The sequence below is a fragment of the Rhineura floridana genome, chromosome 1, assembly GCF_030035675.1.
Source record: "Rhineura floridana isolate rRhiFlo1 chromosome 1, rRhiFlo1.hap2, whole genome shotgun sequence".
Lineage (NCBI taxonomy): Eukaryota > Metazoa > Chordata > Lepidosauria > Squamata > Rhineuridae > Rhineura > Rhineura floridana.
The window spans coordinates 287,791,387-287,863,475 of NC_084480.1; the positions used below are offsets into that span (position 1 = coordinate 287,791,387).

Here is a 72,089-nt window from a genome sequence, read left to right on the forward strand (position 1 = left end):
AAGCACAGGAAAAGGGGACGCAGTTGCCATTTCATCAGTGTTCTGAAATCTTATTGTATTTCAGGTCAGCACCCTACACTTGTTATGTTGTGGTTGTGCATATAATTGTAGTAGCTAAAAAAAGAACTAAGTTAAGATTGATGCTACTTAGTGATTGCCCAGAAAAAATGCACACCCAATGGTAGGAATGTGCATGGACCAGTGTGTCCGGTTCTTCCTCATTTCTGCCCGAATTCATTATTGACCCCTTTCTCCTTCTAGGCCTCTTGAAACATAGCACTCTGTGCTCCTTTCCTCACTATCAGGGGAGTGCATTGCTAAGGCATGCAAACCAATATTTAGGATTGTGGTTGATGTGCAAAAAGCATGATATACATGCAGCACTGAAAGGTTGCACATTCTAAAAACATTGTCTATTATCTTTGCCTCTCTACCTCTCTAACACATACCATCAAAACAATTCAGAAGGTAGCAATCTCTCAGACATGTGGGACATTAGGTAAAATATTTTCTGGGAGACACTGGAAACAGACAACTTCAAATATCAGAAATGGTGCCTGGATGCAGAAGTAAAATCCGTCACTATGGGTTCTAGAACAGCAAGATATCCTGAAAAAGAGAATCCAGATGTACAGGAAAGCTACAGAGAAGGTAGTTGAAAAGTCCATTCATAAAACTTTTATTCCACTTACATCAACTTAATACACATGTTCTTAACAGTTATGCTTAGATTGTTCATGAAAATTTTCAGGAGACATTAAACAAAGCTAGCCATCATCTCAAGTTATTTCCCTGTTAACTATTTTTACAGCACATGCATGTTAGGCAAAGTATCAAAAAAAATCACAAAAGCAAAACCCTAAAAAAGTTAAATACATGGGTTTTTGTTTTACTGCTGTGCTCGATATACAGTGTAATTATGGATATCAAGCATTTCATTTTTACTGCATCCTTACTTGTACATTTGTTCTTAGGTTGCCTAAACCATTTAAATACAAATAAATTGTGTAGCAAAAATAATGAAAGCAACAGCAGGTAACTTTACAAGTAATGGAATGTGAACCGTTTCTGCCCTTCCCTAAAGAAAGTTCATTGGGTTAGCAAACCACCTTAAGGAACACTTTTAAGATGCAATCCAAGTTGTATACTTGGACTGCAGATTCCACAGATTAACATGATTGACATGTAATATCCATGGGACATTGATTTTCCTCTGCTATGTGTTCCACCTTTGAAGTACCCACATTCACTACACCTGCGTGGCTGCAACCAATCATCCCTTTTTTACCACTGTGACAGACCAATATGCAAGCAGTTTTTTCTTTGCTCAACATAGGAAGCTGTTTAACATTGGCTTTTGTGGGAAGCCACAAAGTACCAGGAGTACTATGCCAAACATGTAAAACTTTTATAAAAATTCCACATCCCTATATTGGCCACCTTGGATGAACAAAAATTCCCCAAATGTTAACTGGCTCTATTCCCCTAATATTAAACATAAAACCACATGGGAAATATAGAAATCCAAATAGAAGTAACATAAACCTGTCATAAATCGTAAACAAAAACTATTTGTGGGACAGCATGGATGACAAATGGTCTACTGTGTAAATTTTAGAATGAGGCAGACAAAAATCGGAAGGCTGGTTAATTCTCCCCTCCTTCTCCTGCTTCAGCTTCGTCTCCTTGGGTATCCGATGTCCACAACTGTTTAAGAAAAATGCAGTCATGTGTTACTGATTAAAGCTTCAGTTGTAGGAAGCAGTGTGAATAAGCAAGCACCCATCAGGATAATCTCCAAGAAAGCTATTCCTTATCTAGAAAAGCCACTCTTTCCAAGAGCTGCACAACTGAGCCAAGCCAAGCCATACTACCTATTTCATTCCATAATTATACTTCATTGTTGTTCTTATTTAACCCTTGGCTATTGGGTAATTTAGCAGAACCACACTGAGACAGTTTTCTTCTTGTTTGTACAAAACTTTGCTTAATACAAGCTGTCGAAGTACTTACTGTCAAATTGTCTCTCAGTAACTGCATTATTAGTGTGCTGTCTTTGTATGACTCTTCGCTTAACGTATCAAGTTCAGCAATGGCTTCATCAAAAGCCTATGTTAGAAAGAAACAAGTACATTTGTACATGTAACACTTGTAAATATGTTATATTTAGTATAGTAGTCAGAGTATTAACTCACAGTCTTTGCAAGGGAACAGGCTTTCTCCGGAGAATTCAGGATCTCGTAATAGAACACGGAGAAGTTTAGAGCCAGGCCTAATCTGATAGGATGTGTTGGCTGCATCTCTTTTTTGCTGATTTCAAAAGCTTCCTGATATGCCTGTTGCGACTGCTCCACTATCCCTTAAAAATAAAAAAGTAAACACAAAAGTTAGCTATTGTGTTCGAGCATGTTGAACAAGAACAGACTAGATACCTTAACATATAGAACAAGAATTGTATATAGTTACAGAAAGCAGCAGTTTAGAAGCAGTAACTAATAAAAATTATAGCCAACATTTAGAAATAAGGATATATATATACATTCATAAGTATTGAAACCAAGTAGGGTCAGTAAATCCTATCATTTAAAACCTTATACCCAGGCAAAGGGCACTGGAACATGACACTGAAATTTATAACACAATCCTAGCCATGCCTACTCAGAAATAAATTGTACTGAATTCAGTTGGGCTTACTCCCAGGCAAGGGAAGTTAGGATTGCACCCTGTTATACAAACCAATTAGAGTGGAAGTTCAATATAATGCGGTATATCCCCCGAGTAAAATATATAGTATAGAAGTTCATACATCTTTTAACTCACAAGATAAAAAAAACATGGTAGGCTCCAATCCTTCAACCTTCCTCACTTCAGTGCCTGCCTAGAAACCAGTACTGTACTCGCTGGTTTGAGCCCTCAAGGGTAAGCCTGAGCTGAAATGCAACTGGGGAAGGTTTCTCATTCATTCTTAGATCAGCCTCAAATTCTACTTTATTTCTGCTGTTTGTTCTACCTTGCTCTTCATTCTCTGTGGCGAGTCCTTCTGTTTGCTTCCTTGGGTGTTTTTGAGCCATTTTTCCTGTCAGTGTTCTTTTGATTGTTCTATTGACATTCTCCTCCAACCCTGTTTCCTACCCTTTTTCCTAGGGGTCTACCACTCAAGTCTGCTCGTCAGTTTTGGTTAGTTCGCAAGCCTTTTTGTTATTGTCAGTGCAGTTTAATTTGTTAACTTATTCTTCCCTCAGTGTTACCCTTCCTGTTTCTTCCCTTCCAGTCCCTCAGCTGCAACGTAGGCAGTTTGCTTTTTTCCCAAGCATTTTCTCTTTTTTCCTCCTCTGCTGTAACTGGTTTCCTCTTTCTGCTCCCAGTTACTGTTTTTATTTGGTTTGGTTGCATCTTCTGCCTCGATCTTCTTGTTCGTTTTATTATTATTTTAATTAAAAAATTCTAAGTGCCTTTCAGTACAGTTTTCATTATAATGCGGAAGCCCCATAATGCAGGCGCATCCTTTGTCACCCAACTCCTGCAGTATGATAAGGTTTCACCATATAGGCCAAAGTAGAAATTTGATAAGGTTTAGCCTTTCCATAAACTCTAGATTCAAATACATTTCTAGCATATTACAGTTTTTCAAGTTCAAATCTTGTGAATACAAGAGAAATACCTGATTCCGCAAGGTCTGACAAGTGCTTGGGATTCTTATGAATGTGCCAGAAAGAGCTGCTATGGCTAGCTATCCAACTGACTGAACAGCAACTTTCAAAGAGTAGCAATGTTAGGCTGAGCTATATAGAATGCCAGGAATCGCACTCTTCCATAAATTCTGAAGAGGACAAAGATCTTAGCAGTTGCTTCTTGCCTTCACAGCAGCAATGTTTTTAAGTGACATGGATAAGAGAAAATGCATTTGAAGTCATTAGGGGTTATAGTCAACTAAGTCCTACTCAGAGTAGATTCACTGAAATGAATGAACTCAAGTTAGTGATGTCCATTAACTTCAATGGGTCTACTCTGAGTATGACTAGCATTGAAAACAGCCTAGGAAGCTAAGTAAGTATTGCATGTAGTTTACAAAAGTTAGGACAAAATGCAACACTGACATACAAGAAGATAAACTGGCCAGCAACACCACCTTTGAAGAGGACTTGAATGACAACCACTCTCTTGCAAACAAGTAAACCACTATACTGTAAGTCATCAAGAAAAAGATAGTATCCAAACTGCAAGAGGTTCTGGCAGCTACTGGCAACTTTCCCAATTATAGCTAGAGTAAGATGCCCACTTAGCTAGAGTAAGATGTGTTCGGGTAACCTGCAGCAAGTGAGTAAGGGGTTTAATCACACCTTTTCAGCACAGGGATGTCTAACCAGTTAAGAGTATTGCCAGCAATACTAATTCAATATTTCAGAGGATGGCATAATGGGGGAATCAAAGGAGAAATTTAAGAAGTGAACAGAGGTTACTTGCTGAGCAAGCTATGTATACAGTTGAACTTGCACTGTCTGTGCAGCAAACAGAAGCAGCAATGGCCTTGTTTCATAGCCAACAGAACAGGGACAAGGAACATTTGGCCTTCCAGCTATTGTTGAACTACAACTTCCATCAGCCCCAGCAAGCATGGCCAATGGCCAGGGATGATGGGAGTTATAGTTTAACAACATCTGGAGGACCAAATGTTTTCCATACTTGCAATAGATGATGCATTTGGACTAGACACTAAAGATGTATCATGTTTGCTAGTTATTTCTCTACAAATGATCCCACACATGGTTGGAAGTGTTACAGGCTGCATCTCTAGTTTTTCTATATATTGGTCATTCTAGATTTGAACATCTGTTTTTAAAGGCACTGGAAGATACTACTTACTGATGCCAAGAATGAAAATACTGATCTATTTTAACATTCAGAACAGTCACTCTGTTTGCTGCTTATGGTACTGCCATATGCCTGCCCCTCCCAACACCCATCTCCAAATTTGCCCTTATCATTTAAAAGCTAGAATGCCAAAAGCATTTCACTACTGGGAGAACCACCCAACATTATGAAAACCCATAATATTCAGAAGAAAAATCTAAATAATGAGCATTCACTTTCATTTTCTGGAAGCACACATACCCCAACTGATGCCAACTGATATAAGAGACAGCTCTGCAAAGTTTAATTTGGGAACAACTGACCTCATGAACTAAAGTAACAGTTTTGTAAAAAGATGAAAGCCTTATCTAAAAAAAGATGAAAGCCTGGGCTCCTTTAGGAGGAAGGGAGGGATATAAATTCAATAAATAAAGAGATCCTAATGCATAATCTTACAATCAGATTAGTTTCATTCATTACCCCTTTGCGCAAAAAGGTTAAGTTTAATTTAGGGGTATTCAGTGAGGCTTAAGTAATGGTATGCTGTATAAAAATGCTGCTGAGCTAATTTCATATATAGTGCAAAGTTTCCTACCACTGTTTCAGAAAAGTCAGAAGTGGAACTGGTACAAAGAAGAGCAAGTAAGTGATCACAGAATGGAAAACCTCAACTTGTTAAGAAGGCAGACAAAAAATGTAACAGCATTCTTTGGAGGAGTAACATATGCACACAAAAAACAATTAAGGAGAAAGCTTGTTGTTATAAGAGTTACAAGATTAGGTTTTAGTAAATTTTGGGGGCAATCCCATCTTTGAGTTATGCTAGTGGGAGCACAGGACTTGCCCTCAATTCCTTTTGGTTGCATAAGTTGACATTACAGCAGTTTAAGCTGGTCAGTGCATCTTGACACCAGAATTAACTATGACATCGTAAGGGGAAGTGGACAGATCTGGAGAACCATACACGTGCCCAGTTTGGTTTGTCCTCCCTATCTGTCTTGCCAGCATAGTTCTCACAGCAGAGAGAGGTCAAGTAAATGTTCCTTCACAGGAATAAATATAGAGCCCACGACAACTGCCCTCCCTCACCTGCCATAAAAGACAGTGAGATGCCAACTCACTCTGTATGCAATTGGGGCATTGTACCAACAAGAGAACAGAGACCACAAAGACATGTAGCTACATTTGCCTGTTTAGAGAGCTAGGAACATATAATTGGCAACAGGGCACAAACAAGAGCCAGTTAAGGGGAACAACAGTTACAGAAAGGACAGATGAACATTCAGTAGAATCCTTACAAGTCTGCTGCCTCAGGATTCCAGAAACAAACATCCACTATGAACTTCAGCCCTATAGCTGCAACTGGGGCTGCAAAAACAAAACGCCCTATACATCCGTTTGCATCATATTTGTTTAGTTTCTATGCAAGTCAAGGCTTTTAGCTTAGTTGCACCAGCATTTTGGAACACTGTTCCTATTGAAATCAGACTGGGATCTACAATTTTGATATTCCATTGCCTGCTAAAAACTCCCCACCACCACCTTTTCTTCTGGAGAGAACTCATTCTATTCAGTGTTCATTTGTTCTGTATTTTATGATTTTAGAATGTTTTTGATGTTTCAATGATCTTATCATACACCATTATTTTTTGTGTAAGCAGTAGGACCTCTCCAGTTTCTCCCTAAAAGCTTCCCCTCCAGAAAGAGATGGGTATGCAAAAATACTCAAAACACAGTAGCCTCAGTTCCCTCCCCCCCAAAGCAACTATGGAAACCATGCACTGTTTTAGGAATCCTTCCTCATAATCCCAGTGTCCTCCACGTGTGGGGAACTGCTATACCTATGTGTGTTGTATCACTTCATCATTTGAGTTCCCACCTGCAATTTGAGTGCTCCTCATGGATAAAAAGATGCCTAGACATAGAAAATATTGTCAGATAAAAGGTTAGGCTAGACTCTCCTTTTTGATATGCTAGTTTTCTAAGTGAAGTTTTCTTTTTTTTTTTGGATTATGAAGCATTCCACCATGGCACAACCCAAACACAAGCTTACCCAGCTTACTCACTGGGAATAAAGACATATTCTTCCTTGGAAGACAACAGCAAAAAGATATGTGCTGGAATAAATGGTCTGCACATGGAGCCATATGCAACTCCATTCAAGGGATTGTCCTGACAGCAAATTTTTACTCTAGCACCCGAAATCCCCACATGTAGACTTGTAGCTGAATCCCAGCTGAGTGCCCATCCAAATGAGGGGTAGTGAGGAAAAGAGTTGAGGCTTACAAAATGGGAAAGGATCAAGGTGCCACCACTTCTCACACTACTCACTCAGTTCCTAATGGATTACCAAAGTCACAGTAGCCATCTGCTATAGCATCTACCATTACCATTTCTTCGTAAGAACAGAGCGCAAGTCTCTTCCACACCATGCAAGCCACTAATAATTGGGAAATCAGCTGCACTATGCAGGGGTGCAATTTTTTTATTTTAGCAGGGTATCCCATTGAAAGCTACTTGAAATAGCAATGCAGCAGATTGAGCCATACACAGCATGGGGATGCACTAAAGGGGAAGGAGCACTTGTTAACTTGCCACCTATTACACAGCTTTCAGAGGCACAGTGCAGGTCTGCTAGCACAAAAAGATTGGCAGCCCATTCTTTCCTGTTACTTTCAAAACTCATTCCACCTCTAATACTGTTCAATAAATGACAGCTTCTTCAACTTTTCAACTGTTCTTAAGGAGGCTTAGCAGGTTGGGCCCTCTCCTCCTTGGCTGTCACTAATCTTAGCAGTATTCACTGAACTCCCAGGCAACTCGCAATATTGCCTGTGAACTTGCAGCTGCAACTTATTCTTTGAGTGGCTCTTTACTCTTGCAAAAAGCTTGTTCATCTAACACAGTGTACAGAGTGTTGTTAGTATCATCTGTGTGGACTCCAACCTTTACTTTTTTTGGGGGGGGAAACAGCTATGGGTTCCACATATAGGGTTCCTCCCAGTGACTGGACTACAGAGCAGGCTGATGGACTGAAATGACAGTCCTTCCTTTTCTGGATATCCCTTGCAAAAGAGCAGTGGCTTGAAGTCTCCTACTATTTGGCTTTCCAGGGGAATATGAACCCTTGTATGGAGGAGCACTGGTGGTTGTGGCTACAAGCATCATTTGCTGGTATCCTACCCAACTAGTTATGGAATTGCCTGGTTGCAATTCAGATGGTAGTTCTTCCTTCCCTATGTGGGCATGGCAAAAAGAGTTGTCTGCCTACTGTTTGGGCTGTCAAGAGAACTGAACCCCTGCCTGGGCAGACCCCTGAAGCTATGGGTTGTTGTCCTCTTACTTACTAGCTACAGCATTTCTTTTGCTGCAGATTTGTTCTAGGCTGTGCACTTATGCCATCTATGGGAGAGGGGTATGATATAAGCCAAAAGACTTCAAGCTAAATGACTTGATGTCTCTTCTGTTGCTGTGTCAACTGTTATTGTACATTCACCATCATAGACTGAGCAAGTTCTAGCTACTTAGCCCCATTCCCTTGCCTCAAGAGGACCTCAGTGGGCTTTGCTGCCTACTAAAGCAGAGGCCAAAAGGCAACAAGGAAGAGGACAGAAAATGCCACTTCAATAATCCTGGCATCATAGGGATTTTTCCTCTTGACACCAAAATTTTCTTTTTATTGAGAATATTTTGTAAGCTGCTTTGAGAACCTCTTGGAGCTATAAAGCAGTAGTATTCTATGCAGTTAAACCATTAAAACAAAAACTGGAGGCAGTCACTGGGATAACATTGTGATTGGTGAATGACAGTTGCTAGGGGTACGCAACAGTGACTGGCATTGTTGCTATGTTGCTTCTTTTCTCTATTGTAATTGTGCTTGTGGACACTGTTGCTGGAAGAGGAGATGATCCCAATAAGTTACGCTCACGTAAGCTCTGGTGTAGCAATGGCTATCTTAGTTGGACTATAGGACTAGCCTGTCTAGCTTGAGATCAGGAGAATGCCAGTTAAGAGTTTATGGGACAGTCAAAGGTGGAAAGAACCAGCCTACTTTGATTCTATGTCTCAGGTATTGACAGACCTGTTATGCTCTTATATCTGGGAAGTTGTTTTATTTATTATTTGATTTATATACGGCCCTTCCTCCCAGTAGGAGCCCATATATTGTATATATACACACAATATATATATACACATACATTGTGTTACCAATATATAACCACCTAGAAGAAAAATGAGTACTACAAAGCAATCACTGCTCTATAATCCTACTAGACTAACCTATTATCTTCTGATACAGGATCAAGTTTACCAGATATCTAGATAGGAAGTCACTGGAAACTACAACAGAGATGTTATAAAATCAGCTTAAACCTGTTTACTGCCACACAAGGCCACTGCTGAAAAGCAGTATCCACTGGCAAAGGATTCTTAAAGGATCAAGGCTGTTTTTGTTTCTTAATTATTAGTTTAAGGGAGTGAACATTACAAGGATTATGCTATCACATTCGTCTGGATTCAGACGACAGCAAAAAAAGTTGTAAAACTTCCAAGCACCTTCTCATAGCCGTACTATAGGAGAGAAGGGGGCTGGGCAAGCCCAAGGCAAGTCTAGGCTCATTCTCATAAACTATGGTTTAGTTTTGTGTCTGAATCAGCTTAGCATCTCCAAGAAAGTGAAAAAAAATAAAACCATAGTAAATCCAATTGGAGAATGGGAAAAGCTATGATATGAAACCTGACAAAGTAAATGGCACAGATGAACACACACCAAAACAATATGGAAGGACAATTTGCTAGGCAACCAGCACATCAGGATACAGAGGGTATAGTTTAGTGAACCTAAAATTCTTTTAGTCTAGTGTTAGTGAACCTAAAGTTTTTCTAATATGGTACATCTTGAAAGTAATCACTGTTCAACTCAGCACAACATTTCAGAAAACTTGGAGATTCAGAGACCTATATGATGATGAATCCTAAGTAGGCTGAATAACCTGGGGTTTTTATTCTAGAGAGAAGACAACAAGAGCAGAGGAGTGGCAATGCAAATATTTCAAATATTTAGAAAAAGAGAATGGACTGTCTACATTCACTGTATGTGCTGAATATAACAACCTTTTTAAAAAAGCTACAGGGAGATACAGAATACTTAGGAAGCTTTCAATACATCTATTATAGTAGCTTAGTAAACAAATAGCTTACAAATTTTGGAAAAGTGGAAGTTTTCAAGAGAAGATTTTATCGTAACCTATCAGGGATTTTTTTTACGTATAAAGGAATTCTTCCTTGGGACAAGAGCTGAACTATCTTGTAATCTGTCAAAACTTCAGTTCATAACGATTAGGATTAAGAAGCCTCTCCTTGTTACTCTGACTGACTTTCAAAATTCAAAAATCTAGATTTGAGAAACAATTTTGCTTGTGGAAATCTAAAAAAGCCTCAACACTGTTATGTCCTAACAGTTATTAGAACAAAATAGCAAAATCAGGATCAGATTATTTTTCTTGATAAATACCAGAGGAAGATTAAAGTGCATTCTTTGTCACACTGCAAACAAGCACTGAAGAATTGTTCAGAAAAAGCTACTATACATGCTAATTTCTCATTTCTTTCTAAGCAGATGCCATAGGCTCACCCAGGAGTGGCGCCTCAAACCCCACTATTCTATCCCTGGTCCTTGAAGTTAAGAAATGTGATGCTGTAATGCACCAGTGTATTTCATGCCCTATGCTGAGATTCCAACTTAAGGCAGGGGGTTCCTTTGACACCCACGAGGGTAATGGGAAAGGTGCATTTGCTTCCAATCAGTTAAGTTCTCCAAGGCGTCCCATCCTGCATTTCTACTAACTCAGTTGAGACTGGAATCCTCACCTACCATCCTCATGCACAGGGGTGCTACTACTCCTAATCCTTGCCAATTGATACGAGACTACACCCTTCCATATGGGGCAGGTCCTGCTTGTAGCACCTTGCTCCAGCTTCCAGCCACAAGGTCCCAGCATGGCCTAAATATTTCCCCATTATCCCTTAATTTGCCTCCTGCTGGGATTAGACCATATCTCTCTTACTATATGCTCTTCTCCTCTACTTCTAGCTCTTGTCAGTTACTTTACCCATACCTTCTTCCCTGCACAGCGACTAATCAGGTTTGGTTCACTCCGGCTCTACAACATCCAGTCTCTCCCTTCTCCGTTCAGCTCTCCCTCCTCTGTACTGCATCTTTGTCTCTCACCTGTCTGGCTAGCCCCTTGTTCCATCTCTCACCAGCCCCCCAACATCTGACCTTTTAAAATTGGCCACTTCTTTGCAGCCCTGCTCCCTCACTCCCACTGGCCAGCTGTTCATCACTCTACTGATCATTGGATTGGTTTGCAGATTCTCAGCAGTAAGCACCGCAGCATGTGTCTAACATTTCAGGTAGGATAGCACCACACTAAACTCCCAACAGCAGCTGACCATGAAATTTTAAATGCCAATTGTACTGCCACATTTAAGTCCATTTTCACTAGCACTAAGCCTCAATTCTACAATTCCACCTTGCAAAAATCTACTTTAATGCCAAGGCATACTTATTGGGCAAAGGATACAAATAGCGCCAAAAGAGCTCTCTAGCAGTAACCATTAACACATATGTTAGAGAAAATGGCTAGAGCAACATATTTTGAGACTTGCTGATTAATTTTAGTTTAGCCACTTATGATAGCGTGTAACAGCTGATCATGTTTATTCATATGTCAATATGAAAGTTAAACCTTTAGGTAGATCACAGCCTTTAAAAGTAGTATGCCATTGCAGCAACACTCAGAGCTTGTTTCCTTTATTGACTTGTAATATTCGAGCAGGTATTACCTGATTCTAGGAATATTCAATGGGAACTTAGATATTACAAAACCAACACACTGTACCTTTCTTGTCATCACCAGCAGCAACTTCAGCCAAATAACGGTAGTAGTCGCCCTTCATTTTCAAATAGAAAACTTTGCTTTCTGCTTGCGAAGCGTTAGGAATCAAGAACTTTTCCAACAGAGACTGCAATTGAGAATAAAGAATAATCAGCAAGCTAATCACACTGACAACTAAGGAATTTTATACATTTGTTGGCCTGTGGCCATTAAAAGTTAGTTATATTAGTTTCCTCATTAGTGGTATAATAAAAAATCCAGCAACTATAAAATGGAGTAAAATCTATTACTACAGTACTATAAATAAACCCACAAAAAGTTTCTAGCCCACAGGGTTTTTTTTTGTTTTTACACTGGCTGGTCAACCATACATATTTACATTCAGCATGCATGGCCTAACATGAAAAATAAGACTATAGAAGCCAGCTTCTATAAAGCATCCCTGCTTGATTGTCCAGAGGAAATTCTTACTCTGGAGATAGATAACAAGGCAAGCATTTATTTATACAGGTGTCCTGCCATCCGCCTCACTCTACAGACAAGTGGAAGTCTTCTATCTTCCACAATTTTTATTTAAAAGAGTGGGCAGTAACTCATGCTAGTCTGATCCTATGCTTCTGCTTCAGCTGCTGCAGTAGCTACTGCAGTGCCAGCACTGTACATATGGAGAAATTGGCTTCATCTGCTTTTAAAACCCTAAAATACCAGGCTGTGCTGGAGAACTTCAAAGCTTGCTCACAGAATTACGCTTTTTGGTTGATTGTAAAAAAGGTTTTGCCTGATCGTGGGATTTTTCTTATGTACCAAATGTTTTCTTTGTGTAACTTAAAAAGCCAAGATGAATAAAAACACTAAGGGCAGGTCCACACCATACATTTAAAAGCACATTCAATGCACATTTACAGCACATCTACAGAATTTAAAGGACATTCCCCCAAAGAATGGGACTACTGCTTGTTAAGGGTAACAGGAATTTGTAACTCTATGAATGGAAAATCAGTTTTCCCAGAATTCTTTGGAGGGAAATGTGCTTTAAATGTGTACTGGATATGTTTTAAATGCATGGTGTGGATCTACCCTTCACAGTGTGTGTGGGTGTGCAGTGCTTTATCCTACCCTTCTCGTGCTCTTTAGGTGATAGCACATACATACATAGCCTCATTCTCCAAGTATCACCTCAATCCTGTTTAGGCGAAGCAAAATTCATCTCAGAAGGAAGCCGCTTGTGGTCCATTTAACAGTGCCCTAGTTATGTAGAAGCTACTTTTTCATGAGTAGTTCTCATGTGTCTGGGAGAATATTTAAATGACCAAATCATACAGGGGCCACGCCTGGAAAAGCAAATAGCTAGAGGGACATTTTAAGGGCCTCTCCGGAACAAAATAGCTGAGATAAAATGCAACCGTTATGGAAGTAGTGAAATAGTCATCTAATTAACATTTAGCAGTTTGTTATTATAGCTTCAATAAGAAAGTGCCATTAGGTGGGCTTATGAAGATGTTATTCTTTAAAGAGAGCTAAGGTGTCATGGGTGGCTGCAAAGAGTCAGAACTAGTATGCATCTCCCTGGCTTTTTAGCATGTGAAGCCAATGGTAGCTTCCCCTTGAGATATGTAGTTTAATTTTAACATCTCATCATCATACTACTACAGATTTCTTACTTGCCTTTCACCATGAGGTGCCAGGGTGAGATACAACAATTCATATTATAGCCAAGATTGGGTGGATCCTAAAATATATATCTGAGGTGTCAAAGGCCAGGGTAAAGAATTGTCTTCAGCATACAACAAAACCTACACAATGAAGGTGAAGACTTAGGGGTTGCCACAGAGAATGCCCTCTCCCAAGCCACCAAACTTCTGTATTAATTCCATTATTATTTAAACAAAAGTGCTTAAACAATGAAGACAGAATAATGCAGAGGCTGTAAGATGAGGTTTTCAATAATTTCTGTGATGCATAATTCTTCCTGACTGAGATCCAATCATTTTCATTAGAATCAGAGAACTTAACAGTTAACTCAAAGAACTTCCAAGCTGCACAAGGGTCTGTAATAAGCTGCTGAAAGAGAAAATGCTACTAGCGCAGAGAGAGCTGATAATCAAGCTGTTTCTTTACATGAAATCTAGTGCTGTTAACACTCACTAAACCTTTTAATACGATCACCAAACTACTATTCAGGAGACAAACTTTTAAAGTGAGGAAATCTAATCCTATTCAAATTACATTCCGTCTCATTGACTCCCTCCCAAGCCAAGTTATTGTATTGGTAATTTGCTAGGGTGAACATGTTTCCCATTTTTAGGTACAGTAATACCTCAGTTAAGAAATCCTCCAGGAACTGAGCTCCTTTTAAGGAAGGCTTTTTTTAAAGGGGAAACTGATCAGCTTTGCTTTACTATGACTAAAGGTTCAAGCCTGTGCATTTGCTTTAAGGTGAAACTGACCACCCTGCTCTTGGCTATCAATAAACTGATAGCCTGCTTTGCTAGGGTGAAACTGACAAGCCTGTGTGCTTGCTTTGTATTAAAGAGACCCTCTGGCTTTTCTCCCAGGGCTGTGGAGGGAAGGATCCCATTATTCACAGGATGGGAGGGGGAGGGGAAGGGGTGGGTGCCAGGTAGGCACCCTTTAAAGCCCCTGTTGAAGCTGCCCCCACCATATAAACAGGTATAGGAACCTATGCCTATTCTTTCCATGTTACTCCTACCTCTGGTACCAAAATTTCTGTTAAAGTAGTAGTGTCCAGGAATGCATCTACTTTGTTAACTGAGGTATACAAGAAGTTACAATCTTTCGCAAAAATACTTTCAAAATTAATTGTGAACAGAACAAATTATAAAAGATAATTTATATCTGGGCTCCTGCTGGGAGGAAGGGCAGGATATAAATCAAATAATAAATAAAAAAAAGATAGCCTCAAAAATAAAAGTTCTTCTGCTATTTATAGAGCAAGTGGCATTAGGAAAAATGAACTTAACGTAATTTTGAAGTAAACTTCAGAAAACGCAGAACGAACTTCACACAATATATATAAAACATGTATTTATAGGTATAAACAGCCTATTTTTGACTGTGTGGTCTTTTGACATCTGAATCTTGCAGAATAAAATAAAGATATTCAGATCAGATGTCATGAAGGACATAATGAAGTTTGTATCAGTAACAACAGACATTAAAGTGACAAAAGCAAGTGCAGAAAGGGTCTGAGGGAATTTGGACTATGCAACTGGCAATGAAATCCAACAGGCATACCACTGACAAACATTGTATAGGTGTGCTTTCTTTAATTGGATGAACTCACAGATCCCTGACTTCCTTCTGGTCACCAGGGTTGCCTATTATCATTTCTACAGGCTTTGTCTAGTTTCAGAAATCAGAACTCATGAGGTTGTAATGTAGTCTAATGAGCTCCTAGATAAGTGGATCAGCACCAACTAAGTGGACAGCACTCCATGCTATTTGTTGCCACTACCAAGAAGTGCCACATTCACTTAAGTTTTTCTGCCTAGCCACAAAAACTAGACTAAGGATAAAACTACACAGTTCAATATCTCTTCTTGAATCACTCTTCCCCACCTTGAAAGGTGAACATGCATCTGAAACCATGGCTGAGACAGACCATCCATAGAGAGGGGTTGCAGAGGCAAGTGATAACCAGGAGGGATATTTCTCTCCCCCTCCTTGACATGTTTGAAATTCCACTTGCCAAATATGAAGCTCTTGCCTAAGTTACATTGACATGAGTCTCCTAGGGTGGATTCAGATGATGAGGCACCTTACAATGAACTAGAAAGGTAAGCTGCACAGGCTGTTCATCATTGATATATAATCTATACTGAATATTTTCCCTTTTATTTGTGATTGCAGCTCCAAAATCTTACAGTATTTTATAACTAGTCTGAAAAAGAATGTTACAGAGTTTCTGAACATTCAAAGCGCCTGACTGAGAACCCAGTTCTCATTTGCCTTCTGTTAAAATGCACTTGTCTGCAACACAGGATTTCTCTTCTACTTTTTAACGTAGAAATAAAGGCTTTTGTGCACTTTTTTCTTCAATGATGCGAATAATTCAGTATTTTAAAAAGGCTGATCCATTGCCCATACATTTGTTTTAAGTACTACTCTTCAGATGCACACCTTAACGTGGTGAGGGGGTTTGAGTGTGTTGAAGAAGCTGAGAGCAATGCCGTCAGGAGTCTAGACCAGGAGCATAGACTCCTAGCAGGGGCACCGAAGGTGGAATGGTCAAAGCTGAGACACCAGACTAAGATGCATCCAAACTCAGAGGAAGGCAATGGTAAACCACCTCTGAATATCTCTTACCACGAAAACCCTATGAACAGAGGATCCAAAATGCAACATGAGATAGTACTGGAAGATGAGACCCCCAGGTCAGAAGGCACTCATCAAGCTACTGGGGAAGAACAAAGGACAAGTACAAGTAGCGCTGTGACTAATGACGCAGTTGGGTCAAAGCCGAAAGGAAGCCCAGAGGCTGATGCGCACAGATGTGAAAGGAGAGTCCAGAGTTGTACGACGCACACAATAGGAACATAGAATGTGAGAAGCATGAACCAGGGAAAGTTAGAAATTGTCAAGCAAGAAATGGAACGCACAACATTACAATACTTGGTGTGAGCAAACTAAAATGGACAGGAATGGGACATTTCCAATCAGGCAACTACAAAATATTTTATGCAGGAAATGAGAAATTAAGAAGAAATGGGGTTGCTTTAATAGTGAAAAGTGATGTAGCAAGAGCAATTAGGAGCTAAAATGCAAGGTCTGAGCGAGTGATATCAATGAGATTAAATGGGAAACCTGTCAACATAACCATCATCCAAGTCTATGCTCTGACGGCAAATGCAGAAGAGGAGGAATTGGAGAGATTGTATGCAGAAGTACAGTAAGAAATTGATCACACACCAAAACAAGATGTGCTGATAATCATGGGGGATTGGAATGCAAAAGTAGGGAACAGAAGAATTAGGAATTGTGGGGAAATGGGGCCTAAGAGACAGAAACAAAGCAGGAGAAAGACCTATTGAATTCTGTGAAGCCAATCATTTGTTTCTTGCGAACACATTTTTTGAACAACCGAAAAGGCGACTGTACACGTGGACATAACCAAACGGTCAATATAGGAATCAAAGTGATTATATAACTGGTAGCAGAAGGTGAAGTTCCATACTTTCTGCAAAAACAAGACCAGGAGCAGACTGCGGTACAGATCATGAACTGGTCGTATTGAAAATCAGAGTAAAGCTAAAGAAGACCAACAAAGCAATCATAACGCCAAAATACAATTTAAATAACATCCCAGAAGCATATAAAGATCAAATAAGGAACAGGATTGAGGCTTTAAACTTAGTTGACAGAAAACCAGAAAACTATGGAATGAAGGCAGAATTTATCAGAGAAGAATGCAAAAAGACAATACCTCTAGTTAAAAAGAGAGAAAGACCCCAATGGATGACTGAAGAAACTCTTCAAAAGGTTAAAGAGAGAAGGAAAGCAAAAGCAAAAGGAGATAGAAATACAGTCAGAACCCTAAATGCAACAATACAGCGACTAGTACATAGGGACAAAGAGAACTATTACAATAGTTACTGTATAGAAATAGAAGAGGACAACAAAAAGTGTAGAACAAGAGCCCTATACCAAAAGATTAGAGAAATGAAAGGGAAATTTAATAATCAACAGGGAAACACGCTGAGTGACCGAGATGAAATAAAAGGAAGATGGAAGCAATACACTGAAGAACTCTATAAAAGAGATGCCAGGATGACAGATTCATTCACGGAGGAACCATATGATGAAGAACCAGAAATTTTAGAATGTGAGGTGAAAGCTGCTCTTAAAATACTTGGAAGAAACAAATCACCAGGAATAGATGGCATACCAATAGAGTTGCTACAAGCTACTGAGACTGAATCAGTCCAAATTTTGACTAAAATCTGTCAAGAAATATGGAAAACTAAACAATGGCCCACAGACTGGAAGCATTCCATATACATCCCAATTCCAAAGAAAGGGGATCCCAGGGAATGCAGGAATTATTGAACTATTGCCTTAATATCCCATGCAAGTAAAGTAATGCTCAAGATTCTACAACAAAGGCCGTTACCATATATGGAGCGAGAAATGCCAGACGTCCAAGCTAGATTTAGAAAGGAAAGAGGCACCAGAGATCATATCGCAAACATACATTGAATAATGGAACAAACCAAGGAATTTCAGAAGGAAATCACCCTGTGCTTTATAGATTACAGCAAAGCCTTTGACTATGTAGATCATGAAAAACTATGGAATGCTTTACAAGAAATGGGGTGCCACAGCATCTGATTGTCCTGATAGGTAACCTATACTCTGCACAAGAGGCTACTGTAAGGACAGAATATGGAGAAACCGATTGGTTCCCCATCGGAAAGGGTGCGAGACAGGGGTGTATTTTATCACCCTATTTATTTAATCTATACGCAGAACATATACGGAAAGCAGGATTGGACCAAGAAGGAGGAGGTGTGAAAACTGGAGGGAGAAATATCAATAATTTAAGATATGCAGACGATACCATACTCGTAGCAGAAACCAGTAATGATTTGAAACGAATGCTGATGAAAGTTCAAGAGGAAAGCACAAAAGCAGGACTACAGCTGAACATCAAAAAGACTAAAGTAATGACAACAGAAGATTTATGCAACTTTACAGTTGACAATGAGAACACTGAACTTGTCAAGGATTATTAATATCTTGGCACAATAATTAAACCAAAATGGAGACAACAGTCAAGAAATCAGAAGAAGGCTAGGACTGGCGAGGGCAGCTGTGAGAGAATTAGAAAAGGTCCTCAAATGTAAAGATGTATCACTGAACACTAAAGTCAGGATCATTCAGACCATGGTATTCCCCATCTCTGTGTATGGATGTGAAAGTTGGACAGTGAAAAAAGCTGGTAAGAGAAAAATCAACTTATTTGAAATGTGGTGTTGGAGAAGAGCTTTGCGGATACCATGGACTGCAAAAAAGACAAATAATTGGGTGTTAGAACAAATTAAACCAGAACTGTCACTAGAAGCTAAAATGATGAAACTGAGGTTATCATACTTTGGACACATAATGAGAAGACATGATTCATTAGAAAAGATAATAATGCTTGGAAAAACAGAAGGAAGTAGAAAAAAATGAAGGCCAAACAAGAGATGGATTGATTCCATAAAGGAAGCCACAGACCTGAACTTACAAGACCTGAACAGGGTGGTTCATGACAGATGCTCTTGGAGGTCACTGATTCATATGGTTGCCATAAGTCGTAGTCGACTTGGAGGCACATAACAACAACTACAGATCAGCTCACTAAGATGTCTAAAATCATGTGAAGATGACAACTACAGAAGTAAACCACTTCATTTTCAAATATTTTAGGAAGTGTCACATCACCTTCGGTATAATGGAGGAATAAGGTGCTGTTCTGCAGGCAGTCCCCTTACATCTGCCATCCAATCTGTTGGCATGCTGGGAAGTCTAGAAGAGTCATGAATCCTTGTAAACAGCCCTAAGCTGTTACTGTCTAGTCTCTTTAGTGTTATAGCTAGTGTGAACTCTCAGCTCTGTCCTAATCTTGCTAAGCTAACTCCACCATAAAGAACTCCTCGGTCAGAGGTATGTTTGCTGCAGCCATTCATTTTCCCTCCTGCCTGGCACCATTGTTTTCCCTCAGTAACTAACTGATCTGGACTCCGAAAAGGCAGACCAAACAAACAGAAAGACAGTGTAATATGTTGTGTCAATTTACAAAGTAACAAGGTTGTATACTTGACTTTAGATTATTATTCTAAATTGATTTGAGATCCTACAAATAAAACAGTTCAGTCGCTCATCATAGCGCTACTTTCAAGGAGCTCTCTTCTTACAAGCATATACTGCAGATAGCAGCGATAGCAGAACTAGTTATTTTCCAACACATGAACTTTCTGTAAGAAGTACCCACAATCTGCAACTGGCTTGTTAGAATGGACCTGCTTGAATTTTTTTCCAGCATTCAGTTTCCCAAATGCAGATGCTGATAATAAATTAAGTGAAGGTATATGGGGATTTCAGTAATTATGCTATTGGTGAACTGCAATATTAATGTTCTATTTCCCTTCTGACAAAACTGGAACAGCTCACTTGTCCCACAAGAATTCAGATGCTCATTAATAGCAATACAAGCTAAGATAAAAATGCATGGGCTTGTTCTTGAAGGGTTATTGCTCTTTCCAAATATACCAAAACAATAATTTGGTATGATATTTAGGACAGAGCTAGAATACTTTAATTTCTTGATACTGAAAAAACAGAGGGGCTCCACTTGACCTGAATTCCTTTGAATGAGACAAACCTAGCTACTGTATTTAATTTTTTCCTGCAAGAAAGTTAGAGATGGGAAAGCACATCATCCCTGGTTATCTGGAGTGCCTAGACATGTGCAGTCAGTGTTCAAAAATGTGCTTGCTAGCTCACCACTTTTTTTTTTTAAAGAACCACTGACTTTCTCTAGACACATCTTGCTGCCTTCTGAACCTTGGCATAATGAGAACAAGCTATCGCCCTATGCTCGAAAGCTTAGAGCAGAGAAGAGTGGCGAGGCCTTGCCCCTGCAGTTGCACTGAGCTTCTCAGGTATACTGGGCACCTCAAGGTAATGCCACAATCAAGACAAGGTTGGTGGCAAACTCAAATTTTGTCTCACTACCAGAGGCAGCAAAAGTTTTGGATGTCTGAAAATGTTTTCCCCAGAACCATACAAAACCAGCACTTGAACCCACAGTGGTTGTTACATTGCCAGTAGCCACATCCTGCCACAGTAGACCATTAAAAACTTTTTTGCATTTTATTCCAGTGTTCTGCAATTTTACTATTACAAGGCCATCACAAAGCCTTAACTACTCCCGAGCTTTTAACTTATCAACCACATTACTTCTATAGCTAAGGCAATGTGTCTGTGCTGAAAGCAGGATGAAGAGCAAGAATGTGTTCATATTAAAGAGATGCTGTTTTAGTAGTGCAGTCTGGAACCTTTCCCATCAGATTTGAGTACAACTGTACACAATCAATTTGGTTTTCTGAAAAGAAAATGTCAGCTAGTGAGTTGGATCTTCATCTCCTCCACAGCCCAAATTTGATATCACTATGACATCAGGTGACTTAATTCAAGGGGCTCCCTCTTAATGCTCATCAGCAGATCAGCATCAAAAGCCAGCTTCTTTGAAGGTGCCCTGACAGAACAAATAAACTGAGAAATTACCTTCAAAGGAGCTCCTCTTCTGAGTGCCAATCAGCTGATGGGTGCTGTCAGCAGGCCTTTTGAAGGTGTGCTGTCAAATGCCAAACATTGGTACTGACAGCACTCCCATGAAGCTTGCTCAGTGCCTATCATCAGCTGACTGGTGCTGCAGTTTGAAAGAGCTCCTCTCATAGCTGTTCAGCAGATGGGAATAGAGCAGCCACACATGACACCAGATGCTTGCCCTGGTTTGGGGAAAATGGCCTCAAAAGCCTAATCAGACTTGCGGCTGAAAGTTGCCCACCACTGCCTTAATACTTCACCGACAAATTCAAATAGCCTGCAAGCAGCAAAGGTATCAGGATGAGGGAAGGTACAAAAATTCAGAAATGGCTCCATGCAGAGTCTAAACTGCTCCTGAAAGCTAAATGGCTACACCTCAACTCAGAGATAAATCAAAAGAACTTCTGGGTACTTTTAACTGATGAATAGTACTAACTTAGGGAAAAGCAAACTGTTCCTTTCTCTGAAAATAACCATTTTTGAAGTTTTAATTTAGAAGCCTGATTTAAACCTAGATAAATCTTACCCACAGAAAATGCTGTTAAGTTGTCTAATAAAGGCCAAGTGTGAAACTGGGTAGCTTGATTTTGCTTGACTGTAGAACAATTGAATATTAAAATGCTTTACTAGTGCAGTGTTGTACCCAACTGACAATCTTAACACACACACACAATTCAGAAGGAAAAAAGCAAGCATGATGAAAAACTTGACATAGTTAATACTTCAGTCTGAATGCCAACTTGTTTATTCTCACAATGCCAAAAAATATTATTCTCAAAGATGGATAACAATCTATTTTTAAAATAAGTTTTAAAACTTATACTTCAGCCCATTATTTCAGTTAGCATTTGTTTTTATGCTGCTTGCGTTTTTTATGTAAACAGCCCTAGAAGTTTTAAATAAAGAACAAAAGTTCCTTATACAATTAAATTGTATTGTCATTAAAAATTATCTGGTTTAAAGGAAGGTCTGAATTTAATACAAGCATGTTAAAGTCAACACCTATTTAAATATCATCCATTAGTCCCCAATATACACAAACCAAGTCTGAGCCTTTTTTGCTATGTAAAAAATTAATTAATACAGTATTACAAATATGGCTCTGTACATCATATATTTATTTTGGTAAATTATAAATATTTGCATTTCCTAAATCAAAGTATGAACACACTCCATTTCATGATGACACATTTTCGCCCAGTAATTACCAGCCCTTATTTCTGCACACTTAAACCAAAACTGAACTAAGACATGTATTAAAGCTTATTTCAGTGGACAGGATATACCCAACTCTTGTGTCTTCAACTGTCTCTCCAAGTAATAATTTTGCTTAAAATGTGCTTTCAAATACACCAACACAACCCATCAGAAACTCATGTCTAAATAGATATAGCACAACAAATATATAGTACAAATGGATGTGGCCTCCATGACCATACGTTTTATGCTTTAAGATACTAAGTAAAAAGGGCATAAAGGTGTTATTCCACTGCAAACTGATAGGTCTTGTTAGCCAAGCCCAAACTGGTGGTCAGCAGAATTTTGCTCTTCCCCATTAGGACAACCTCCCCAGTATTAGTCCCCTTACCCTGAGCAGAACACTCCCTTGTTCAGCTCCAAACCTGAGGGGAATAGAGGCTGATTTTATTTGGTCTTGGCCAATTTAGAGCTAGATTTGAGTGGGGTGGGAATCTTTCTAATTGTTGTACTGAGCTCAAACTCTGTTATTGCAAGAATTATTATTATTCAATTTATTTATATACCACATTTTCCACAAATACATATGTGCTCAAAGCGGTTCACACAAACAGTCCAAATGCTGTAGTACAATACACAATAAAAAGTATAATCACTACAACATTTAAATATATATATATATACACACACACCGATGTATAAATGAGCATAAAACTCAACAATAAAGCTAAAGCAAAAATATTTAAAAACCATCCCCCAAGCTGATATAAAAATCTCTTTTAACCCCCTGACCCTTACAGCTCAACCCAAGGGGCCAGAAAGTCTTCTGAAGAAGCTGCGTTTGAAGGCTTCCAGGGCTGGAGGGTGGGACAAGTCAGATGGAAATAGCCCTCCCCTGATGACGAACAGAGTCTCTCTCCTTCATGTTATTAAGTTATCCCCTGTACTATGCAGGGAGGTTAGATGATGTCAGCTATTCCTCAATTCCTTCCCCTCTCCCTAGGTCTAAAGCTAGAGAAGGTGGCTGGAGTGCCTCATCACCCTTGCCCTGATAAGGGTGGTCAGCTGAAATATGAACCTCTGGAAAAATGAACCATGAGCTAGTGCCTACATGGAACGCTTATACATGCAGCTGCCATAAGTTTTATTTATCTAATTTCTAAACCACTCTTCATCCACTGCATCCCAGAGCGATTTATGAATTAGAGTAAAATTAAAATGCAATTTAAAACATAGGCAAGGTACAATCTGTGCAATTGCATGGCTACAGGATAAGAGGAGAGATCCAGAGTGCCATCGGTTATGTTCTGCAAGTACACAAATGACTTTTAGCCCCCCTTTCTGATGGCAATGGTGTATCCCCAACGAAGGTCAGAGATTCCTTTAGAGTGCTATCCAATGAAACAAATGGCTGCCAAAATATCATTTGCTTCTCTGTGAGTATGCAGAAGTGCTTTCTGCTTACCATGGGGCAGCCTTTCCCAACCAGTGTGCCTCCAGATGTTGTTGGACCACAATTCCCATCTTTCCTGACCATTGGCAATGCTTGCTGAGGCTGATGTGAGTTGTGGTCCAACAACATCTGGAGGCACACTGGTTGGGAAAGGCTGCCATGGGGTGTGCAAGAAATGGATTCTGTGTGCAATCTGGCAGAGACCAGGAAAATCTGGAGTTAAAACCATCAAGTACTGAGATATGCTTAAACATGAGACTACGTGAAAGCCATATGCAAACTCATATGAGCCACTTAGATGAAGTACAGGATATTTTCATATAAAAAATAAAATCACAAGGAGCAGACTTATCCACCAATGTAATTGTTTGCACACTTTACTATTCCCTAAGATGACAGTCATTCATTTGTAAGGAAGGAAATAATGTGCTGTACTTAGGGATAATGCTACCTATCCCACCTTTTGCTTTGTTAAAAACAACAAATTGCAGCCTGACAAGACAACTTGCACACCTCTCTCAAAGCTTGGAATTTGTCTTATTTGGGTGAGCAGAAGGCAGAGTCAGGTTTGGAAAAGCCTTCTGAGAAAAGGGCTCAGTGAGGAATGGGAGAGCGGACCATGGATTGGGAAAGGAGGGTTAAACTCCCCAGGTTTCCCCCTCCCAAAGGTTGGCAGGCTTTTAAATTGTACTATATAAAAAAGCTTGCTCCTGGTTTCTGTCTGTGATAAGTCCTATAAAGAAACCAGAAAAGGCTATTTTGTCAATGAGGAAGTAAAATAGGCTGCAATAATCTAGATGTGGGATAGGCAATGTGATGGCCTCTAGAGGCTGAACTCCCAACTTCCATCAGACTCAGCCAGCACACCCAATAGTCAGGGATGAAGAGAATATAGTTCAACAACATCTGGAAGGCACTGTGCTGGCTACTCAACCTAAATTTAGCTTTCTAACCCAACAGTTTCTTTGTGCATCCCTTTTTATTTCCTGCAATACGTAATGGTCACTTAAGCAGTTGGCATTGACTCCTACAGGAATAAAATTTAAAAATCTTGATTTGGACACACCACTCAGCTGGAGGCAAAATCTGCCCAAGCCTTCCCCATCACTGAGAAGGCTAGTCTCCACTGAACACTCCAAACACACAGGAGCACTTTTTCAATATTTACAAATAAGAAATCTATTGATTTCATCTTCAGAAGACTTGGTGTCAACAAATGTAAGCCAAAAGGGTCTTTCACCTAAGAGATTATATATTTTTATTTATTAAAGTATTTATAAGCCACACTTTTCATAAAAATACATCAAGGCTTAGAACATACAAAGAAACAATAAAAAATAAAAATAAATAAAAACATTAAAACAGTAAAAGCATCAATAAATACTGCATTGAAAAGTTAACACCAAGGCTTCACATTCTACTGAGAAAAGGATTTAAATATTTAGGCTCCTAATAGCAAATGCAACAACACTTATAATGAACCATTTAAACATGCATCGGATACTAGCTCTAAAGAAAGTTTTGCTCTCATTAACCTGACTTATCTGAAACTCTTCTAGACTAGAAAAACCTAGTTAAGAACACTGGAGATTATGGAGCCCACTATTCAATATTGTAAGAGGTCAATATCAACTGAAAAGGTCAGGTAAGCAATGGTCCTTTATCTGATTGAATAAAAGGACTTAAATATCTTATTCATCCCATGTTTCTTGTGCATTATAATACTTTTTTTAAAAAAAATGTGGCAGGTAAGATATGGGCCTCCTTTCCCACATCCATGCTTCAGTTATAATGATGATGTTTGACTCATTTGGAATTAAGGTTCATGTACTTATCAGCCAAGATTTTATTTCGTACATACTGTGCATCTCCAATTATCATTCCACTTTTCTCAGTGGCTTTTATATGGAAAGAATCCAAGATAAACTAGCAACCTTCAAATAAGCATGCTTAAAAAATTGAAATCAATTATATTGGCTTTTGAACTCAAGAGATTTGTACACCTGGTTTTACAAAATACACAGAAAAACCATGGTAATTATGCTCATATGACTTGACTCACGAAAGGATTAATATATAAAATTCTTACTGCAATGAAATTCTTCTTTATTAACAAAAACAAATACTATCAACGAGTTGAGTGGCATAGCGATAATGATAAAATAGTAAGCTTACTAAAATAATTTACATTACTAGGTTTTCTTCATTTAAACATGATCTTATGAGGTCAAAGCATATTGTCAAATCAAACAGCACAACTACAGAGACAGCTTACTTTGAAGTTGCTATGGCTTTGCCTAAGGTAGGCCTATAGCACTGTTGCTACTTCCTCCTCCTTCTTGCAGAGTGTTCTGCATGGGTGAGTCATAGCTAACATTACATCATCTTATCCAGGGAGGGGCCTGATTTCTATAGTGAGAATTACAACTTCTCATAGAAAGCACATACAGCACCCTCTAGGTTATGCAGAAAGCACACTTTTTGTAATTCAACTAGCCTGAAAAGTCCTTTAGTCCAGTTTTAGCTGGTAAAATGAGATTTACATGACAAGTTAATGGATAGTGTCAACAGGACAAATTATGCCACTATCACACAAGTGTCTTGCTACAAGCATCTAGGTGTAAAGTTAAAAAGAAAGTTACCTCCACTGTCTGATTTTCCAAAAGTGGCATGGCAAAAGATCTATACGGTTTTTTAAAGTGTAAACAGGCTTACACTTTGACTAAACAATAATGAGTGTTACTACAGGCTTATCTGCCATTGAAAGTTAACATATAAAGATAGTAGTTAGAGCCTTAATTCTCACCAACACATCATTGCAGATGTCCCTTAGTTCAGTCTCAATTTTCTCTCTGTATTCTCGGGCCATTTGCTGCTTTTTCTCAGCACCTTCTGTTTTTTGTTCAATACTGGAGACAACCCTCCAAGATGACCTACGTGCTCCTACAACATTTTTGTAAGCGACAGAGAGAAGATTCCTCTCCTCATTGGACAATTCTGCTCCTTGCTCAGTCACAGACTTCATGCAGGCTGCCATGTCATCATATCTCTCAGCCTGCTCAGCCAGTTTGGCCTTCTGCACCAGCTCGTTTTTATCCATGCTGATTTCTCTGGAGAATGAAAAATATCAAATAATTATTCAGGCATCTATCAGGCAAAAGCATTTGTAATTCAGCTCTCTTATCAATGTACACTCTACAACTCCATTCTGGACACATTTACTTGGGAGCAAATACCACTGATTTTAATGGTGTATTCGAATTAAGCAACTGAGGACTGCAGTTAAGTCCCATGCTCTTGTCAGGATGTGGGTCAAAATCATTTGTCTTCATGACTATTAAATTAATGAAATCTTGGGAAATATATTCCTAAAATCTCTGCAATCCTAAAAAACTTCCACGCATGGAACGCAAACTATTCAGATGCCTCTGCTATCTGTTCCTTAGATGCACCTAACCCTTTATTTGAAGGAGCTAGTATCAGTACACTGCTATTTTGAGTAACTCCAAACTGTTTGGAAGGCTTGCAATCTTAAGAATTTCACCCCACAATGTGCTGTGAAAGCCATTTCTTTCTCTTTCAAAGGCTACTCAAGTGTACTGTTCTACCCTCTTTTCTTAAACTCCACATTCTTGTACATGATTAGCTACTAAATAGCTTAATCAACAATATTAGGTTTGGAAGGAAAGAATGTTAACTGCTTAGGCTGGAACCCAATACACACTTACCTGGACGTAAGCCCCATTGGACCACATGGAGCTTACTTCCAAGTAGATGTGTACTGGATTGCACTGTTAGTCAATGTGACTTAAGTCAAAGTGCATTTATTTAAGGCCATGGTGCAAGTCACTAATTCCAATGGAACTTACTTCCACTAAATCGGCTTAGGATCAGGATGCCAGGCTGCAATCTTCTTTTTTTTTTTTTCAATAATTTTTATTCAATCCAGGCTGCAATCTTCAAGCCACTTTAGTCAAGCAGCTGTGGTGTTAAGGCTGTGTACTCTATAGTCCTCATAAAGGCCAAGAAATATTTTAAAGAGCCATTTTGGCTTAAACGATTCCTCAACCATAACGTAATTCAGGAATGGTACATTTAATATAGGAAAATAAAGCTAGAAATATTAACTGCTTTGTGATCTAATGTCTTCTCTTGCAAATGTGGCCACAACTTTAAGACTAGGAAGAAAGAAACCGAGGTGTGTGTGTGGAATAAACTAAACGATTTCCTGTACAGTAAAAGCTAAGGCTTCAGTGCATAAAATGGTGCTGCACGGTGTACTCCCTGGCACAAACGGCCAGGGGTATGTTGCCGCAGCCGGCACTGCTTGACAAACGTGACTGGGGCAGCAGTGGGTATAAAAATGAAACTGATGAAAGTATGGAAGGGGATGTGGGGAGAAGAGAGGAAAAGGACAAGTCGGGCCAGGTTCTTGCCATCGCCCCTCCCAGCGCTGCAACCGCCCGCCCGGCTCCGAGACATGAAGCGCCTTGTCTGGGCTCTTTGTCATGGCGGATTCGAGTCAGAGCCCAGCCCACTTCTCTGCGTGTTAATCCCCCTCACCTCCGCCCCGCGCCGGGAGGGGGATACTGCATCTCCGCCCCGACAGACCCAAGAAAAGGGGAAGCCCAGGCGGCGCCTCGCAGCGGGAAGACAAGGAGACACGCCCGCCCACCTGCCTGCTTTCCTGCCCCGCTCCCTCCTCCTCTCCTCGCCCTGCGGCTGCGGCGCCCTCCCCACCCCAAGGGAGCCTCCGCCGCGGCCGCTATCGCAGCGCCTCCAACCCACATTTTCATTCGCCTCCTTCCTTCCCTTTCTTCGCTTCCTCCTTCTCTCTCCGCCTCCCCCAACGAGGCATCGGAGGCGGCGGCTGCTCCTTTAAAAGCAGCCCCTCCGATGCGGCTATAGCGGCAGATCGCACAGGTTAGACGCGCCGCTCCCGACGGGAGGCCACACCCTAAAAGCCGCCCGGCAGTCCCTGCCAAGCCGAGCGAGCCTTACAACGCGAAGGCCGGCGGCGGGGGAAGGAGGGGAGGGTAGACGGAAGAGAGGGTGGAAAAATGTAAAGAGGAGCCATCCTACTCCTCAACATGGCGCCCCTCCTTCCTTCACTCATATGCACCCCTCATTTTAAGCCCCCTCCTTTTCCTCCTCCTCAGAGTGGCAGCAAAGACAAGCCCCCCCACCCCTCGTAACATGGGGGGGAACTGGCAGGGTAAAGGAGGGAGAGGAAAGAGGAGAAGCAAAGCTAGAGGTCGGCGCCCCCCCCACACTTCCCACTTCATCATGTCTGCCTCACAGGTAAGGCGCCTTTCTTGGCTGCCCCCTTCCCCTCTCCCCCACAACGCGAAAGGCAGCCTCGAGGGTCCCCGCCGGGGGAAGAAGGAACACCGCCCCAGGGCTTCACCTGCCGTAGCCCACCCCAAGGCAGGGGGGAGAGGTAAAGTGGAGACGCCGCTGCCACCCCGCTAGCTGCCGCTGCTCCCTTCTCCCTCCGTTCTCTCCGTTTTCGCAGAACAAGGCGCGGGAAGCCGCCTGAGCAGGTGGGGCCGGCCGCACCTGTGTGGGGGCAGGAGGATGGAGAAACACCCGCAGCAGCGGCGAGGGAATGAATGGCTCTTCCCAACAGGCCGCTTCTTCCCAACAGGCCGCTTTTTTTTTAAGCGGGTCTCGCCCAGCACAGCTTTAGGAGGAGCCGCCGCCCTTCTGTCCTAGGAAGAAGGAAGGGGGCCGCCAAGACACCGCCTCGCTACTCCTCTTCCCTTTTCAGCCGCTGCTTCCCTCCACTGCCACCACCCTACCACAGCGACTCTTGCTGCCAGTACCGGAAAGACAAAGGGGGGGGGGAAGAGAAGCATAGCAAGGCCGTTACCTGCGGGGTTGACGGTACGAGAGTCTCTAGGCGGGTGACCGGCGCGGACTGTGCCTATATCGCGGCTCGCTCCGCTGCAGCCTCGCTCTCGCTCTCCCAGAGCCACACACGGGGTCTCCGCCAATCACCGCGTCGCAACGCACGGGCAACACAGAGCCCGTGACGTCAAACGGCGCCATGGCAACCGCGCGCGAGCACGCGCTTGCGCCTACACTTTCCCTCCCCTCCGACGCCCTCTCTTTCTCCCCCCCTCCCCCCCCAATGGCTGCATCAACCGCCTCAAGCGCGCTCTCGCTCTCCCTTCTTTCGCGCGGCATCGGACACGCCTTAGCCCCGCTGTTACCCTCTTCTTCCGACGGCGGGCACGCGCGCCGGCTTCCCACCCTCCCACTACTGCAGAGCAGGTTCGCTCGCGCATGCGGGAGAGCCGCGCCTCTTCTCCACGGCACCTAGCCAGCCAGCAGCGGCAAGGCTGTTGGGATCAAGGCTGGGTGAGGCTGCGCGCCACCCTGACGCTTCCGTTTTTTCACATCCTCATAAGGGACGGAGGGTAGCGGACACGCGCTGCTCCTTCCCACATCTGTACAGCCCTTCTCAACGGGCTGTTGTTGTTTTGGATACGTGAAACAGGCAAACCCACCGCTCTAACAGCTCTCTTCAGACTGAGCAGGCCAGAGTAACATCGCCCGCCCCCGCCACGCACACACACGACCACAATTCGAATAGCCTTTCCGGTTTCCAGTCCTTGGCGTCTGAAGTCATTCAAGGCCACCCAGAGGAAGTTCTTCAGTAGATTTGTTGCAAGTCCCTTTCGTTGGGTTGTTAGTATATATTTTTTCTCTTTTTTTAAAGGACACGTTTTGAAAGTCTTACTGTCGGTTTTACATTCAATTTCAGCTGTGGAGCCATCTTGGAAAACGCACAGATCCCACTAAGGTGATGACCGTATTAAAAAAAAGTGGCTTTCTTTCTGTATTTGAGCCTTTCTATAACTTATATGACAATGTATATGGCATTGCTTCTGTAGTATATTTGAGGATGAGGAGCCCCTTTGTGAATACTAAAAAAAGATATTTAAAAATAAAAATGTTTTAACTTTTAAATAGATATATTATTTGTGTGTAAGTTTCATATTTCCTTTTTAGATGTGATCGGGGATGGCATAATTATAAAATTAAAGGAAATGTTGCTCTAAACTTGTTAATAAATCAACTCTGGGATGCCTGTGAGAAACAATTCGTGCCTTAGGATTGTGCATCCTATGTCAAGTTCCAGGTAATAGTTATTTGTGCTGTTCTGCAAATAACACTAGTGAGAGAACACAGACTGCAGGCGTATGTAACCTTTGCCAACAATCTCAGAAAATTCAGAAGTACTGAGTGCTGCCTACAACAAAGGCCACAATAGAATGGAACAAGAAAAAGGAAAAGGGCAGAAGAGGAAGTTGATTTCAACAAACCATCATTGGTGAAATCCACACACAGTAAAACATTTATGTAAATATACAGTTTCATCTCATGATCCATTATTTAATGTTATAACATTTGATGCAAAAGTGTTTAAATGAACAACAAAATAAATCTTTCCGAGCTAAATTCTGGTGACATAATAGTACTATAAATATCATGTGATATTTTTGGTTGGGCATTACAAGATGTGTAAGGCTTGGTAAGAAAGACCAGTATTGTTCAGCTCTGAAAGGTGACAAGTTTTGCTGAATTAATATGCAGAAGATATTTTTAAATGAAAGGAATTCAAAGCGGAAGACCTGACAAAGGTTGTGTAGTGGTTCAAGCATTCAATTGGAGGCCCACGTTTAAATTCCCATGCTGTCTTCAAATTTACTTGGTGATTATGGCTTAGCCATTATTCCTCAGTCTTGTCTATCTCATGGTTATTATGAGAAAAAATGGATGGGGAAGAACTGTATGCATACTTGGAGGAAGGGTGGGCTAAAAATGTAAAATAAATCATGGATTATACAACTGCTGGGGACCCATACTGAATATTCACAGAATATACCTATCTCCAGTCTGTGAAGAAATTGTACATTTTCTGTAGATGATGGTGAAACTTTGAGGAAGAGAACATCTATTGGTTTATGACAAACAAGCTTTTAGATGGACTATAAGTCATAAGACTATGATGAAGATGCACTGATTTGAGTTACAAGAAAGATTGGGCAACATATAGTGGACTTTATCAGCACTTTTAATGGGCAATTTGAAAAGAGTTGTCAGATACAATCTTTACCTCAAACACTGTTTGCTGTGTTGCTGTGCGAAGAAGATTCTCCATGACATGTGTTAAAAATGATGGATTATATCACAGTTTATTGGGTGTTTTTATGGGCAAACAGTCGTAAGTCAATTGGAAATATGGTGAGATCTACAGGGAACCTCCTTTGCGTACTTGGGAATTTCAAGATATGGAGAAATTTAAAAAATTGTGGAGATGTTACATAACCTTTGCCAGTCAATATCATCTACATGTAGTTGGAAATCTCATCTTGTCTGTGCAAATGCAAAAAACTCAGTTTGAGAAGGAAGAAACTGTCTAGTAAAAGAATCTTGACACTACTAGTATGTGACACCATTGACCATAAACCAAGCAGGACAAAGATTCCTTCCATATTTTATAGTTAACATATCCATATTGAAGTAAGTAATATCTGAATTTTCTGATATTGAGAGCTCATAAGTAGTTCCATTTGATAGGATTAACCACCAATGGCAATGAGCTTCCTGATAATGTTACTAGCTGTCAGTCCAATATTTACAAAACACAAGGAATCTACTTTTTTAATGTTCAACACGAAATACCAGAAATAATATTAACACCCTCAGATTATCTCAAAAAAAGAGGTTGAAATAGGCTGCCTCGAAGATGTTCATAGTATATGCATCAACATTAGTAGATGTTTTGTGAACCGATTCCATGTCAACACCTCAAGACCTCTTGCAGATACTGAATTGGATCTAGAGTTCCATAGAATTCCATTCACACAATGGTGAGTTCCCAGGTCTTTGCTCTCTTTGCACACCTCAAAAATCTGCTTGAGAGGGTTGCGGGAGGACTGAAACAGTATGACAGATGGCGTGGGGAGTTTTATTTATTTTATTTATTGAATTTCTTAGTCGCCCATCTGGCTGGCTATCTAGCCACTCTGGGCGACGTACAAAATAAGCATACAGATACAATAAACATTAAAAATCTGGACATAAGATAATAACATCTAGCCCACCCCAAAAGCCTGCCTGAAGAGCCAGGTCTTCACAGCCTGGCGGAAACTCGTTATAGAAGGGGCATGGTGGAGACCATTTGGGAGGGAGTTCCACAGGGTGGGGGCCACAACTGAAAAAGCCCTCTCTCTAGTCCTCACCAGTCTGGCTGTTTTGACTGATGGGATAGAGAGGGGGTATTTTGAGGCTGATCTTGTTGGACGGCATAGCTGATGATGCTGGAGTCGCTCCTTCAGATAGATGGCCGAAACCGTACAGGGATTTAAAGGTCAAAACCAACACCTTGAATTGGGCCCGGCAAGCCACTGGTAGCCAGTGCAACTCTTTTAGCACTGGAGTTATGTGATCTCGCCGGCGGCTGCCTTTAATCAGGCGCACTGCCATGTTCTGTACCAGTTGCAACTTCCAGACCGTTTTCAAGGGTAGCCCCACGTAGAGCGCATTACAGTAGTCTAGGCGAGAGGAGACCAGGGCATGTACCACAGATGGAAGCTGGTGATTGGAAAGGTAGAGGTGCAGCCTCTTTATCAGATGGAGTTGATACAGTGCTGCCCGGCTCGCAGCTGAGACCTGAGCTTCCATGGACAGTTAGGAATCAAGAATGATCCCGAGGCTGCGGACTTGGTCTTTCAGGGGCAGTTGTACCCTGTTGAGCACCAGGTCCAAATCCCCTAACCTTCCCTTGTCTCCCACGAGCAGTACCTCAGTTTTGTCAGGGTTCCGTTTCAGCTTATTCCTTCCCATCCAGACACTCACCAACTCCAGGCACTTGGACAGGGTTTCTACAGCCAACCTCGGTGAAGATTTAAATGAGAGATAGAGCTGCTTGTCATCCGCATATTGGTGACACTGCAGCCCAAATCTAATAGCCCCCAGCGGCTTTATGTAGATCTTAAATAGCATCAGGGAGAGGATGGAGCCCTGCGGCACCCCACAAGTGAGAGACCAAGGATCCGAAACCTCATACCCCAATGCTACTCTTTGGTGCCTATCAGAGAGGAAGGAATGGAACCACTGCAGTACAGTGCCCCCTATGCCTAATCCCTCCAGGAGGTCCAACAGGATACAGTGATTAATGGTATCAAAAGCCGCTGAGAGGTCCAGGAGGACGAGGAAGGTGCATTCACCCCTATCCAATGCTCTCATCATATCATCCACCAAGGCAACCAAGGCTGTTTCAGTCCCATGTCCAGGCCTGAAGCCCGACTGAAATGGGTCCAGATAATTGCAGGGCAAATCGGCAAAAAACCTGTTTACTATATCTAGCCCCCTTTTGTTAATGGAAGGGGCTCTTCTGTGAATGAAAGGAACTGTTTGAATCCAAATCATTGTGCTAGCAATTGTCTATTGCCTTGGTTTTATGAAGAGCATTCTACAGTGGCTGATTAGTCATGCAGTAAAAAATGTAAATGTACTGCCTTCAAGTCGACTTATGGCAACCCTATGAATAGGGTTTTCATGAGGCTGAGAGGCAGTAACTGGTCCAAAGTCACCCAGTGAGCGTCATGGCTATGTGGGGATTCAAACCCTGGTCTCCCAGATCATAGTCCAATACCTTAACCATTACACCACACTGGCTCTCTTAGTCATGCAGTGGGCATAATTAAACTTTACATACAGCATTGAACACTGACTATCCCAACATTTCCCAACATAAAACCAATGTCACCTTACAATAATTGATTTTGAGTTTCAGTGTTTCAAAATAAAATATCATACAGAATGAAATTGCAATGTACCATTTGTAATTCAGTAATATGAGAGCAATGGTCAGGGATTTGAATACTTTTGCAAGGCACTGTATACTTGGAAATAAGTTTTATTAAGATAACTACATAAAGATAAACACGCTTCTGTATTACTCAGAATATAATGCTCACATGTTCCTCAACTTACACTCCAATCTTAAACATATGTGGAATAAAAACCAATTGATCCAGTGAAATTTACTGCCGAAATGAAGGGTGGGTGAGGAGAGAGATGGATTTGGGACAACAGCCCTAGGATGCATTTCTCAAGAGGTTCAGGTAATATCAAATGATATTTACCTGAAGACCTTTCACAGGGCTGGTGCCAGGCGTGACTGGGCCTTTGAGTACCAGCCTGCCCCAGGCCCGCAGCAGCCATCAGCGCATCCCACCTGCCCCGTGATGTGTGTGTAGCGTGCATGCCTGCCATCAACCAAGATGATGGTGGGGGATCAGCCCATTAGGGAAGCCCCTGTCGCCATCTTAGTTGATGGCAGGCATGTGTGCACAGTGCACACAGCATTCTCAGGAACAGGAGAGGTAGGTGGGGTATGTGTGTGGGCTTATTGATGCCTGTGCTGTCTGTGTTGGGGGTGTGTGCCTGGGAGCTCCCTCTCCGTGATCCATGGCAGGGTCAGGACCCAATGCTGCTGCAGATTGCATAATGGGACCACTACCATCCCACCTTAAGAAGGGGCCCTCAGCCAGGGCCCAACCTGGCTGCCCTCTGGTGCCGACCCAGACCTTCCAGCCTCTTTCTTGTTTGTTTGTTTGTTTTGCACAAGAAACACACAGTTGTTCTTTGTTGCAGAGCATTCAAACATATTTGCAAGGAAAGTGCTTCTGTTTTTGGGATCTTGCATTTCCTAGCAAAGGAAGAGGCTGGCCTTAAGTTGGTGTCAGAGAGTTCTAGTTTATTTTATCAAAAGTGCACAAAACATTTCATCCATAGGCCTTTCTGAGAGACAAAGCACCTTCATACGTATTTCTTATTTTGGTACAACAAAAACAATTAGACCAAGAATATACTTTCCAAATGTGTTGGAAATAAAACTCCTTGTCTCTGGAGAGCACCAGTGGTTGAAACACATTGGGCATTCTTCACATTTACCACTTATGCCAACGTGAGGTCTGCCTCTTCATTCTTACATGTTGTGGGTTTGTTTTTGTGTGTGCATGCTACCCTCCTTTTTGATTTTCCTAGCACCCAGCACACATTGTTGAATTGCTGGGAAATACTGAATCTCCCAACAAATAGCACTATTTATTGATTGCCATTTTAATTCCGGCTGAACAAATGTCACTGGCATCCACTGGATAGGGCCAGTGATCTTTGAACAATCATTTACCTCCTGTCCTATCTCACAATTTTTTCAGCAAAAAATAAAAACCCTTATTTTCTTCTAGCAATATCTTTTATTTTAAAACATTTTCCACACAGTGTTTATAGGTGTGTGTGTGTGTGTGTGTGTGTGAGAGAGAGAGAGAGATGTATAATTTGGGTATAGTTTTATAGAAAGCTCTCCTGTGACAGTGCTTATCCAAGACCCTTGACATAACATGGGAACTGTTTGATTAGATGTGCATAATGTTTATATGAGCTAGGGAACTACCTTATGCCAGGCTATTTGTTCATCTACCCAATATTGTGTATTCTGACTGGCAATAGGTCTCTGGGGGGTTCAGGCAGATGTTTCCCCCTTTTTATCTGGTTCTTTTAAACAGGAGATGCAAGGAATTGAACCTGGGACCTTCTGCATGCGAAGCATGTGGTCTGTCACTGATTTATGGTTCCTCAGACTTCCTCTCCTTACTAATATTCAGCATAAAAGCAGTCAGCAGCTATTTACCAACTATAGCCAGTTGTAGACTCTAGTGGGTGACAGGGTTGTAATGCAGACAGCACTCCACCAAAAATAACCTCATGCCTCCTATAGTTTCTATCTTCATTACACTTGCAGGCAGCTTGACAAAGTAAGCCTTTTTAGCTGCAATCCTATACTCACCTGAGAGTAAGTCCTATTGATGTTTATAGGATTGTACTGTTTTCTTTTTTTTTACCCCAAGGTTGAGGACATCACACAACCTATCATCACATAGTGCCTGCTTGAGGCCGCTCAGGCCTTCTGATGCAACCAACAAACACTTCTACGTTGTCTCATGTAAGGCAATGGAGTGCACTTGCTCTATTGATTCTTCTAGGACAAGAGAGGATGCTGAAATCTTGACCCAGACATTAGGCCTTATATGTTTTCTTGATACCATACATATCAATTGCATGCATTTGTTCATTTGACTTGCATGGAACAACAGAAGGGTTGTTATTTAAAAATCAAACACTGTTTAGAGGGTGAGACAATCAGATGCTGTGGCACCCCCGTTTATTTTAAAGCATTCCATAGCTATTCATGATTGACACAATCAAAGGCTTTGCTGTAATCTATAAGGCACAGGGTGATTTCCTTCTGAAATTCCTTGGTTCGTTCCATTATCCAACGTATGTTTGCAATATGAAATCTGGTACCTCTTCCCTTTCTAAATCCAGCTTCAACATCTGGCATTTCTCGCTCCATATATGGTAAGAGCCTTTGTAGTAGAATCTTGAGCATTACTTTACTCGCATGGGATATTAAAGCAATAGTTTGATAATTCCTGCATTCCCTGGGATCCCATTTCTTTGGAATTGGGATATATATTGAATGCTTCCAGTCTGTGGGCCATTGTTTAGTTTTCCATATTTGTTGACAAATTTTTGTCAAAATTTGGACCGATTCAGTCTCAGTAACTTGTAGCAACTCCATTGGTATGCTATTGATATCGGTTCTTGGTGATTTGTTTCTTCCAAGTATTTTAAGAGCAGCTTTCACCTCACATTCTAAAATTTCTGGTTCTTCATCATACGGTTCCTTTGTGAATGAATCTGTCATCCTTGCATCTCTTTTATAGAGTTCTTCAGTGTATTGCTTCCATCTTTTATTTTATCTCGGTCAGTCAGTGTATTCCCCTGTTGATTATTCAACATCCCTAGTCTTGGTTTAAATTTCCCTTTCATTTCTCTAATCTTTTGGAATAGGGCTCTTGTTCTACCCTTTGTTGTCTTCTATTTCCATACAATAAGTATCATAATAGTTCGCTTTGTCCCTACATACTGTATTATTGCATTTTGGGTTCTGACCGTGTTTCTATCTCCTTTTGCTTTTCTTCTTTTTTTAACCATTTTAAGAGTTTCATTAGTCATCTATTGAAGTCTTTCTCTCTTTTTAACTAGAGGTATTGTCTTTTTGCATTCTTCCCTGATAATGTCTCTGACTTTAATCCATAGTTCTTCTGGTTCTCTATCAGCTAAAGCCTCAAACCTGTTCCTTATTTGATCTTTATTTTCTTCTGTGATGTTATTTAAATTGTATTTTGGCATTATGATTGCATTGTTCTTCTTCTTTAGCTTTACTCTGATTTTCAATATGACCAGTTCATGATCTATACTACAATCTGCTCCTGGTTTTGTTTTCGCAGACAGTATGGAACTTCTCCATCTTCTACCTCAAATTATATAATCAGTTTGATTCCTATATTGACCATTTGGTGATGTCCACATGTACAGTCGTCTTTTCGGTTGCTCAAAAAATGTGTTTGCAAGGAACAAATTATTGGCTTCACAGAATCCAATAAATCTTTCTCCTGCTTCATTTCTATCTCCTAAGCCCCATTTTCCCACAATTCCTAGTTCTTCTCTGTTCCCTACTTTTGCATTCCAGTCCCCCATGATCATCAGCACATCTTGTTTTGGTGTGTGATCAATTTCTTCTTGTACTTCTGCTTAAAATCTCTCAAATTCCTCTTCTGTGTTTGCCGTTCAAGCGTAGACTTGGATGATGGTTGTGTTAATAGGTTTCCCATTTAATCTCGTTGACATAACTCGCTCAGACATTGTGTTATAGCTCCTAATTGCTTTTGCTGCGTCACTTCTCACTATTAAAGCAATCCCGTTTCTTCTTAATTTCTCATTTCCTGCATAAAATATTTTGTAATTACCTGATTGAAAATGTCCCATTCCCATCCATTTTAATTCACTCACACCAAGTATTGTAATGTTGATGCATTCCATTTCCTGCTTTGTAGCTTTCCCTGGTTCAAGCTGCTCATATTCCATGTACCTGTTGTGTATATCGTACATCTCTGGACTCTCCTTTTGCATCTGTACACATCAGCCTCTGGGCTTCCTTTCGGCTTTGACCCAGCTGCATCATTAGTCACAGAGCTACTCGTGCTTCTCTATTATTCTTCTCCGGTAGCTCAATGAGTGCCATCTGACCTGAGGTCTCATCTTCCAGCACTATCTCGTGTTGCATTTTAGATACCTGTTCATAGGGTTTTCATGATAAGAGGTATTCAGAGGTGGTTTACCATTGCCTTCCTCTGAGTTTGGATGCATCTTAGTCCCGTGTCTCAGCTTTGACCATTCCGCCTTGGGTGACCCTGCTAGGAGTCTAGCCTCTCGGTCCAGACTCCTGATGGCATCACTGTCAGCTTCTTCAGCACTCTCAAACCCCTTCACCACATTAAGGTGTGTATCCTAGAGGAGGAAATTCTTATTATTCCGGGCCAAATGAATAATCATTTCCCAAAGACAGCAGTGAGTAAGGATCGCTTCAGAAGTGCTATGTACACAGAAAATCTAGTATTGCAGAGTAGGATCTCTGTCATCCTAACACCTGAAGGATGAATAGTATTTATATCGGGTTTTATTCCCAAGATATCCCTGCTGACTTTTCCAAAGAAATGAAAGTGACATGTATTAAGCCATTTATAAACCATAGTTTCCAGAAAACACAATGGCTTGGATCCTAAGACAAATTAACTTAAAGACTTGGGAGGCAGCTGACCAAGGGAGGAGGAGGAGCTCTGGTGAGGTAAGCAGCTCATCTGCATACTTTCTTTCCCACCAGGAAAACAAAAACAAAAAACAACCAAACACACACATGCACACACACAAAAACAAAATAGAAAACAAACCTACAATCCGTTCAACTAATTCCTGGCACTGACAACAGGAACATCAAGACTGCCACTGACAACAGAAATAGGAAACAACAAACATAAAATGGAGGGGGATCAAGCAGTTGTTGTCACCTGCAACGTGTGCGCTATGTTCATCTTCTTAACGGAAACCAGACGCGATTACACTTGCAGCAAGTGCAGATTTATTTATTTATTTATTTATTTTATTTAATTTATATACTGCCCTAAGCCAAAAAGGCTCTCTGGGCGGTGTACATCAGAAATAAAACAAGCACAATATATAAATACAATAGATATAACAGAATCAAAAAAACAAACAAACAAGCAAGGAACCAAACTACACCAAAATACAACAATAATGCAATACTGTTAAAATACACTATAAAATACACATAAGATACAGTTTAAAATGCCTGGGAGTATAAAAAAGATTGGTGGCGCTCCTAGAAGAAAAGGTCAGGGGGCTGCAGCAACGCATAGACACCCTGCGACTTATCAGAGAAGATGAAGACTTCCTCGATAAAACACAAGAGGAATTAAGGGAGCGACACAAAGTACAGGAAGAAAGTGACAAGGAAGAAGAGGACTGCAACAGCAACAAATTCCCATGGAGGACTGTCACTGTAAGGGCAAGGAAAAACAGGAGGGAGTCAGAACTGCTGCAACTAACAAATCACTTTCAGCATCTCTCGGCAGAGAGCACCCCTGAAGAGCCTCAACAAACTCACCTGCATCAAGAGACACTGACTGCAAAGGAAGACTCCACACCCCAGAAGAAGGAAGCTCATGCAACCACCGCTCGTGGCAAAAAGAGGAGGGTGCTGGTGGTTGGAGACTCGTTGCTCAGGGAGTTAGAGGCATCGGTATGCCAGCCGGACAAAATGAATCGGGAAGTCTGTTGTCTCCCTGGGGCATGCATCCGGGACGTCACTGACAACCTGCCGAGGCTCATTGGGAACCAAGATAGGTACCCCTTTCTCCTCATCCATGTGGGCACGAACGACACGGCCAGAAACACCTTGGAACAGATCACCTCAGACTATGAGGCTCTGGGTAGGAAGGTCAAGGATTTGGGGGCGCAGGTGGTCTTCTCGTCAATTCTTCCCGTGAAGGATAGAGGACTACAAAGCGAAAGGAAGATACTGCAGGTCAACGACTGGTTATGCAGATGGTGTCGACGGGAGAGGTTTGGATTCTGGGACCATGGTCTAAGCTTCTTGGAGGGGGGACTGTTGGCAAGAGATGGGCTGCACCTCACGAGGACCGGGAAGAATCTCTTTGGCAGAAGTATGGCAAAACTCATCAAGAGGGCTTTAAACTAAAGCCTCTGGGGGATGGAGATGATAGCTTAAATACCGATCCAAAGACAGCGGGTTGTAAACGCAATGATTTGAAGGGTACAGGAGACACTGGGAGAGAGAAAGGGATGCACGGCAAAGCTCACGGTATATTAACGGAGGAATCCAGTCAGGACAAAAGAGACTTCTGGTGTCTACATACCAACGTGCGCAGCTTGGGAAACAAGCAAGGGGAGCTTGAAGTCTTAGTGCATCAAGGCAAATATGACTTCATAGGGATAACAGAGACTTGGTGGGATGACTCCCATGATTGGAATATAGCCATTCAAGGATATAAAGAATAGAAGCAACAGAAAAGGAGGGGGAGTAGCGTTATACGTCAAAGACAAATACACCTCTATGGAAATCCAACAGAGCGAACAAAGGGGTCCGGTAGAGACCATTTGGGTAAAAATAAATGGAGAAACAAATAAAACCGACATGGTAGTAGGTGTCTACTACAGACCCCCTGGCCAAGAAGAGGTGGTAGACGAGGCCTTTCTCAAACAAATCTCTGAAATCTCAAGGAGGCAAGAAGTAGTAGTGATGGGGGACTTCAACTACCCGGATATCTGCTGGGAGACAAACTCTGCGAAGCACAAAGCCTCCAACAAATTCCTGATGGGCCTTGCTGATAATTTCCTCTTTCAAAAAGTAGAAGAAGGAACAAGGGGATCGGCAATCCTGGACCTGATCTTAACTAACAGGGATGAATTGGTCACGGGAATTAAAGCGGTCGGTACCTTGGGGGAAAGTGACCACGTAATGCTGGAATTTGTGATTCTGGGGAAAGCCAAAGAAGAATATAGTCAAACATGGACCTTGGATTTCAGGAAAGCCGATTTTAGCAAGCTCAGGGAAATGATGGGTAGGATCCCGTGGCTAGATAGACTAAAGAAAAAAGGAGCCCAAAAAGCGTGGGAGTTCATGAAGAAGGTATTACAAAAAGTGCAATCGCAAACAATTCCAAAGAGGAAGAAAAACGGAAGACATCGGAAAAAGCCAATGTGGCTACACGGAAGACTGGTGGAGGAGGTAAAAGTAAAAAAGAGCATGTATAAAGAATGGAAGGAAGGACGCATCACCAAGGAAGAGTACTGATGAGTGGCTCGGGCTTGCAGGAATAGCGTAAGGAAAGCTAAAACCCAGAATGAGCTGAGGCTGGCGAGGGAAGCGAGGAACAACAAAAAGGGGTTTTTCAGATATGTTCGAAGCAAGAGAAAGACCAAGGAAATGGTGGGACTGCTGCTCAGTGAGGATGGCAAAATCTTGACAGATAAGAAGGAAAAGGCAGAACTGCTCAACACCTATTTTGCCTTCCTTTTTCTCCCAAAAAGGGAACAGTGTGCAACCTTGCATCGGTAGCAATCTCAGTAAGGGGTCGGGATTGCAGTTCAAGATTGATAAGGAGATAGTCAGGAAATACCTAGTTAACCTAAATGAGTTCAAATCTCCAGGGCCGGATGAACTGCATCCCAGAGTATTGAAGGAACTTGCGGATGTACTCTCGGAACCTCTTGCCATCATCTTTGAGAAATCCTGGAGAACAGGAGAGGTGCCGGGGGATTGGAGATGGGCAAACGTCATCCTGCTCTTTAAAAAGGGTAAAAAAGAAGATCCGGGGAATTACAGGCCGGTCAGTCTGACTTCAATACCGGGAAAGATATTAGAACGGATAATAAAAGAGGCCATTGGCAACTATCTAGATGACAATGCTGTGATTAGAAGGAGCCAGCATGGGTTTGTCAAGAAAAAATCCTGTCAAACTGATCTCATCTCTTTTTTTGATCGGGTCACTAGCCTAGTAGATGGTGGAAATGCTGTAGATGTCATCTATCTAGATTTCAGCAAAGCGTCTGACAAAGTCCCCCACGACCTTTTGATTAGCAAACTCATCAAATGCGGACTACATGGAAATACTGTCAGGTGGATTCACAACTGGTTGGAAAACCGTACTCAAAGAGTGGTCGTCAGTGGCTCTGCTTCGGACTGGAAGGAGGTTTTGATTGGAGTGCCACAGGGTTCTGTCCTGGGGCCGATACTCTTCAACATTTTTATCAATGACTTAGATGATGGGGTGGAGGGAAGCCTTATGAAGTTTGCGGATGATACGAAACTGGGAGGGATAGCTAACACAATGGAAGACAGGAATAAAATCCAAAGGGACCTGGATAGACTAGAAAATTGGGCTGAAATTAATAAAATGACATTCAATAAAGACAAATGCAGGATTCTGCATTTAGGGCACAAAAACAAAATGCACGGGTACAGGATGGGAAATACCCGGCTTAGCAGTAGTGCGTGTGAGAAGGACCTTGGAATTGTAGTGGATCGCAAGTTGAACATGACCCAGCAGTGTGATGCTGCGGCAAAAAAGGCAAATGCGGTTTTGGACTGCATAAACAGAGCTATAGATTCCAGGTCGAGGGAAGTAATAGTCCCACTATATTCTGCATTAGTCAGGCCTCATCTGGAATACTGCGTTCAGTTCTGGGTGCCTCATTTTAAGAAAGATATATACAAGTTAGAGCGGGTTCAGAAGAGGGCGACGAGGATGATAGCCGGTATGGAGAACAAGTCTTATGAGGAAAGGTTGAAGGAACTTGGCATGTTCAGTCTGGTGAAGAGAAGGCTGAGGGGCAATATGATTACACTCTTTAAGTACCTGAAGGGCTGTCACATAGAGGAGGGTACAGATTTGTTCTCTGCTGCCCCAGAGGGTAGGACTAGGTCTAATGGTCTTAAGTTGCAGGAGCGTAGATTCAGATTGGACATTAGAAGGAACTTCTTGACAGTAAGGGCAGTTCGGCAATGGAACCGACTGCCTAGGGAGGTGGTGGGATCCCCTTCGCTGGATGTCTTCAAGCAGAGGCTGGACAGCTATCTGCGGGAGATGCTCTAGCTGTGGATTTCCTGCTGTGAGCAGGGGGTTGGACTCGATGGCCTATGAGGCCCCTTCCAACTCTATGATTCTATGATTCTATAAAGAGGTTCATGGAAGGAAAGTTTCTTGTCTCCTCCTGCTGCAGCTACCTGCACTTCCCAAAAGCCTCTGAAGGGTTGGGTCTTCAGATCAACGCAGAGATGCTGATGTGTTTTATTTATTTATTATTGTCTGTTTTTAATTTGTTTTTTAAATGTTTTAAATTACTTTTAAAAACTTTTATCAATAATTGTAGTGTCTTTTGTAAACTGCTTAGAGGGGTTTTTAAAATCAAGCGGTACATACATTTGAATCAATAAAAATAAATACAAATTATTTGAAAGCATTTTTAAACATCATATTTCAAAATCTGTAAGTGGTATACAAAACTACAACATAAAAATAATGGGTTGTATGCAACTAAGTTTTATTCAGAGTAGACTCATTGAAATTAATTAACCTACATCAGTCACAGTAATCAATTTCAATTTCTAAGACTAGCATTGGCTACAACCCAATAAAACTATCATAAAAACAGAGATACTAACAAAAACTTTACTATAAAAATAGACATTAATAATAGGGGCCAACCTTTTGGCTTATGGAAAGCCTGGTCAAAAAGACAGGTATAGCAAAGGGAAGGGCATACCATAGAATCATGGAGTAGTAGAGTTGGAAGGGACCTATAAGGCCATCGTCCAACCCCCTTCCCCACTCAATGCAGGAATCCAAATTAAAGCATACCCGACAGGTGGCTGTCCAGTTGCCTCTTGAATGCCTTCAGTGTTAGAGAGCCCACCACCTCCCTAGGTAATTGGTTCCATTGTTGTACTGCTCTAACAGGAAGCTTTTCCTGATGTCCAGTCGAAATCTGGCTTCCTGTAACTTGAGCCCATTATTCTGTGTCTTGCACTCTGACAAGATCGAGAAGAGATCCTGGCCCTTCCAGACTACAGGGGCAATGTGGGGTGCAGCATGGGGGCTGCCTCGGGAGGAAGGACATTAGACTTGGATCCTAAGATAGCATCAGAAAAGTTTCCTAAGGCCTCTTCCCCCATGTAGCCCCCACATTGTTGAGGGATTCGCCATGACCCTCCAGAGAACTGTTTCAAGCGTGCAGGTGACTTCAGAGGAAAGGAGAGGATGTAGTTTTTTTTTCTTATGTTAACTTTCTTATTTTAGGATCCAGGCTGGTGTCTGAAGTGGCCGAGACACCTTTACAGAGGATCAAATAATTCCTGAGTTTGGTACATGAAAACATTTGATTTTTTAACTCTTGCCCCACTTTAAAAAAATGGGGACATTTTAAATAGACTTTAGAAAAGACATCCAGTGCACAGTTGTGCACTCTTAAGCCCCATTGAAATAAGCAAGGCTTAAGTGCACTTATGTACTGGATTTTGGCCAAAAGTGCCTATGAAAGTTATTGTCCATCAAATGATTAATGTTTCACTTGTCAGTTAAACATTTATTTTTATTTTATTGTTTCAAAGTCTTGATAAATCTGCCAGGATTCTAACTATGATCATTAGCGTCCACACTGATAATGAACATATAAGCTCTTCTGCTGATAAAAGTAGTATGCAGCAGAAAGTGAGACCAGGAAAGTTAATACAAATTATCCTGTCACACATTGTGATTTGTCAAACAATCATTGAGAAGTGTCTGCAGTATGTGGAGGGTGAACTCTTGTGGCATAATACTCATACCAAAGGGATTGCCTAATGATTCATAGCAAATAGCTTGGCACATATGCAAATAAAAGCAATATTTGTAGGTAACAATGTAACAGAGTTAAGGAAAGAGCAAAGACCAAGGTTCAGAGCAAATAGTTGATTCCAAGGAAGCTAGAAGACTCAAAGAGCATTTGGTTATTTTTGTTGTAGCTAGTTTGGCGTTACAGGGTAGATTGGTATGTGTTGGTTTTCCACTGCACATACAGGCAGTGTCTAATCACCACTATTCTCCCTCCCCAACCCTGGCCATGTGTGGGATAGTCAGATATGATGATTTACATGTGGCTTTCACATAACATTGTAACGTGAAGTAGGGATGTAAAAACACATCCTTATCTGTTCCATCTCATATCTGTTACAGTAGCACTGTTTCCATTCCACTGCAGTTTGGGTTCTGCCAAAACAACATTATTCGGCTTACTGTTTGCTGTGGCCAAACATAATAAACTATGTGATTGTTATGCAGTTCCACACCATTCATTTCAATGGGGTGTCTGTTCATGGAATGTCATCAATAATGTACTGGGGGGGGGAAAGATGGCAGCAAATTGCAGACTGAAAAAAAAAGATGACAGCAAATACCAAACACATTTGCCTGCTTGATTTCCATTCCTGTTTGCAAGACGGACTGATGTAACCTCTGGTACCATGTTCCATTTTGGGACTCTCCAATATCCTGAGTCCTTAGGTAGGTCTGTGGCTAGATCAAAAGCATTGAAGAGGCCAAATTAATTGGAGCCTTAATTAATTGGAAGTAATTAAATTAATTTGATAGAATTCAAATTGTAATAAAAATACACTAAAAGAAATAAAAGACAATTTAACATATACATTATATATATGAATATTTAATGTAATGGATGTGCTGTCTCTCATCTTCAACCACAAATCCACAGATATGATGTGGACCACCTCAATGAAGCATATGGACCAATGTTTGGGAACCCCTGCCTAGACCAAATTTGGGCTGATTCCCATTGTTTCCTTTTTGTTTCTTGAGCCCTATTTTCTACTTCCTTTCCTAGTCTCTTTCACAAATAAAATATATTTGAGGATCTAGTTCTTTGAAATTCACAAACCCAAACTTTAGATACAAGAGCGTTTCCCCACAGACTGTGGGGCTGGAATTCAAACAATATACAAATGATTCAGATGGAAAGTTTAGTTTGGGGATTACTTTTGGTTTTGCTTTTTACTTATGGTTGGTAAACTTCTTGCCCAGTTTCTCAATGGCAATGCCATTTCAGAATTCTTAGTAAAATTCACTCAAGCTCTAGGTCAGCCTTCCCCAACTTGGGGCCCTCCAGATATTTTGGACTACCACTCCCATCAGCTCCAGCCAGCACACCTGAAGCTCATGCGAACTGTAGTCCAAAAACATGTGGACATCACCAGGTTGGGGGAGGCTGCTCAGGCACAGAATAGTACTCATCAAACAAGGCTGCTTGATGAAATATTAAGCCACTTAAATGAGAATTCCTCTTTGAATTTTAAAAATTAGTTGGTTGCCATACAAGTCAATGGGACTTACTTCTGAGTAGACATCTAGAGGATTGCACTGTTAGTATACCAAAGTCCCTTATCTAGCTATAAGGCATATATTGGGGGGGGGACCTCTGGCCCATGGGCCAGACTTGGCCTGCCAGGTTTCAGATTTGGCCCATAAGTCCAGTTCCCCCAAATCATGCCCACCTGTCTCACACTTGACTCCATACATGGTGTCTGGTGTGGAGCAGATAGAGTCATGATTGACAGTGCACAACTGGAAGCCTTAAAGTGGGCCCCCAATTGTACATTGGCAAGGGAAAGAAGGATTTTGCTCTACTACCCATCAGCCAGTAGAGCCAAAGCCTGCTGGATCAGCTGTGTGTGGTTCTTTGAAGTCCCAATTTCACAGTGCCCAGTCACCTGATGTGACTGATAGGTGGATAGCCCTGCCCATCTCTCAAATTTGGCCTGTGAGGGTAGATCCTGATAAGAATCTGGCCTGCAGAACAAAAAAAGTTCCTCATTCTTGGCATATCTTATCTTACTATATTATATTTTTGTAAGTGTCACGCTACCCATGAATGCTTCTGTGCAGGCGTGCACCTGCACTGCACCCTTCTTGGGTAATATGAGGCTTAGAGGTGAGATGGGCAAGGCGAGGCAAACTGAGGCAGTGATGGCACTGGCAGTGAGGGGGTGGTGGCAGCGAGGGGGCAGTGGTGAGATGGGTGATGGTGGTGGCAGGTGGTGGCAGGGGGGTTAGTAGGTAGGTGGCAGCAGGAGAAGCAGCAACAAGAAAGCCGTAAGTGGGGCTGCAGTGGGTGTTCGAGGGTGGTTTGGGGAGCTGTGTGGGAGTGGCGGTGACCCATGGAGGCTGCAGAGGGAAGTGTCCTGCCCGAAGTTGAGAGACTCAAATCACATTCACATCATATGTTTAGTCCACGATCATTCCACTTTAAACTGTCATGGCTTCCCCCAAAGAACCCTGGGAAGTATAGTTTGTGAAGGGTGCTGAGAGTTGTTAGAAGACCTTTATTCCCCTCACAGAGCTACAATTCCCAGAGTTCTCTTGCAAGAGGGATTGACTGTTAATCCACTCTGGGAATTGTAGCTCTGTGAGGGGAATAGGGGTCTCAGCACCCTTCACAGACTACACTTCCCAGGATTCTTTGGAGGAAGCCATGACTGTTTAAAGTGGAATAAATTTATAGTGTGAATGTGGCCTCAAACTCGACAGTGGTGTTTCTCTTTTTATTAAAGTAATAGTTGCAATGCAGAGCGCCTCATGAAACTAGCTACTGTTTCTAGGAACTCAGCTTCTCTCTAGTGCTAGCTAAGCATGATTTCGTGACTACAAGACGTTTACTCAGCAACTGGGTTCTCCCCCCCCCCCCAGTCTGCTTAAGTAGGTTGGGAGCACGCACACAAAAGGAGGCTCCTCAGCTGAGTCCGTTGAATTTTCCTCTTCAAGCTCTTCAAGAGTGGGACGAAGGTGGAGCCTGGGCCAGTCTTTTGTCTTTCCCCTCCAGTGGAGGGGGGCTGCTAACTGTGAGTTCAGGCATGGGAAGTGCTCCTGGCTGGGAAGCATCTGACGAGCCTGGCTGACCTCCCACTCAGGGACCTGGAGTTGTGGGGGCTGTGGAGTCCAAGACAGGGGTTGGGGTGCCCTCTCAGTCCGTTCCGCTGCTAACCCCCTACTCAAGTTATTTCTTCCCAGTCCACAACCTCATCCTCTGTCTCGCCCCCACCCGTCCACCCTCGCCCAGTGGGGGTCACAACAGGAGGTTTGGTGACCCATGGGGGTGGGGGAGAGTTTAATTCACTTATGCGGGAAGGGGGAACTTCATTGACCCATGGCAGGGAAGGGAGGCTTTGGCAACCTGGGAGAAAGGGGTGGTGGTGGGACTCCAGCCACCTATTTGGGGTGTGTGGGGCTCTGGCCACCTGTGTGGAGTGGGGTTGGTGAGGGGGCAGGAAGAGGCTAGGGGCACCTGGCAGAGGCAGTGGGGTTGGAGGGAGTGCTAGGGGGTGCATGGCGGAGGGTCTGGAGGGATGGGGTACCTGGCAGATGGGGTGGGGAGAGGGCTTGGGGATGCTATAGGATGGGGTGTAGGTGGGGTTGATGAGTGAAGCAAACACAAGCAGCAGCCCCTAATATTATAAAAAAAATCTAGACCGACATTTGTTTTACTATGATTGCTCCTAATGCTACATGCTTTTTAGTATCTCTCTGCTAATCCTTCGCATACTGGTTTGTGTTAAGGTGGTGTCCCCTTTATTTTTTTGTCATTTCCAGTATGGAAGGCCAGGGAGTAATAGGAAAAACAAGCAAGAGTCTCTAAACAAAGTAAGAGGTCTCACTGTAGCAGGCAGTGGAAGACCGATTGTGGGGAACAAAGAAAAGAATAACCCGAAGGTAGTAAAAACTGAAATCTAGAATGTGAAATGGCGAATATTCAATGTGAATTTTTGAAATACAGGGTGAGAAGCAGAACTTAGTGAGGGGTCACTTATTTGACTTGCCCATTTTTATCTCTGGCATATCTTACATTTCTCAAACTGCCAAGTCTTCTAACAACATTTAAAGTTCTAACCTCCTCAAACAACCACACTCAGCTCCTGGGAAGGTTGAAAAAAGTTATTACCACTTAAGGAAAGTCTTGCCTCTTACTTATGCAGGACTGATCACCTTCCAAATGATGTTGAATCTGCTGTATGTTTTGGAGCCCAAACACAAAGCTATGGGGAATGAAACTTTGCATCTATATAGACATAGAGAAGTTTAGCACTAAATAATTGGTAATGCAAACCTGGGTATGGAAATAATTGCCACTAAGCCTAAGAGCAAAGCTGTGTAAGGGTCTGATGGAAAATAAAGGTGAGCAATCTTAAATGTGGAGCTTTTCATGTATCATTTCATTTTTCTTTCCTTGATGGAGCCTTTCAGCGACTTGTGCCCTCCCTGCTTTGTGAGTAAGATGCACACAAAGGGCAGCTCAGAAACCATAGAGACCCAGAAAGAGACAATGTGCTGAGAAAATTTAGCTAATAAGTCCTTGAGGGATCACACATGGAGCATGTGAATAATAGCTGTAAGCAATAAATAGCACTCCTTAGCCGGATATCTATTAAATGCTTCTCTGAATGGATGGGGGTAAAGTGCATCAAAACGGGCTTTGTGTTTGCTTCAAGAGGCATGTGAACCTAAAACTGCACTGTGAGAGTTTTGTGGGAAAACATAGCTGACACTTTCCTGGAAGGAACACATCTCCGAGGACCTGTATTCTCACCCCAGAGTGAAGAGGCCCTCACCTCAGCATACAGAGACTGGAAGCTCCTGGGAGGACCTGCCCATGGACCTAATCTGAACATAAAAAGATTTGACCAAAGGACCCATCTAGTCCAACTTCCTGGTCTCAGAGTGACCAGCCAGATGCCTATGGGTAACCTACAGATTGATCATAAATGCAAAATCAGACTCCTGCTCATGATCCCTAGCAACTGGTATTTAGAGGCATAGCACCTCCAGTGCTGGAGGTAATACACAGCCACCAGGACTAGCAGCCAATGATCTTAGCCTTATCCTTCACAGATTCATCTAATCTCTTTTTAAAGCCATCCAAGTTGTTGGTGGCCATTACCACTGGCCCATCAGGCCTCTGAATCTAGCCCCAGGCACTCTTCCCAAGCTGTACTCCCTCTCCCTAAGTAGGGATCTGGAACTTGCAAGCCAGAACTTTATCTGTTCCACTTCCCACAGGTTAACTTTGATAGGTGGATAGGGCTGCGCCCACCTATCAGTCATCTGATGTCAATATGATGTCAGGTGAAGACTTTAAAGGGGTTCTCTCTGTCCATCAGTTGATGGGCACTACAAGGGGGGGCCTTTTAAGACCTTTTGCAAGTGAAGTATGGATTTACACTGCACCTGTAAATGGACAATTTCCCTCTGCAGACTGGCAGAGGAAAAATGTCTATTTGCAGGCATTGTTTGAATCCGTGAAGGAACAATATGCATGAAGAGCAAGGGCTTTTAATTGCAGCATTGCAATATATTACCCACAGCTTTGAATAACTAATTCATTAGCTGGGCACTTAAAAAATATCTTGTTCCTGTTATTCTTTGCCTCATCCAGCCTTGGTTGCATTGCTGGTTAACTTATCTTTGTTGTTGGATGAGCTGGTTCACATTATTCACAACATATCTGTAATAGATTATTTGCCATTTTAAAATTTAAATTAGAACACATAGATTCTCTTTCACACACACACGCACGTGTGCACACACACAGTTCCTTCTAATAGTGACTTCAGATGGTGAGTACCAACAGGTCTGTAGCCCAATGGGACCCCTGAGAAACAAAAGGGATGTATCAGTAATGCTCACTTGCATAAGTGTGACATTATTTGGGGAAGAACTAAAGGTGCACCCCTGAGCTTCCAACAACCCAGTGAGCACTGAACATGCTCATTGGGCATAGAATGCCAAGTGTCTCTTGGGGAAAACCAGAAAACCAGAGTGGAAGAAAAATGGAATAAAGTATCCTGGAAGAGGGTACGGCAAGCTGGCTAGAAGACTGAGCAGGAGCACTCCTACGCTGCAACATTTTGTTGCAGCCCCCACTGGTATAATATAATGCAAAATCCTTACAACAAAGAGAAGAAAGCGTATGGCCAGTTATTATTTTGAATCTTTATTCCAAAACATTTTTCTACTAATTTGTTTGTCAGTTATCTATAACATGCTCTCCTATTGTATGGCAATTTTGATGAAGTGGAATGTTCCAAATTCTGATATGCCATTCAGAAACTGGGGGAGGATAAACAGATAATCTGTTTTTTTAAGTCTTTTTGTAGCAGAATGACATTTTGTATGTGCTTACCTTGTACTACCCTGCCCAGCATAATATCCATAGTTGGGATCCAATTGGTGGCCTGGAAAAAGAAAAGGGGAGCCACCTTCCCCTCCCCCCAAATCAGCTCCAGAGAGTTGCGGGATCCTCCTGTACAGGGTGGAAGGTGGGGTAGGGGCTGAAGGGAGAAGGGCAAATCAGTAAACATCACCTCCTACCCTCTTCTATTAGGGGAAGTATCTGCTGGATCAAAGTCCTTCTGTGACCACAAGGTCACAAATTGGATTCCACCCAGTGTGTGTAATGATATACAGTAATGGAACTTTTGAGCAAAGGCACAAAGTGAGTTAAAGCTACTACATGTTGACTCATTGATTCCTGCACTGAGCAGGGGTTGGACTTGATGGCCTTAGAGGTCCTTTCCAACTCTACTATTCTGTGATTCTATGACTCAGCTTTGAGCAAGTTCCAGACCAAAGATAGTGCTTGACCTGGACATTTTTAGAGGCCTTGCCACATGACCAGATCTGGTCAACTGTTGCTATTCAGAAGGCATCTTGCAACTTTGGTCATCCTGAGCCTAGTGGTGACACTGAATCTCTCTCCAGTGGCATCACTAGCGGGAGTGCAGGGGGGTGCGGACCTCCGGCGCACGCCCTCCCAGGTGCATGGATGGGGGTGGCTGGTCTTGTGTGTGTGTGCGCGCGTGCGCACACTCTCACCACATGCTCCAGGCTGGTGGTGGAAAGCCCATCCCGGCTTCACCGCCAGCGAGTGGGCGCCTGCTGTCGGTCTCGCCCGCCCGCCTCCGAGGAGGAGTTGGCTGTGCCGACCTGGAGCGCTTCTCGGCTCCTTTGCCGGCCAACAGCATGGGGCGGGGCGGCTCTGGGTGTCACCCCCCTCAGGGTGTCACCCGGGTGCGATCCGCACCCTCCGCACCCCAGTAGTGCCGCCCCTGTCTCTCTCCGCCATTCCCTCAGGTTAAATTCCTGTGGCAATTTTGAGTCCAGAGAGTGAAAGTTGTTAAAAGCAATGATAAAGAGCTCCAGAAATACATCAGAGGCATGTGGCAATTTGCAATTCTGTACATGTGTATTCAGATCTCACTGTGTTCACTTCAAGGTGTAGTGGTTAGGGTGCTAGACTAGGACCTGTGACACCAGGGCTCAAATCCCCCCCATTCAACCATGAAGCCTTCTGGGTAACCTTTGGCCAGTCATGGCCTCTCAGCTTAACCTACCTCTGAGGGTTGTTGTGATGGTAAAATGGGGAGGCAGAGAATCATGCACACCACCTTGAGCTTTGAAGGAAAGACGGGATACAAATGTAATAATTTTTAAAATGTGCAGAGGATTACAGCTAAAGAGCTTGTACTTCCACATTTTTGTTAAAATTTCATGTGATTTGTTAAATGCCACATATTGCTTATGTAATGCACTAATGTCACATCCTAATCCCAATTTTGGCTCTACTTCAGGAGCAATAGCGTGAGATATTTCTTTAAAGACCCTAGAAATAATTTGTCATAAAATAAAAGTCTGTTCACTCAGACTTTCCTCGGCCCCCTGGCACTTGCACTATGGGGTTCCACAGAGTACTATTCTCTCCCCAGTGCTATTCAACATCTATATGAAGCTGCTGGGAGCAGTCATTAGGAGTTTTGGAGCAAGGTGTCAGCAATATGCTGATTTCTCCTTAATATCCGCATCAGGAGAGGCTGTGAATGCTCTGGATCAGTGTCTGAATGCTGTAGTGGATTGGATGAGGGCCAATAAACTGTGCTTGAATCCTGGGAAGACGGAAGCTGTTTGGGTAGGTGGTTCCCATCTCCATGAGATAGGCAGGTTACATGTTCTGGATGGGGTCATGCTCCCTCTGAAGGACCAGGCCCATAGCCTATGTGTACTTCATTTTTGTCACTAGAGGCCCAAGTATCCTCTGTGGCTAGGAGTGCCTTTTACCAGCTTTATCTGGTCCATCAGCTACAGCCATTCCTGGACAGAGATAGCCTGACCTCTGTAGTCCATGTGTTGGTAACCTTGAGGCTAGATTACTGCAATGTGCTTTATGTGGGGCAGCCCTTGGCCCTGCTTCAGAACCTCCAACTAGTGTAAAATACGGTAGCTAGATTGCTGATGACAACACATGGCCAACAATATGCGACACCACTTTTAAAACATCTGCACTGGCTGTTTATCCACTACCGAGCCAGGTTCAAGGTCCTTCTATTAATTTACAAAGACCTGAACAACGTAGGTCCAGGTTATCTTGGGGATCGCCTGGATCCTTATATCCAAGCCCGATCACTGAGATCATCTACAGGAGCTGTTCTGATTGTCCCCCAGGTTCACAAGACTCATTTAACATCAACACGAAATTGAGCCTTCAGTGTCATTGGCCCAGTTCTCTGGAATGCTCTGCCAATACAGATTCAACAGGCACCTTCTCTTTTCATTTCAAGCGCCTGCTGGAAACCTCTCTGTTCTGCCAGGCTTATGCAGGCAATTAAGAGGATGCTCTTTTCACAACAGCTCACCTTTGTTTTTATTGTATTTTTAATGTTTTTATTCTATAGTTGTTGTTTTTCACATGTTATAAACAGCTTTGATGTTTTTAATGAAATAGCTTTATACAGATATTTTTATAAATAATTTAATAAGTAAATCCAAATGAGATCAAGGCAGCCTCAGGTACATTAAACTATCCCTTAATTAATGGCCATTTGGACAAATATTTTACTATATTTATTTCCAAACCATCCATATCCACTACCTTTATGAAGGTTCGTCATTGTAAAAAAAACCTGTCATTGTGCCATTGTCATTCTGAACATTGTCTATAGTCTTCATCAGAACTTCTGCTTCCTCCTAACTTTGCACATACTGACTTATACAGCAGGCTCACAGAGCTCTCTTGTCCAGGTTCGCCCTTTAAAGAATTTGTGCATGCAAGTAAAATAAATAAGCAAACAGTGTGCATATTTAGTTAGGCAGGGGTTCCCAAACTATGGTCTGAGGACCACCAGTGGTCTGCGAGCTTCATTCAGGTGGTCCACCTGAATGCAACTTGTAATACATTAAAAGACAATATAAAAGACAATTAAAAGACAATATAAGAAACAAAAGAAAATACATAAATATACCATTCTAAAACACATAGTCCACCAAGATCATCAGCAATTTTCAAGTAGTGGGGGTGGGGGAGTTTGGGAACCACTGAAATAAGGTACATGTTTTGTGTGACTTAAAACATGTAGGCAACTACACATACACTCTCACAAGCCTCCCATGTAGCCTGCCACAGGTGCCCAAGCTACCTCCCTGTGTGGAATTCACCACCTGCCAAATTTTGCTAAGTCATGGTATTCCCCACAACCCACCAGTTGGGTGGGCTGATGGAAGCGCAATTGGGATAGTAAGGAAGGCATATATTTTTTAAAAAAATGCATTTATATCCTACATTTTCTCCAAAGAAGGTGGCATACACGGTTCTCCCCCTCCTCATTAAATCCCCACAACAACTCTGTGAGGTAGGTTAGGCTGAGAGGCAGTGATTGGCCCAAAGTCACCTAGTGAGCTTCATGGCTGAGTGGGGATTTGAACCCTGGTCTCCTAGGTCCTAGTCCAACACTAACCACTACACCACACTGTCTCTGGCATACTGGCAGAGCCATCTCCATGTACTTTCTTCTCTCTGTAATTTGTAAGCCAACTCACTAAATTTGTCTCACTCTCAAAAGTCCTTCTCCCCACATAAACAGAATATTCTCTTCCTTTCAGTGTTCTTCCTTGGCAACGGAACACATTGTTAGGTGTTTTGTTATCAGATATCGGTGAGTAGGTCTATCATACTGTGGGTTTGTCTTAAGGCAGGGGTGGTGAGCCTCAAGCCCAAGGGCCAAAGGCAGCCCTCTAGGGCTTTTTATCTGGCCCTTGGGACTCACCCTAGGCCTTGGCCGCCACTGGCCCTGCTCCATGTTCTCTTCGAGTGCTTTTGCCTGGCTGGAATGTGTCCTTGAAGCGTGATAATACCTCTTGCTTTGATAATGCTTGTTGCTTGCATTGATGGAGAAATGGGTGAAGGCATCGTGTGTGCATGAATGCACAAGGGGATGTGGCCCTCAAGCTGAAAAAGGTGTTGCAGAGTAGCAAAATTAGGTATTTGAGTGTCTGAGTGAGCTTTGTGTATTTGAATCTTTGCTAAAGATTACACCTTCCCTGCGAATTAGTCAGACAGAGACTTTAAGCTTTAAAATAAGAAATAACTACTTTATTCTGGAAGTACATACTTGATAGGAAAGAGTTCTACATCTAGCTAACTAGCTAAGTTGGAGATACAAATACTAAGCCTAGTGTTTGCCCTCATGCTTGGAGGAGAGGGAGAGACAAAGAAGATGTCTGCTCTCCCTCTCAAGAGAAAGAAGAAGGAAGGAGACCGGAAGATGTGGTCAACATCCGAAGCATATCAGTCTAGCAGGAAGGGAGAGTCAACAGGAGATCAAAGGATAGGTATTAGCCTAGCAATCAGGAGGTCTCCTCTCTAGCTACCCTTTTTAACCCCATGCAGTCCCGACCCACCAGTTCGAGTTGAACCACACATTCCAACAAAAGGCTCCCCAATACCTGTCCAGAGTCTTATGCTTGTCAAAGGAATATTCACTCAATGGGAGCTTATTGTTAGAATACTAGAGACTGGTCCTGTATCAACAACTGATATCCTAAGTGGGGTGGGGGGAATGATCAGAGAAAGTGGTATGGGACATATATTTAAGGATGAAGTAATCTAGGTTTGTATGTGAAAAGAAATTATAGAAACTGCAGGTTTGAATCATGGAGCAAGACAGGCTAAGAGAAATACAGAGAGAGTGTTTTGGGAGGCTCTATAAGCTAAGAACATTTTAGGATGCTGCTGCCCTCTCTCTGAGATCTGATGTGGGGCAGTGTATGTTGGAGTGTGCTTCCACCTATGCTCAATGTGTACATGTGTTAAACTCAGCTATTACAAACACCAAGAAAGGGAAAGTCACTCAGTGGGAGAGCAGCTGCTTTGCATGTAGAAAGTCCCAGATTCAATCCCTGGCATCTCCAAGTAGGGCTAGAAAAGTTTATCTGTCTGAAATCCTGCAGAGCCGCTGCTAGTCAGTATAGACAGGATTGAGCTAGATGCAGGGGTGTAGTCATCTGGTGTCTCGGGGGGGGGGCTTAGACTCCTTACTTTCCCGAAATGCTGCCCTTTTTGAGAAGTCACCCTGGTGGAAGACCCCTGGCAGCCAAGATGGCTGGTTGGGAGAGTCTCAGTTTCTTCTCTAGGCTACCTCTACACCCTCAGAAGACTAATGCACACATGTGTAGTTTTGCCAAATGCACCGTGCAAAATGATGCCAGCCTACCCCCTCAGCAGTCCACAGACTAAAACCAGGACATGCTTGCAATCCCTCGTTTTCATAACATATTAATATTGAAATATTATGTTAATAATTTGATATGTTTTAATTGATAACTTGTTTTATAATGTTTTATGATGACTTTAAATGTGATAAAGTTGAGGTAATCAATTGGAGTTATTGTTGGATTGTTATGTTTTGAAATGATTTGAAATGATTGTTATGTTTTTGAATTGATTGCTATTGATGCTGTCATTTGCATTTTTGTAAGCCTCTTTGAGCATATTTGTATGGAAAAGTGGCATATAAATTCAAGTAATAAATAATAACTAAATAACTAAATAAATAAATAATACTTTTTGGGGAGCAGGTTCTTTTCAGTAGCTAACACTCTCTCTTTTAATGCTGATTGGCTCCTAGGTACATCAGTTGTTGTGGGAAAAGGCATTAACAAGCATCTCATGCTAAAACCAGCAGCAAAAAGCGGGGACGGGTTTGTCTGTGTCTGTCATAAAGGGATCCTGCACTTCTGAATTTGCCACTACACTACTGGCTAGACCAGTGTTTCTCAACCGGTGTGCCTCCAGATGTTGTTGGACCACAATTCCCGTCTTTCCTGACCATTGGCAGTGCTGGCTGAGGCTGATGGGAGTTGTGGTCCAACAACATCTGGAGGCACACCAGTTGAGAAACACTGAGCTAGATGGACTGTTGGTCCTGCCTCAGGAAGGAGCTTCCTGTGTTCCTATGCTTCTAGTGATCTCCTTCCAAAGAAAATCAAACCTGGTAAGCACCACGCCCTAGAAACTCCTCACCACTCAGGAAAGTTGGGACTAGCGTGACAATATGTCCTACTTGTGCAACAGTGATTATGAAACAGAGTAGAGAGAGGTTGACTGGAAACCTAGCATTTCCTACACAGCATCTTCCTTGCCCTGCATTTGGCTCATGTTCATATTCTTAAGCTTTTGCAAAAATAAACAAGTCAAATTTTAAATTAAAAAAAACACTTCTACCTCCTGTGTAGACATCTAAACCCCACATCAGATCTCACCAGCAGCCATATTGGTAGGGGGTGGCCCAGGGAGCCTGAGCCCCATCTTTTTGCTCTGAGACCCATATCTCTTGTTCCTTCCCTTTTGTGAAAACCTACACCAGGAATGGGGAATGTGTGGCCTTCCAGAAGCTGGGACTAGCATGTTCCCATCAACCCCAGCCAGAATGGCCAGTGGTCAAGGATGATGGGAGTTGTAGTTCACCAGCATTTGAAGGGCCATGGGTTCCTCATTACTGACTAAAACTGCTTTTCTTTTCTTTTCACTTTCCTTATACGGCTGCTGGGTGCACTGCAAAGTGATGGTGAATGAGACCCCAGCCACCTGCCATCTTAATTTGCCCAGAAGCATCCATACATCTAAATTAACACATGCAACGTTTATACAAAACTGTGTTGCAGGCCTGTTCCCCAAGTCTTCCGAACTACCTCCCATTACTGTTCAGCAGTAATGACATATCGCCTTAAGCTTGAAAGGATCATTACAGTAGCAGAAAGGCACTGTAGCTGCAGACCAAGTGCGCAACCCTTTGGGCTCCAAGCATGCCAAGCGGTGGCACGTGGCTGGGCAGCTTGCGCAAAAAGCTATTTCATGGCATAAGTAGTTTCTAATCAAGACAGACTGCTGCAGGTTGTTCTGGCAGGCACATTTGTGTGCTGGCCAGCTGATGCTTCTCAATACAGCCATTGAGAAGCATTTCTCACTTATTGGGGTTTTAGAGTGGCTGGCAACTTTTCCAGCTAGATCAGCGCACTTCATCATCAAAGAAGCTCCTTGTCCAAGAGTGTACAATATAACATGGTGGTGGTGGTGGGGAAATGCACACACACAACGACCACCTAGGCTCAGAAAGCTGTTCCTTTGAAAATGTCATGTCAATGACACAAGCAAATAAAAAAATGTTTCGTTTGATAAATATCCAGCACATTTCATTCATAAAGATTATCAAGGGAATTGGGGCAAGAGTGGAATGGGATTTGAAAAGGAAACAATGAAACTATATCTATAACTATAGCTATCCCAGAGCTTGGAAAGTTCATTTTAAAAAGGAACTCAGTCTAGTTCAGCATGTCCAGAAAGGACCTAATTCCAGTTCATATTTGTTCCTTTACCAATGAATTGGTTTGGTTCATGTTCAATTCACAGTTCAATTCAAGTTTAACCAAATAATCCTCAGCATTTTTTTTAGCATTCAGAATTTTATAAGCTGCTCTGTTGAAGAATAAAATATAGTTAAGAAAACTCTGAAAACATCAACACACACACACAGTGGAATGTGAATTGTATAATTCCCCCCCCCACAATTATATTTAACAATAAAGGGCCAAAAAACCTAAAGCATAAAAAAACCCTTGTGAACTTGAAGATGAACTAGAAATCATTCTAAGTTCTATCCCAAAATGAAACTAATTCACATTCAATTCCCTGGCAATTATGGGAACTACTTTCAGATGTAGTTCAGAGATTTTTCAACTAATTCTGTGAACTTCATTCAACTGAGCTTGTTGATTCCAAGCACTGATACATATATTAAAGAACCGTAAAGTTGGATGCATGGTTCTCTAGTGGGGATGCTCAGCTTGTTGAACAGTGAGGGCCAGGCCAGAAATTGATCATATGCTCAAGGACAAAGGCTAGGTCACTAACATAATGTACAAATCATTTTCATGAACATGGTGGTTGCCTTATTAGTGGGCACATTATACTTATTATCTAGTAGGGTCACTGAAAAAAAGAATCAATTGTGAAAAGCAAGAATCAGCCCTTGAAACCATCTTGGTGTATTGGATTAGAAATCAAGGTGCAATCCAGTTCCCTATTTGCCCCACTCCCAGTCAAGAAGGGTATGCCATTGGGTCCTACAATGGCTGGATCCAAAGGTGCCAGACTACAGTGATACAGTCCAATTCTTTCCCCTCACTTACAGCCTCCCACCACCTTGGAAGGGGCCTTAAGGAGCCACCCACCCACCCTTTGGATGAGACTTCTCCATTATTTCTTCTGGCATGAGGACCAGCATTCAAGTACAGTAATACCTCAGTTAACAAAGTAGATACGTTCCTGGACATTACTTCTTTAACAGAAACTTTGGTACCAGAGACTGGAATAACATGGAAGGAATAGGGATAGGTTTCTACCCTCTCCTCCTCTGAATCATATTGGATCCTTCCCTCCACAATCCTGGGAGAAACCCAGAGATCTCTTTAATGCAAAGGAAATACACAGGCATGTCAGTTTCATCCTAGCAAAGCAAAGACACAGACTGGTCAGTTTCACCATAAAGCAAAGGCACAGGCTTGAAAGTGTATCTACAGCACAGCAAAGCTGATCAGTTTCACCTTAAAAAAAGCCTTCCTTAAAAGGAGCTTTGTTTCTGGAGGATTCCTTAACTGAGGTATTACTGTATCCCTAGCCCACAGGCAGAGATTGGAAAAGTTACTTTTTTGAACTACAACTCCCATCAGCCCCACCAGCATGGCCACTGGATTGGGCTGATGGGAGTTGTAGTTCAAAAAAGTAACTTTTCCAAGCTCTGCCCACAGGTGGCAACTGCATGATAGTATTGCAAAAGTGGGACCTGTAACAAAATGTTGCAGTGTGGCGTGTTCCTTTTCAGGGTGCCAGTCAGCCATGCTATCTTCCAGGATACTCCACTCAATCCTTTTTTCCCGTTTTGTCCCATGCAGTATCTGGTGGCCACTGAGCATGCTCAGTCCTACTGGGAGGAAGGGTGGGACATATATCTAATAAATAAATAAATAAATAAAATTAGGCTGCTGCCTCCCACCCCAGGGTAGTGATGGTGGTTCGGTTCCCCCCTATTTATTTTTGTACTCCTACAAATCTCTACAATAATGCTTCTACTTCTACAATAATGCTGGGAAAAACAGAAGGAAGTAGAAAAAGAGGTATACCAAACAACAGATGGATTCATTCCATAACAGACCTGAACTTACAAGATCTGAACAGGGTGGTTTATAACAGATGCTATTGGAGGTCACTGATTCATAGGGTCGCCATAAGTCGAAATCGATTTGAGAGCACATAACACACACACACAAATCTCAGGGTCTCCCTGAGTGTGTTACTCATTGGCCCCATTTTGCCAAAGTCTTGCTGGCATTTGTCAGCTAATTTCATTATTAGAAAGATGTAAAATATTTGCTTCCCTTAGAGGCAATGGTAACATTAGAATGTATTTAAACAGGACAGGCTGAAATGCAAGGAACGTGTGTTACCAGCTAGTAAAATCCCATTATCAGGCACTGAGAAACGTGCAATTTCATTGACTTGAATTCCTGCACAGACTTATTCTACTAAGCTACTCCCTTTTGTACAGTGTGACATTTAAGTCTTTCAGAATCTCCAAGCAGAACAGCTGGGCAATTATCAACTCTGTTTGTTGTGTAGCTTGAAGAAATGAAACTGTAAACTTCCAGGGTTTGCATTTTACCCAGATACTGTGACTGTTGCTTTTCCCTCTGCTGTTCAGGAGGTTTTAGAGTGATGCCTTAAGAGATTTCAGTCAAGACAGGCAAATGAGCTTTACCCATAGTCAAGGACCCTGATTAAAAATAGTGCCTCTGTGACAACAGTAGGTTCCTCTATCAACCATAAAGCCCCTTGGGACAAAGACCTTAGTCAAAACATCAGTGAATCTGACTGGAATGGTATGTGGACTAGAACCCCTTTCAAATCTGTTCCTTCTAGGATCCGTGAAAATGCACTAAAGCTGGTTTTCAGATGGTACCTCACTCCCCACAATAACAGGCTCTCCCCCTTGTGTTGGAGAGGGTGTGGGGAGCGACGTACATTTTATCATATGTGGTGGTCTTGTGTGCTGATTGTTCCCTTGTGGGAGGAAGTATTTAATGAAATCAACAAGATTACCAATCAATCCCTTCATTTAGACCCATCTCTGGCTCTGCTACTTATAGCTGATGAAGCCAACAATAAAATCATACACAAAACGTTGACAAACTTTCTTCTTTTAGCAGCACGACTGGTGATAGCTGCTTCCTGGAAAACACTTGACCCACATATGATTCATAAATGGTATCAGAAAATATGGAAATTAGCACTTATGGAAAAACTAACACATAGCTCAAAAGCAATGACACAAGGAACAGATGCAGACAAGTTCTATGAACAATGGTATAGCTTTATTGTTTTTGTTAGTCAAAGAGATGGGGCTTGCAAGCCTCCAACCTCGCATGATCAGATTTGGTGGTCCACATTGGGATAATTATCTGGAAAACAATTTAGGACAATAACCATTTAATATATGCTTACCTCCCTAGAGCATTATAGGTACAATAACTCTTATTGGCAACTGCACTATTTTCTCTCATTGTTGTACAAGTTATTCTTGTTTTGTATTCTGTTCTACCCAAAACCAATAAAAACATTATTAAAAAAAATAGTGCCTCTGTATTTCCATGTATTTTGCTGTAAACTAGTAGCAATGACAGGAATATCCAAAGAAAATTCCCAATATTTATTTTAGGCTTCCTGAGAATGAAGGGACATTATATACAAAAGTTAGGGCTTGTTGACACAAGATCTTTCTTGAGGCAATAGTCCCTAAACTTGCTTCATTCTTGAATTTGTTTACACTATGTTCTCTGGATTACATTAGGCTGTGATCCAGAGAACCGTCCTGTGCCTTAAACAGCTCTGCACTTGCAAAAGAGGACCAATTTTTTCTCTCTCCTCCGCACATGCATCTTATCCAATTGCTCATCCTCTTTCCCACTTTCTGGTACTAACTGGTTCACTTGTGGACTGAATCAGGACAGTGTTGAATTTTTAAAATCATATTACATGTGCTAATTGGCTTACCGATGCCAGGATGTCTGTGTTATCAACATAACTTTTTTTTGGTGAATGGCCACTGTTAAAAGCTTAATTATCACCATCTGTACTTTTCTTCCTTTTCTTCTAATCTCACTGTTTATAAATTCCTACCACCATGTATATTATCATTGTTTGAACTTTTCTGCATTTCCTTCTGACCTCACCGTTTACAGTCTCCCCCTCCCCCCACCTACCATGTACATTCACCTAGGACAATGCTTCATGCATCTGACCTTAGTCCACAAAAGCTTATGCCTTCATAAATTTTTAGTCCTTCAAGGTGCTACAAGACACTCCGGTGTATCTGGTACACAGATAACACTTGGATTGGCCTCCAGCCGGTGAAAAGAGGTTCTGAGCAAAAGACTTTGGCAGGAAAAGCTGCATCTGCATCTTTTACTGTAGAATAGAAATAATGTGTTTTATTGGCAAAGTGGGGGGGAATGCCAATTGAAAATAGATATCAGGGTAGAGTGATTTTGAAGACTTGCATGGAAGATTGGAGCTGTTTCAAGTGCTATTTTTATCTATAAACATTAAGTTCTTATGGGAAACAAAACTTTAAAGGACAGTTATAATTAGGTTACATACTGAAAAACTTATTACACTTTTGCTAAACTTTATCCCATGAGAACATAACCTAAGTGATTTTTGCAGACTGATTCAGTAACAGTCTTCACTTTTCCATACTGAATTCTTTCCAACATGTAACATAAAGTAGGATAAAGATAGTGCTGGTACTGTTAAGCACGTCAGTTGCAGAGCTTCATAGGAACATAGGAAAGCTGCCTTATAACTAGTCAGACCATTGGTTCATCTAGCTCAGTATTGTCAACACTGACTGGCAGCAGCAATCCAGGGTTTCAAACAGGGAGCCTTCCCCGGCCCAACCAGGAAACACCAGGGATTGAACCTGGAACCTTCTGGATGCAAAGCAAATATTCTACCACTGCTCTAGAGTCCTCCTAATGAAAGCAGGAGATATGGCCCTTCATAATGGAAGGGCTTAAGCCTGATAGGAACATAAGAATCTGCTTTATGCTACATCAGATTGTTTATCCCTCTAGCCTAGCATTCTCTACTCTGGCTGGCAATTTAACTGGAGATGGCAGGGACTGAACTTGAGACATTCTGCCCACGAAGCAGGTGTTCCATTAATATTCCTCTTCATAATCCTATACATGTTCTATTTACTCTGAAATTACTCCTACTATGTTCAATGGGGTTTGCTTCTGAAAAAGCATGCATAGGACTGAATTTTGTGCAAAAGTATACAGTGTTAGGTGAGCATCTAACTCTTAGTTACGTTCACTAAAAAAATACCCAGCACTGATGCAGTGGTTTAGATTTAATTTCAGCTGTTGTTATGTGCCTTCAAGTCGATTTCGACTTATGGCGACCCTATGAATCAGTGACCTCCAATAGCATCTGTTATAAACCACTCTGTTCAGATCTTGTAAGTTCAAGTCTGTTATGGAATGAATCCATTTCTTGTTTGGTCTTCCTCTTTTTCTACTTCTTTCTATTTTCCCCAGCATTATTGTAGAAGTAGAAGCATTATTGTGGAGATTTGTAGAATTTGTTCAGATCTTGTAAGTTCAGGTCTGTCACTTCCTTTATGGAATCAATCCATCTCTTGTTTGGCCTTCCTCTTTTTCTACTCCCTTCTGTTTTCCCCAGCATTATTGTCTTTTCTAGTGAATCATGTCTTCTCATTATGCGTCCAAAGTATGATAACCTCAGTTTCATCATTTTAGCTTCTAATGATAGTTCTGGTTTAATTTGTTCTAGCACCCATTGGTCTTTTTCATGGTCTATGGTAGCCTTTACCCCTGGAATATTTAACAATAGATTTTAAAAGTGAAATGTCTGCATGATGATGCCCTATATTTCCGTCCACCTCCATATAGGGATGCCTAATGAGTGAACCAAAATATGGATGCATTAGCTATATGAACACCCTGCCAACAAAAGACATGAGTTAACAGGCCATCCACAGGATACCCCACTTGGAAACATGTCATCATGCATGGTCAGGAGAGAGACAATATTGTTGCAGGCTGTGTTGCCAGATGGCCTATATAAAACACATCATTATATATACTGAGCCAAGTCATTGTCCATCCCAAAGAGCACTATTCCTATTGGCAGTATTTAGGGGCACACCATGACGTGGATGGCATAACAGGATGAGGAGAAACCAACCAGGCCGAACTTGGGGAAAGTCACAGTCAAGTAAGCAAAAGAAACAGAGAGTCCCCTCTAGGTACAGACAGATAAGGAGCTTTAAGCAGAAGTGAGTGACTAGCTTTCATAGGGGCTGCTGGGAGTCTGCAACCAAAGAAAGCGACCTAGTTCAAGTGGCTCTTGGCCTGAGACTGATCCTGTATCTTTAGGAGAAAAGAAAGTCATCCAAGTCCAGGTGTTCTTGCAACTCTGTAATGAGAAAAACCACAAGGTGGAATTCTCCCTATCCCCTGCACAACTTTTAAAGATACAAAAGACCTCTTGGTTGCCAGGCCCGGCCCCCAAGAGGTCTTCTGTATCTTTAAAAGTTGTGGAGGGGGGAGGGAGAATTCCACCTTGTGGATTTTCCCACTACAGAGTTGCAAGAACACCTGCACTTGGCTGACCTTCTCTTCTCCTAAAGATACAGGATCAGTCTCAGGCCATGGACCTGGCAACCCTACTACATTGTAAGGCAGCAGGTTAAGGCTGGGAAGCTATGCCTGCCTGACACAGGGCCAAAACTGAGATGGTATGGAAGAGCCATGATCAGAGTAGAGATGCTGGAGAAGGGGGTGTCTTGCTCCACCCCTTTTCCTCATCTGAATTCCTACTCCAGTAGTACTGCTGGGGTGAAAAAATACAGGTATTTGGATTTATCCCTTTTAGTGGGCCTAACAGCAGCAGAGTGGATGAGGGTGATTTAGATATGGTGCAGGAGGAATGGGTTAAGCCTCATTCCCTAGCACAGCTGCTCCCATCAAGATCAGAGTCTTCCCTCCCTCTTTAAATCAAACAAAGAATAATGTTAGGAGACTCAGTCATGGCTCTCCTGCGTCATGTCTGTTTAGCCCTAAGGCAGGGCTGGGCAAGGCAGGGTTTCCCGGCATAGTATTTCTCCAAATTCATCAGCAAAGGCCTTTCCTGTCCTTCTACCTGAGGTTGTTTTAAGCTGAGATGGCAGATATTCAAGCTGGACCTTATATATACAAAAGCATTACTTTAGTATTGGGCTAGTACATGCAACAGATGTCAGAGGAGGAGCCACATTCAATCTGTTACAGTAATGGCAAAAAACAGCCTTTGTGGGCTGTGGCAGTCATAAAAATGTAGGGTGGCATAAACTTTCTTGGACGCTTCTGGTCCACCACTATTTCCAGGCAGGATTCAATCCCATACTAGCAAATTCAGGTTGTGCAGTCAAACCTGTTCGGGAGGTCTTGTGCAACAAACTGGCTCCTCCAAAATAGTGGACTTTTTGTGATAAGTAAAGGGACGGGGAAATGCAAGAGAAAGTGTGGGATAACACTGGATGTAATGCCACATCATTTAACCTCCCGACAAACAAATCAGGAAGAATGCTCATTAAATAGCCAGTGTCATCTAATCTCCTTGCAAACAAATCAGAATAAATGCTTGAGGAAGAGGTAGCCTGGAAGCGCCCCTTCCCACAAACGCACACAGACAGAACAAGACATTTTGCTGCCAGAGACAAAGCAGCAGATGCACGCTTCTCCTTTTCTTCCCCCAAATCAAGGTGCATCAAGACCAACCAAGTTATTTTAACCCCTGACAAAGGTAGCCAGGTGCAAAATAGGACAGAGCTCCAACCCTTTTAATAGTTGCATATAAGAGTAGGTGTGTAGTCATTTGGGGTCTAGGGGGGTCTTAAACCCTTTACTTTTTGGGGGAGCAGGGTCCCTATGTCTCCAGCATCCTAAATCAGCATGAAACGAGAAAGTGTTAGACACTGAGAAGAGTCTTCTAACATGCTTTTTTTGTCCTTTCCTGCTGACTGGAGCCAGTCAGAGTGAAAAGAGGTGAGTTGCCACTGAGAAGACTCTTTAGTAGCAAACACTCTTCCCTTTCATGCTTATTGGCTCCTAGGGATGTTTATTGTTATGGGAAAAGGCGTTAACAAGGATCTCATTCTCAAGCCAGCACAGGGGGGAAAAAGTTGGGAGGAGGAGGCATGGCAGTGACTATCATGAAGGGACCCTTGCAGTTCTGAATTTGCCACTATGCTACTGTAGAAGAGATAACTTCAGCTGCAGTAGCTTACAGGATGAAGTACATACGCCTGCTGAAATTCCCTCTTGTAGAGTTTAAAGGCGCAGGAACCCTGTCTTGTTTCGCACCTGGCCACCCTACCTGAAGCAGAAAAATCCGTCTCTCCATCTCCCTGGCAGCAAAAGCACAATGATAAAGAATAAACAAAATAAAAATCCAGTTGCTGCCTCTTCATGACATGTCAGCCGCCTGAGGCAGCTGCCTCATTCTGCCTAATGGGAGGGCTGGGCCCTCTCTTTCCTAATACACACCTATTGGTATTCAGAGGGGAAAAACTTGTTAACAGTGGGCCCCAAAGGCCATGAAATGCCAGTGTGGTGCAGTGGTTAGAGTGCTGGACTAGGACCTGGGAGATAAGGGTCCAATTTGCCACTCAGCCATAAAGCTCACTGGGTGATCTTGGGCCAGTCACAGTCTAACCCACTTTGCAGGATTGTTGTGAGGATAAAATGGAGAAGAGGAGAAACATGTACACCGCCTTGAACTCTGTGGAGGAAAAGTGGGCTATAAATGTAGCAGTAGCAGCAGCAGCAGCAGTAGTAATAATAATAATAATAATACAATATGCGAGAGGTGCAGCCTATCAAAATTCAGTCTTGAAATTATCCGCTGTGAGAGTATGTGACTTTTACTTGTTTTAAAATGTTTTTAACTGTTTCTAGATATTTTTAACTGTTTTAATTCCCCCCCTACTTTTAATTGTTTTGTTTGATCACTTTTTAAAGAACATGGGAAGTTGCCTTATACTGAATCAGGCCGTTGCTCCGTCTTGCTCAGTCCTGTCTCTGCACTGACTGGAAGCGGCTCTCCAGGGTTTCAGACAAGAGCCGCTCCCAGCCCTGCCTGGAAATGCCGGGGACTGAACCTGGGACCTTCTGCAGGGACAGCAGGTGCTCTGCCACTGTGCTGGGGCCCTTACCCTTTGCTGATTGCTGCCCCAGGCTCCTTTGGGAGGAAAGGTGGGATATTAAGCAAGCAAACTAACAAAATGGGCTTAGAACACCATAAGGACAGTGGAGGTTGGTGGCTCTGATGCCAGCAGGGCAGTGAATCCTCTGTGGGTTTTAGTCCAGACTTTCAAGGAAGAAATTCATTGTTCCGCTGTCATGGAAGCTACCAGCCTCCGCTACATTAGGGTGATGCTAAGGGCAGGAAGGGATGTTCTCCCCCCACATTGTCTGAAATGGTCCTGATAGGCACTCCCTTTTAAATAAAGTATTTCATATGTTTCAAATGGAGCTTTTGCCCCTGAAAGCTGGCTGTGGGACTGAGCTGTGGCTTCCGCTAATGACCCTGAGGCTAACTGGGGGGACACAACAAAATCAGTAAAATTATTCTCCATTTATCGTGAGAAGTGATGTAGCAAAAGCAATTAGGAGCTACAACGCAAGGTCTGAGCGAGTGATATCAATGAGATTAAATGGGAAACCTATTAACATAACCATCATCCAAATCTATGCTCCAATGGCAAATGCAGAAGAAGAGGAATTTGAGAGATTTTACGCAGAAGTACAAGAAGAAATTGATCACACACCAAAACAAGATGTGTTGATAATCATGGGGGACTGGAATGCAAAAGCAGGGAACAGAGAAGAACTAGGAGTTGTGGGGAAATGGGGCTTAGGAGATAGAAATGAAGTAGGAGAAAGATTTATTGAATTCTCTGAAGCCAATGATTTATTTCTTGCAAACACATTTTTTGAGCAACCGAAAAGACGACTGTACACATGGACATCACCAAATGGTCAATATAGGCATCAAATTGATTATATAATTGGTAGCAGAAGTTGGAGAAGTTCCTTACTTTCTGCAAAAACAAGACCAGGAGCAGACTGTGGTACAGATCATGAACTGGTTGTATCGAAAATCAGAGTAAAGCTAAAGAAGAAGAACAATGCAACCATAATGCCAAAATACAATTTAAATAACATCCCAGAAGCATATAAAGATCAAATAAGGAACAGGTTTGAGGCTTTAAACTTAGTTGACAGAGAACCAGAAGAACTATGGATTGAAGTCGGAGACATTATCAGAGAAGAATGCAAAAAGACAATACCTCTAGTTAAAAAGAGAGAAAAAATGGATGACTGATGAAACTCTTAAAATGGTTAAAGAGAGAAGGAAAGCAAAAGCAAGAGGAAATAGAAACACGGTCAGAACCCTAAATGCAACAATACAGCGACTAGTACGTAGGGTCAAAGAAAACTATTACAATAGTTATTGTACAGAAATAGAAGAGGACAACAAAAAGGGAAGATCAAGAGCCCTATTCCAAAACATTAGAGAAATGAAAGGCAAAGTTAAACCAAGAGTAGGGATGTTGAATAATCAACAGGGGAACACACTGAATGACCGAGATGAAATAAAGGGAAGATGGAAGCAATACACTGAAGAACTCTATAAAAGAGATGCAAGGATGACAGATTCATTCACAAAGGAACCGTACGATGAAGAATCAGAAATTTTACAATGTGAGGTGAAAGCTGCTCTTAAAATACTTGGAAGAAATAAATCACCAGGAATAGATGGCATACCAATAGAGCAAGCTATTGAGACTGAATCTGTCCAAATTTTGACAAAAATCTGTCAAGAAGTATGGAAAACTAAACAACGGCCCACAGACATCCCAATTCCAAAGAAAGGGGATCCCAGGGATTGCAGTAATTATCGAACTATCGCCTTAATATCCCATGCAAGTAAAGTAATGCTCAAGATTCTGTAACAAACGCTCTTACCATATATGGAGAGAGAAATGCCAGACATCCAAGCTGGATTTAGAAAGGGAAGAGGCACCAGAGATCATATCACCAGCATACGTTGGATAATGGAACGGAGCAAGGAATTTCAGAAGAAAATCACCCTGTGCTTTATAGATTACAGCAAAGTCTTTGATTGTGTAGATCATGGAAAACTATGGAATGCTTTAAAAGAAATGGAGTGCCACAGCACCTGATTGTCCTGATGCGCAACCTATACTCTGGACATGAGGCTACTGTAAGGAGAGAATGTGAAGAAACTGATTGGTTCCCCATCGGAAAGGGTGTGAGATGGGTATATTTTATCACCCTATTTGTTTAATCTATACGCAGAACATATCATACGGAAAGCAGGATTGGACCAAGATGAAGGAGGTGTGAAAATTGGAGGGAGAAATATCAATAATTTAAGATATGCAGACGATACCATACTACTAGCAGAAACCAGTAATGATTTGAAACGAATGCTGATGAAAGTTCAAGAGGAAAGCCCAAAGCAGGACTACAGCTGAACATCAAAAACACTAAAATAATGACAACAGAAGATTTATGTAACTTTAAAGTTGACAATGAGGACATTGAACTTGTCTAGGGTTATCAATACCTCGGCACAGTCATTAACCAAAATGGAGACAATAGTCAAGAAATCAGAAGAAGGCTAGGACTGGGGAGGGCAGCTGTGAGAGAACTAGAAAAGGTCCTCAAAGGCAAAGATGTATCACTAAAACACTAAAGCCATGGTATTTCCAATCTCTATGTATGGACGTGAAAGTTGGACAGTGAAAAAAGTGGATAAGAGAAAAATCAACTCATTTGAAATGTGGTGTTGGAGGAGAGCTTTGCTGATACCATGGACTGCGAAAAAGACAAATAATTAGGTGTTAGAACAAATTAAACCAGGACTGTCACTAGAAGCTAAAATGATGAAACTGAGGTTATCATACTTCGGACACATAATGAGAAAACATGATTCACTAGAAAAGACAATAATGCTGGGAATAACAGAAGGGAGTAGAAAAAGAGGAAGGCCAAACAAGAGATGGATTGGTTCCATAAAGGAAGCCACAGACCTGAACTTACAAGATCTGAACAGAGTGGCTCATGACAGATGCTTTTGGAGGTCACTGATTCATATTTATTATTATTATTTATTAATTATTACCAGTATTTATTAGTCGCTTTTTTTCAACAATAGAACTCAAAGCGACTTACAAAAAGGAAGCAAAAACACTATAATTGAAATAGCTTACAACTAAAGCAAACAATTACAAAACAATTTCGAGCAAAATAATACAACCGTAATAGAAAAAATAACAAATAGCAAATATTACAACACAAAAACTATTTCCAAACTAAAAATATAAGATAACATATTATAGGAGGCCGCATTACACATCTAATCAATAGTACAAGAGTAGAAGAAAATTAAAGCAGTTTCAACTTAGCTACTAGAGCACTCCAACCATGATGTTATACACAGTCTCATTCTTTCTAACAACAGAAAGTCCTTTTAGTCTCCTCCAGTCTCCATCAGCCGCCGACCTAGCTCTTCCCGGCGGCCCGATCTCAAGCATCGGCGTCAAGTGGCATCGAGTGGCCGACGGTTGCTATTAAGTCGTAATCGACTTGAAGGCACACAACAATAACAAATACACCAGTAAGGGCATTGACCCAGAGCAGAAGGAACCCTGGAGCCTCTTTGTTCCCCATGTAAATTAGGTTAGCACTGAGTCCACAAAAGGAGTTTGCCATGGCCTCTCCTATCTGTCGCAGCGTTTGTAACAGGGGTAA

General features: G+C 42.0%; 1 protein-coding gene across 3 annotated transcripts; it reads right to left on the reverse strand.

Annotated features, from left to right (window-relative positions):
- Nucleotides 1–663: 663 nt before the first annotated feature.
- Nucleotides 664–29,739, reverse strand: YWHAZ (tyrosine 3-monooxygenase/tryptophan 5-monooxygenase activation protein zeta). Of its 3 annotated transcripts, none has more exons than XM_061604505.1 (6): nucleotides 29,606–29,739; nucleotides 26,540–26,843; nucleotides 11,757–11,880; nucleotides 2,196–2,359; nucleotides 2,014–2,109; nucleotides 664–1,707 (listed from the first exon to the last, which is right to left on the reverse strand). In XM_061604505.1, exons 2-6 carry the CDS (start codon nucleotides 26,831–26,833, stop codon nucleotides 1,648–1,650), a joined length of 738 nt encoding a protein of 245 aa, XP_061460489.1. In that variant the 5' UTR covers nucleotides 26,834–26,843; nucleotides 29,606–29,739; the 3' UTR covers nucleotides 664–1,647. The 3 variants fall into 3 exon arrangements, with proteins under 3 accessions (XP_061460489.1, XP_061460508.1, XP_061460498.1); XM_061604524.1 differs by lacking the exon at nucleotides 29,606–29,739 and adding an exon at nucleotides 29,141–29,245; XM_061604514.1 differs by lacking the exon at nucleotides 29,606–29,739 and adding an exon at nucleotides 27,603–27,627.
- Between the last annotated feature and the right edge of the window lie 42,350 nt (nucleotides 29,740–72,089).

What these genes read in the sequence shown, in the direction of transcription:
- YWHAZ (XM_061604505.1), bottom strand. Translation starts at nt 26,833, where the DNA reads ATGGATAAAAACGAGCTGGTGCAGAAGGCCAAACTGGCTGAGCAGGCT. An exon ending in CCTGTTCCCTTGCAAAGACT is followed by an intron (nt 2,110 to 2,195) that starts GTGAGTTAATAC and finishes TTTCTAACATAG; the next exon opens with GCTTTTGATGAAGCCATTGC. An exon ending in TACTGAGAGACAATTTGACA is followed by an intron (nt 1,708 to 2,013) that starts GTAAGTACTTCG and finishes TTTCTTAAACAG; the next exon opens with TTGTGGACATCGGATACCCA.